This window comes from Mustela lutreola, chromosome 2 (assembly GCF_030435805.1).
Source record: "Mustela lutreola isolate mMusLut2 chromosome 2, mMusLut2.pri, whole genome shotgun sequence".
NCBI classification, from domain to species: Eukaryota; Metazoa; Chordata; class Mammalia; order Carnivora; family Mustelidae; genus Mustela; species Mustela lutreola.
This window is the reverse complement of record NC_081291.1, coordinates 12,003,372-12,072,630: the sequence shown is the minus strand read 5'-3', so window position 1 is coordinate 12,072,630 and position 69,259 is coordinate 12,003,372. Positions and strand designations below refer to the sequence as shown.

Below are 69,259 nucleotides of genomic sequence, written 5' to 3'. Positions count from 1 at the left end.
CACGGTTGTGCACTTACCTTCACTGTCCAATTCCAATTTTCTCATTGCTCTCCGAAGGAGGAATTTTTGATAGTCATTACCCTGACATTTTTGCTGACATCACTCCTCATGTTGATTGATTTTTGGTTGTTGGTATTATGGGTCTGCCGTTCAGAGGGTGTGACTGATGTAAGGTATAGATTTGGGGAGTACTGGCATGGGGATGGTATTTAACTCCATATGATTATACTGATCAGCTAGGGGGAGAGGAGAGAGTCAAGACCGGAGCCCTGGACAGCCCCAGTCTTAGGGCTGAGGAAGAGAAGGAGACTGGGATGGAGTGTCAGAGACCAAGGGGGAAATTGAGGTATAGCAGATGCCCCTGTCCATAGCGCTTTGCTCTGACCAGGTCAGTGAACATCAGCCTGACTTCCCCCAGCCAGTGCTCATATCTGTTTGTCTGAGGGCATTCTCTGCCATGAAAGCCTACTCCACTCACATGTGTAGCCAGCCAGGATTACTGGGGAATTACCCCCAGCACAAGCTCTCAACAATGACCAACTGGGTTTGGTGTCTACACACCTCAGCTCCCTCACCCCTCTGAAGTGAATATATCCACAGAGGGAATGAACCCCAACTGCCCCAGGGAGAGCTTGCTTGAGAAACATGCTTTCATAGCTTCTTTTCCTTTCTTTTCTTCTTTCTTCACTCCCCTACTTGCCTTTTCTGGGCTCACCTCCCAAAATAACTTACCTCCACTGGAATCCTTGTCACAGGAGTTGCTTCTGGGGGAACCCAACTACAGCCAGGGTTGTTGGTCTAGAGCAGGTATGCAAAATCATGAGACTGAGCTCATGTACACTCATGAAATTTAACTCATGAGATTAAATATCTCACTAGGACTCCCATATTCACTGCAGCTCTATTCACAATAGCCAAAATGTGGAAACAACCTAAATGTCAATCAGTAGATGGATGCATAAAGATGCCCAGCTATGGAAAGAACCTAGACGTCCATCAACAGATGAATGGATAAAGAAGATGTGGTCCATATATACAATGGAATACTATGCAGCCATCAAAAGAAATGAAATATTGCCATTTGCAATGACATGGATGGAACTAGAGAGTATTATGCTGAGTGAAATAAGTCAATCAGAGAAAGACAATTCTCATATGGTCTCCCTGATATGAGGAATTTGAGAGGCAGAGTGGGGGGCTGTGGGGGGTAGGGAAGGAAAAAATGAAACAAGATGGGATTGGGAGAGAGACAAACCATAAGAGACTCTTAATCTCAGGAAACAAACTGAGGGTTGCTGGGGGGTGGGGGAGCAGAGAGAAGGTGGCTGGATGATGGACATTGGGGAGGGTATATGCTATGGTGAGTGCTGTGAAATGTGTAAGCCTGATGATTCACAGACCTGTACCCCTGGGGCAAATAATACATTATATGTTAATAAAAATAATTAAAAAAAAAGATGTGTGTGTGTGTATACATTGCATATATAATATACATTGTTTATAATGTGTATCTGTATGTGTATGTGCATACATACTCACACACAATGGGATGTTTGTTATTCAGCCACAAGAAAGGAGGAAGTTGTGCCCATTGTGACAACTTGGTGGACCATTATGCTAAGTGAGATAACTCAGACACAGGACAAATATTGTGTGATATCACTCTTATGTGGAATTTCAAGAAGCAAAACTCAGAAAAACAGAGAATAGAGAATAGAGTAATGGTTACCAGGAATTCAAGGTGGGGGTAATGGGGAGGTATTGGTCCAAGGACACAAACTTCCAGTTATAAGATTAACAAGTTCTGGGGCTCCTGGGTGGCTCAGTTGTTGGACGTCTGCTTTTGGCTCAGGTCATAATCCCAGGGTTCTGGGAGTGAGTCCCACATCAGGCTCCCTGTGCAGCAGGAAGCCTGCTTTTCCCTCTCCCACTCCCCTGCTTGTGTTCCCTCTCTCACTGTCTCTCTCTTTGTTACATAAATAAGATAAAATTAAAAATTTAACAAGTTCTGAGGATCTAATGTGCACATGGTGATTATAGTTAATAATACTGTATTATATACTTGAAAGTTGCTAAGAGAGTAGATCTTAAATGGACTCACCACAAAAAAAGAAATGGTAATTATGTGATGGGTTGGAGGTATTGGCTAACACTTTGGTGGTAATCATTTTGCAATATATAAGTGTATCAAATCAACGAGCAGCACACCTTAAACTTACAAATTTTTTAAAAAAGATATTATTTATTGGGGTGCCTGGATGGCTCAGTGGGTTAAAGCCTTTGCCTTTGGCTCAGGTCATGTTCCCAGGGTCCTGGGATCCAGCTGCACTTTGCGGTGGGGGGGTCTCTGCTCAGCAGGGAGCCTGCTTCCTCCTCTCTCTCTGCCTGCTTCTCTGCCTACTTGTGATCTCTGTATGTCAAATAAATAAATAAAAATTTTAAAAGATTTTATTTATTTGGTTAACAGGGAGAGAGACAGTGAGAGAGGGGACACAAGCTGGGGGAGTGGGAGAGGGAGAAGCAGGCTCCCCACTGAGGAGGGAGCCCGATGCGGGGCTCCATCCCAGGACCCTGGGATCATGACCTGAGCCGAAGGCAGACACCTAACTGACTGAGCCACCCAGAAGCCCCTAAAGTTACACAATGTTATATGTCAATTGTATCCCAATAAAGCTGGGGAAAAAAAAATTCTCAGCTAGGGAGAGAAGAGAGGGTCTAGGAGTGAACTCTGGCAAGTTCTAATTTTAGATGCTGTGAGAGGAAGAGACTGAGAAAGGGTCGTGTATGGGGGTGGAGAAAAAGCAGGTGCCATGGAAAGCAAGAGAGTGGCCAAGGCAAGGAGGGAATTCATCATTTGGGTTTAAAGCTCCTGGAAGGTGGAGAGGGAGGAGGACCATTCCAGGGAGCTCTCAGGCTATGGGGAGACACACAAGGACACAGACAATATGAAGAGGAAACCCAGGATGTGTGGGAGTGCAGATGCCACAGGCGACTAGCTTGGAGTGATCAGGGCAGGCTTCCTAGGGGAGGTGATAGAGATGTGTGTTTCTGGAGGAGTAGGAATTTTCCAGGAGGCTAGGAGGAGGGAGAAAGAAATTCCTGAGAGAGCAGCATGGGTGGGGGGCACGGGCAAAAGGATGCCAGACAGCATGGGAATGTCAGAGGAAGGGTCAGCAAGTTGGAATGACTGGGTCTATACCTCCCTTCCTTATGAGTAATCGGTTAAATGGATGCGTGTCATTTTGCGTGGAAGGAACCGTGCGTGGCTGGATTTGGAAGTAGAGAAGATAGCAGGGGCCAGGTCACAAGGGTCTTGAATAGGAAAATGGGGAATTTCAAACTTTACTCTGGGAGCAACGGGGAGCCACGGAGGTCTCTGAGTAGAGAGGGGACAGAGGCAGAGCCTTCTGTTTTGGTGGCCAATACAGAGGATGGACTGGAGGGAGGTGGCACTGCAGGCTTCTGCTGGGTGAGAATGATGCACTTGAGTTAGGGTGGGGCTGGGGGTTAGTGTGGAAAAGGAGGGAGGACAGAGAAAACATTGGACAATTCTGGGGAGAGTAGCGGGAGGGATCGACGGGGCTGGGGTCACTATAAGAAGCTGAGCCTGGGCAACATGTGTATAACATCTAGTGATCCACTTCTTCCTCCCAGCTCTGGGGGGAGGCAGTGTGCATGTGTGTGTGTGTGTGTGTGCGTGCGTGTGTGCATGTGTGCGTGTGCGGACATGCGTCTTCCCTGGGGCAGCAGCCTTGCCCAGCACACAGCGAGCACTAATGGGCATTGGGGAGCACAGATGGAGTGAGGAGTGTGTGTGTTACTCCACCACAGAAATAAATCATAATTGGTTCTTCCTGCCACTTTTTGCCCTTGGAGCCTGGGGGCTGGGAAAGCTGTCCCGTCCCTGGGGTTTCTAGTTTCCAGTAGGGAGAAAATCTGCAGGGAGTCACCATCCTGAGCCCTGGGGTGCTTGTTAGTGGCTGGGGAGCCCCTTGGGCAGGAGCTCTGGGGACCCCTGCATAACAGGATCTGGGTCTTCAGCCCCTCCCTTCTCAGGCTGTGAGCAGAGAGAAGTGCGGGCAGGCACCGTGGGAACCTGTCTTGGCCATGGTGAGTGTGGATTCAGAGCCTTTGTAAGGCTGGAGAAGTGACTCTGGCCCATCCCTGGTCCTCCGGGTGAAATATGAAAAGAAGTCGGGAGAGAGAAATGCCAGAGGGACTGAGTGTTAACCTGAAAAGATGGGCTTGGATGGCATTTGCCGGAAGGGTGCATGAGTCCCCCAAGCTTAGCTCAGCATGTGTCTGCCGCCGGTATTCCCTGAGACGACAGAGTCTCCTGGGCCCCCTAGCTGGACCCGTCTTGCCCTGCATACTCTTGAAGCTGCTCGGCCGCCCCGGTGCCCTGTCTTTGCTTTCACACCTGCATCCAACCTGTTAGGAAGTCTGGTGGGCTCCACCTGCACAAGCTGTCCAGCATTGCCCACCTCTCACCGCCTCCACGGCCCTCACCCTGGTCAGTGCCCGTCATCCCTCACCTGGACCAGCTCCCCCACCTCCTCCTCGGTCTCCCAACTTTCAGCTGTGTCCCCCCACCACATTCTGTTCTCCCTCAATGATCAGAGGGTGCCTGGGAAAGCCTGAGTCAGGTCACGTCCCTCCTCTGCTCAGAATCTTCCATCGGCCCCATGCCACTTGGCATGAGAGCTAAAGTCCTCCCTGGAACCCACAAGACACTAGCAACTTGCCCCCATCACTCCTGTGGCCTCACCTCCTTTCCCGCTTTTGTTCTTTCTATCACTCTGTTCCTCCTGGCTCTTCCTGTTCCAGGCGCAGCCCAGCCCCAGAGCCTTTGCACGGGCTGATGCCTCTCCCTGGTCTTCCCTCACATATCCTCTGGGCTGATTTTAAAAATTTATTTCAAATGGGAATGTGGGGCCTTGGCCACCCAGCTGAAGTCACCCTAGCCCATCCCCAGCCCTACATGTGAGATCTGAAAAGGAAGGAAGGGAAGCATTCCCGAGGGACTGAGCATTAAACCTCAGCAAGCCCTTTCCTGACCATCCTACACAGAACGGTAACCCTTCCCTTCACGGAGCCTCTAAGTACTGTGCTTTTCCTTTCCTGTGGCACTTCTCCTCTAACATACAGTTCTCACTTGTTTAGTTATAAAGCTTGTTGCTTATCCACTGACACCCTCCTTCTGGAACCTTCTGCTCCTCCAAGGCTGGGATCTCTGCCTCCCGTTTAGCTCCCTGCTATGTCCACAGCCACATCTGGCACAGAGCAGATTCTCAGTTAATATGAGCCAGATGAAAGCGGAGCCCATAAAACAGCCCTTAGACACAGCGTCCAGAGACAGACCCCTGGCTTCAAATCCAGGCACCATGACTGTAAGAATGTGAACAGATTATCCCCCTGGACCCTGCTTCTCCAGAGGTGCAAAGCCTTGCAAGGAGTCCAAGACCAAAAGGGTCATAACACTGTTCTGGGAATCTTGACTATTTTTCGTGAGCTCACAGGATCAATCTCAACCGTCACAGATGAGGTTCAGAGGCACCAAACCAGTGGTCCCTGGTCACATTGTCTCCAGTGAGTGAAGGCACCAACATTCAAGTTCAGGCTTGTCTGATGCCGGGGCTCATCTCTGTTGTTCCTGCCGGTCACTGAAGGGTGGCCTTGAACACAGGATTTCTGTCCTATGCAATGGGGAATTTTTGGGTCAGATAGTGACCTTCCCGTCACTGGAGGCATGCAAGTAGAACCTGTATAATTGCAGTAGAGGAGACTCCTACACTGGGTGCATATTGAGGGGGGTGGTTTCCTTTTCAATCCCTTTCTTGAAGATGCCCAAGATGGGCTGATTTCCTCCACTGTTGGAGGAAGTTTGTTTTAATACCATGAAGGGCCCCTTCCCTGTATGGCAACTAACGGTTGGGAGTCCATCAGCCAGGTTTTGACTTCTCCCTCTAAAAAGATCAGCTCGCTCTGGAAGGTTCCTTTAACTCCCTTATGTGCCCATACTCAGCTTCCTATGATCTTCCTCAAAAGTCGGCCTCACGGCTTACCAAGAAGGCTTGTCACCTACCTATCTGCAGTCTTTACTAGACCTTTGCTGTTCAGGGTACATATTGCAAATGTTAATCAGAAATGGTGCTAGCGTAGTTTACATCCAGAGAGGAACCTCTTTATTTCTACCCTTAGCTTTCCCTGACAAAACCAGATTGATTAAACTTCTTGAAGAGTAATACAAAAATTTACCAAGAGAAGAAAAGTAACTCTAAGAAATTTTTTTCTTTTACTTATACAAATTCTTACTTGGTGTAGAAAATCTGGGAAATGCAAAAAAAAAACAACAACACCCAACATGTGCATATGTAATTAGTCCATTAGAATCTCACTATTTTGCTTTCCACTTTTTCCAAAACATATAAATAAGAATTCTCATGTTATCAATTACTCTTTAAAAAATATTCTATATGTTTATTTGTCAGAGAGAGAGAGAGGACAAGCAGGGGGAGTAGCAGGCAGAGGGAGAAGCAGGTTCCCCATTGAGCAAGGAGCCCAGTGCTGGCAGGACCTGGGATTAGGACCTGGGATCATGACCTGGCCTGAAGGCAGACGCTTAAACAACTGAACCACCTAGGCATCCCGTTATCAGTTATTCTTTAAAAATATTTATTTATTTATTTTAAAAAGATTTTATTTATTTATTTGACAGAGATCACAAGTAGGCAGAGAGGCAGGCGGAGAGAGAGGAGGAAGCAGGCTCCCCGTGGAGCAGAGAGCCCAATGCCGGGCTCGATCCCAGGATCCTGGGATTGCGACCTGAGTCGAAGGCAGAGGCTTTAACCCACTGAGCCACCCAGGTGCCCGTAAAATTTTTTAAAAGAAGATTTTATTTTATTTTTCTGGTAGAGAGAGGAAAAAAACACAAGCAGGGGTAGCAGGAGGCAGAGAGAGAGGGAGAAGCAGGCTCCCTGCTGAGCAGAGAGCACTTTGTGGGACTCAACCCCAAGACTCTGGGATCATGACCTGAACTGAAGGCAGATGCTTAAGTCACTGAGCCACCGAGGCGTCCTATTAACAGATTTGTAAGTCACCACTGCATGGAATGTGGTGCTCAAACTCGACCCTGAGATCGAGAGTCGCAAACTCCACAGGGGCCAGCCAGGTGCCCCAAGTTATTGATGATGATGTTGATGATGGTGATGTTGATGATGGTGATGATTTAGAGAGAGAATGGGCCTGTGAGTGTCTGCAAGTGAGTGGCAGGAGAGAAGGAGAGGGAGTGAGAAGTTTCAGTTGTACCCCGTAATGATTCCATGTTATTATATATGACAACACGATCACCATCATAAGTCTGTCTCTCACCATACATAGATACAAATTCTTTTTCTTGTGATGAGAACTTTTAAGATGTACGATCCAGGAACTTTCAAATACCCAGTACAGTATTACGAACTATGGTCATCAGGCTGGACTTGATATCCCATGACTGACTTATCTTAACTGGAAGTTTTCATTTTCTTCTTAACGATTTGTAAGAGCTAAATATATTTTAGGGCCACGACCTTTTCTAGTTTGTGACTCGCCTATACATTTGTTTCAATTTAACAATGCTTTGTGAGATTTGGAAATTACATTCTTTTAAACGGTCATATCCAATTACTTCAGGAAGTCTTCCAGGTCACTGGTTTCTATTATTCTCACTCTATAAAGGCGCTGATGTTCTCTCTGATACTGTTTAATTTGCAGCAAAAAGGCTTCTTTTAGACACCTGCATCTCTGGCCAGTGTGCCTTTTCTCAGTCTAGAGTTCTTAAGTGGAGTGCAAGATTCTTGGTTTTTGAGTTTCATTTTGCTTCAGTTTCTGCAGATGTCAAGGTAGGCGTTGCTTTATCACAGCATGAATTCCTCAGAGGATCTCTTTGGACTTTCCCTAAGTTGAGTATTGTTTTAGTTCTACTCATGCTAGATCAGAGGTTGGTAGACTGCAGCCCGAGGACCAGATCCGGCCCACTGCCCGCTTTTGTAAATAAAGTTTTATTGAAACAGCCGTGCACACTTGTTTATACATTGTCTATGGCCTCTTTCACACTAGAATGGCAGAGTTGAGCAGTTATGGCCGAGATGGTGCAGCCCACAATGTCTAAAATATTCCCTCTCCGGTCCTTTCCAGAGAAGTCTGCACCCCTGTGTTTGATTGATGTGGCTGCCTGTTTCTTCCTTCCCTCACCACCTTTTCCCTTCTAAGTTCTCCAATCATCCTGACTTGTCTTCTTTGAAACCAGAATATAGATCAAGAGCATTTTTGTTGTTTTTCTCTATTTTATATATCTTCAGAACTAAAGTCTAAAATTTATGCTTCTTAAATTAAAATTTCAGCAAACTTCCAAAACATTTAAATGATTACTCTTAACTTCTGTGGCCCCACTGCTGTGGATGAGAATTGTCAGGCACAGCCATTCATTATTCCTCCTCTTACGGGTCACGGCTAGCAGGTTACCCCAAAATGCCACTAGGTGGCTCCTAAACCAGTCCTGTCCTCTCCACCCTCCTTTCCAGCCACCCTGTCTCTTGAGTTGGTGTTTGAGGAACTCAAGACTTGAGTTTTGCTTATCTAAGCCAAGGAGCCCTTGGTCATCAGGGAAAGATGGGACGGGGGGCATTTTCCTTAAAATGGTCCCATTTCCAAATGACTGCAAAATACTGTGAGGAACGTTTCAATATAGGTGCATTTTTTTTTTTTTTTTTCCTGAGCTGGCAGGTTAATGGATCATTAAACAATGATGCTATCTCCAATCCAGGATTTCTACCAAAGCCTCATCATTTGAATTAAAATGGTCAATAATTTAAGAGTTGTTTTCCATTTAATTAACACAGTTGTAGCCATTAGTACAATGCCCAGGGTCCTCAATACTATTGGGTGGGAATGGGGGGGAGTATGAAACTTTGTAATTTCTCAGATCAGAAGAAATAAATAAACTTTGAGGATTGAAGAATATATTCATCTTTATACTAACACAGTCCTATAACATAAACCTTTAAAGTGTGATAATATTTAAATAATTTTATTTTATTATTTTTTGTTGTTAAATAATTTTTTAAATTTATTTTTTATTTTCAGCATAACAGTATTCATTATTTTTGCACCACACCCAGTGCTCCTCGAAATCCGTGCCCTCTCTAATACCCACCACCTGGTACCCCGAACTCCCACCCCCCGCCCCCCGCCCCTTCAAAACCCTCAGATTGTTTTTCAGAGTCCATAGTCTCTCATGGTTCACCTCCCCTTCCAATTTCCCCCAACTCCCTTCTCCTCTCTAACTCCCCAAGTCCTCCATGCTTGTTAAATAATTTTAAATAAAATTTAGATTTTATTTATTTGATTCAATAAAATCTATTTAAACACAATTTAGATACAAATAAGAAAGTTTGTTATGGGGAAGGCAGAAGTGCCTAGGGCCCACAGAACTCATGATGTAGCCCTAACATTCAAATTCCTAAAGGTGTTATTTTGTTCACTGCAGATATCACTGTTACAGACTTTGTCTTTCTGGGGTGTTCTTTTCTTTCTTTCTTTTTTTTTTTTTTTAAAGATTTTATTTATTTATTTGACAGAGAGAAATCACAAGTAGGCAGAGAGGCAGGCAGAGGGAGAGGGGGAAACAGGCTTCCCACTGAGCAGAGAGCCCGATGTGGGGCTCGATCCCAGGACCCTGAGATCATGACCTGAGCCAAAGGCAGAGGCTTAACCCACTGAGCCACCCAGGCACCGCTCTGGGGTGTTCTTTTCACATGGACTGCAGCAGACCCTGTAAATTCCTCTCCCACATCCCTTTGACCCTTATATGTTTTTTCTCACCAGATGGGAACTTTGAATTCCCCGTTCATGTCAGGTGGGAATTACTGGGAAATTCATGCCTCCTGGTAGAAACTTTTAAAAAAAAAAAGTTTTTATTTATTTTAAGTAGGCTTCATGCCCAACATGTGTCTTGAACTCATGACTCTGAGATCAAGGCTTGCACAACCAACTGACTGAGCTAGCCGGGCATGCCTCTCGGTAGAAACTTTTAAGTAATGACCATTTTACTGTTTTTTTTTTTTTTAAAGAGTTTGGCTATTTTATTTTATTTTTAAAAAGATTTTATTTATTTATTTGACAGAGAGAGATCACAAGTAGACAGAGAGGCAGGCAGAGAGAGAGGGAGAAGCAGAACCCCCCCCACCCCCAAGCAGAAAGCCTGATGCCAGGCTCCATCCCAGGACCCCGAGATTAGGACCTGAGCCGATGGCAATGGCCCAACCCACTGAGCCACCCAGGTGCCCCGAGTTTGACTCTTTTAGTGCTCAACATCACTCAGCATCAGGGAAATACAAATCAAAACCACAGTGAGATACCACCTACACCAGTCAAAATGGCTAAAATTAACAAGTCAGGGAATGACATGTTGGTGAGGATGTGGAGAAAGGGGAAACCCTCCTACACTGTAGGTGGAAATGCAAGCTGGTGCAGCCACTCTGGAGAACAGTGTGGAGGATCCTCAAAAAGTTGAAACTAGAGCTACCCTATGACCCAGCAATCACACTACTAGTTATTTCCCCTAAAGATACAAATGTAGGTGTGTCTGGGTGGCTCAGTGGGTAAAGCCTCTGCCTTTGGCTTAGGTCATGATCTCAGGGTCCTGGGATGGAGCCCTGCACTGGGCTTTCTGCTCAGTGGGAGCCTGCTTCCCCCTCTTTCTCTGCCTGCCGCTCTGCCTACTTGTAACCTCTCTCTCTCTGTGTCATATAAATATATAAAATCTTAAAAAGAAATAAGTTACAAATATAGTGATCTGAAGGGGCACGTGCACATGAATGTTTATAGCAGCAATGTCCACAACAACCAAACTATGGAAAGAGCCTAGATGTCCATCAATAGGTGAATGGATAAAGAAGAAGTAGTATATCTATACAATGGAATACTATGCAGCCATCGCCCCCCCAACCCCTGGCGAAATCCTGCCATTTACAATGACATGGATGGAACTAGAGGGTATTATGGTGAGTGAAATAAATCAATCAGAGAAAGACAACTCTCATATGATTTCTCTGATATGAGGAATTTGAGAGGCATGGTGGGGGGTTCATGGGGCATAGGGAGGGAAAAAATGAAACAAGATGAGATCAGGAGGGAGACAAACCATAAGAGTCTCTAATCTCACAAAACAAACCGAGGGTTGCTGGGAGTTCCAGGGACAGGAGAGGGTGGCTGGATGATGGACATTAGGGAGGATATGTGCTATGGTGAGTGCTGTGAATTGGGTAAGCCTGATAATCCACACACCGATACCCCTGAAGAAAATAATGCATTACATTTAAAAAATATATTTAAAATGCATTATAATTAAAAGATATATTTAAAACACTAAAAAATAGAATTTGGCTCTTTCAGATTCCACCTATGAATGGTACCATACTGTATTTGTCTTTCCTTATCTGTCTTATCTCACTCAACATAATGTCCTCAAGATCCAGTCGAGTTAGTAGCCCAAGGCAGGATTTGCTTCTTTCCCAAGGATGATTAATATTCCGTAGTGTATATACAGCCCTTCTCCTCCTCCTCCTCCCTCTCCTCCCCCACCTTGTTCTTTTATAGTAATCTCTAGGGGTGCTGGGAGGCTCAGTCATTAGGTATCTGCCAGGGTCCTGGGATCGAGCCCCGCATCGGGCTCCCTGCTCAGTGGGAAGCCTGCTTCTCCCTCTCTCACTCCCCCTGCGCGTGTTCCCTCTCTCGCTGTCTCTCTGTCAAATAAATAAATAAAACCTTAAAACAAAAATTCAAGCATAGGCTTGAACTCGCCACCCCAAGAGTCGCATGTCGTACCAGTGAGCTCGCCAGGTGCCGTATACCACATCTTTATTCATTCATCCCTTGACTGACACAGGCTGTTTCCAAATCTGCAATTTTCTTGCCTATTGACAGACACTGGCTGGCTGGGTGATATTAAGGAAAAGAAGTAACATAATTTCTTTTTTTTAAAAAGATTTTATTTATTTATTTGACAGAGACAGAGATCACAAGTAAGCAGAGCAGCAGGCAGAGAGAGAGGGGAAGCAGGCTTCACTGAGTAGAGAGCCTGAAGCTGGGCTCGATCCCAGGACCCTGAAATCATGACCTGAGCTGAAGGCAGAGGGTTATCCCACTGAGCCACCCAGGTGCCCCTAGAAGTGACATAATTTCTGAGTCTCTCTCCTTTTTTTTTTTTTTTTTTTCGTAAAACAGGGATGATTTCCCGCCCTATCTGTACAGATGTATGACAGATGGCTACAAAATTGTCCCATTCCACTTACTCTGTCCTCTCCTCTCAGGCTCCTGAGAAGCAGCAGGAAAATGCCACCTGGCTGGTGACCGAGTTTGTGCTGGTGGGTTTCTCCAACCTCCCACACCTGAGATATACCCTCTTCGGGCTCTTCTTCCTCACATACCTGGTCACCCTCAGTGGCAACATCACCATCATCATCATTATCCAGGAAGATCGGACCCTTCACACTCCCATGTACCGCTTCCTGGCGGTGCTGTCCCTCTCCGAGACCTCCTACACGCTGGTCACTATTCCCAACATGCTGGCCCATCTGCTCATGGAGAGCCAGGCCATCTCCATCCCTGGCTGTCGGGCTCAGATGTTCTTCTTCCTGGGTCTGGGATGCAGCCAGTGCTTCCTCCTTACCCTGATGGGCTATGACCGCTATGTGGCCATCTGCCACCCCCTGCGGTACTCGGTGATCATGAGACCCACAGTGTGTCTCCGCCTGGGAGCCCTGGTTTTCTGCTCCGGCTTCTCGGTGGCCTCGATTGAGACCAGCATGATCTTCTCCTCGCCTTTCTGCGGCAGCAACCGCGTGGAGCACTTCTTCTGTGACATCGCGCCGGTCCTGAAGCTCAGCTGCTCCAAGAGCGCTGGCAAAGCGCTGGCCATCTTCTTCCTGAGCGTCCTCGTGGTGCTGGTCTCCTTCCTCCTTGTCCTCCTGTCCTACGCCTTCATCGTGGCCGCCATCGTGAGGATCCCCTCCGCCGCCGGCCGGCGCAAAGCCTTCTCCACCTGCGCGGCCCACCTCACCGTGGTCATTGTGCATTTTGGCTGCGCCTCCATCATCTACCTGAGGCCCGAGTCCGGGGCCAGGCCTGAGCAGGACCGCCTGGTGGCTGTGTTCTACACGGTGGTGACGCCGCTGCTGAACCCCGTGGTGTACACGCTGCGCAACAAAGAGGTGCGTGTGGCTCTGAGGAGGACCCTGGGGAGGAGCCGCGGGGTTTTTCAATAAATGCTTGATGCACGTTCCCCTTCTAGCTTCTTCATGAACGGGTATCCCGCCTGGCGCTCAGTTTCCCCGCTTGGAATACAGGGGTTGCTCCCGTAGCCTTGAATGAAATAGCCTCTTCAATGAGGCAACTGGCAGTGGCTGAGACCCACCACGAAGTCCACGAAGATAGCGCGGTCTCCTCTTCCTTTGGTCCTTGAGCCTTTGACTTGGCGGCGATGCACCGCGCTCTGCAGTGCAGATGGTCACCAGCCATGAACCCTGCCAAGCCTGGGCGAGCGGGGCGGGGTAGCGCTGACAGAGAGCAGGGAAGGCTGCTTCCTCCTTGCCCTGGGAGGTGAGGACCGCCAGGGAGCCTTCTGCCATCCCCTGGGGCACTGGGTGATCCTGAGACGCAGAGCTCCCATCTGATGGGGAGCCCCGGTTTTCTAATCCGCGTTCTGGGTGGCTTTGCACCAGCGGCCGCAGGCTGTCTTTTTCCTTCCTGCCGAATCACATCCTTAAATCTAGTGGGAGGAGAAAACAAACAGTAAGATCCTCTGAGTGATAAATATTTGTAAAAACTAGAGTGTCATGATGCTTAGGGTTGATTTCATGATGGTTCTCTAGCTTCTTCCTCTTGGATCTCTTATTTCTTTGTTGTGTGACGGGAAAGGAAAGCAAGAGGATTTCATCAATCATTGTGGTACAATTTGTGTAACATACATTTTGCCATTTTATCCATTAAAATCTTTATTATTGAGTTTCAAGCGTTCTTTGTAGATTTGGGATGACAGTCCTTTATCAGATATGTTTGTGAAAAGTTTTTATTTAAGTTCCAGGTAGTGAACATACAGTGTTCTACTGTTTTCGGGTGTACCGTGTAGTGATTTAACCCTCCCACACATCACCTGACACACACGTTCATCCCCATCGCCTCCTCAATCCATCCGGCCACCACCAATTTGCTCTTTTTAAAATTTTTATTTTTAAACATTTTTAAAAAAAGATTTTATTTATTTATTTGACAGAGATCACAGGTAGGCAGAGAGAGAGAGAGAGAGACTGAGGGAGAGAGAGAGAGAAGAGGAAGCAGGCTCCCCGCTGAGCAGAGAGCCCGATTTGGGGCTGGATCCCAGGACCCTGGGATCATGACCTGAGCCGAAGGCAGAGGCTTTAACCCACTGAGCCACCCAGATGCCCTATTTATTTTGATTGTTATTTTTTAAAGAGATTTTATTTATTTGTCAGAGAGAGAGCACAAGCAGGGGGAAGGGCAGGCAGAGGGAGAAGCAGTCTCTCCACTGAGCAAGGAGCCCTATTCGGGCTCGATCCCAGGACCCTGCACAGAAGACAGTTGCTTAATCAACTGAGCCATCCTGGCATTCCCAATCTGTTCTTTATAATTAAGCATCTGTAGCTTGATTTCTCTCTCTCTTATTTTTCTCCCTTCGTTTGTTTTGCTTCTTAAATTCCACGTGAGTGAAATCTTATGGTGTTTGTGTCTCTCTGACTGATTTTGCTCAGCGTTATACTCTCCGGTTCCATCCACATCGTTGCAAATTTTAAGATTTCTTTCTTTTTTTATGGCTGAATCATATTCCATGGTATATACATACCATCTCTATTTAATTCATTCACCAGTCTTTCAACTCTTGATTTCATCTGGGGACATGATCTCAGGAGTTATGGGATGGAGTCCACATCAGGCTCTGGGCTCGGTGGGGAGTCTACTCGGGGTTTTCTCTCTTTCTCTTCCTCTGTCCTTCCCCCCACTTCTGTGTTCTCTCTCTCTTTTTAAAGATTTTATTTATTTGACACAGAGAGAGAGATAGTGAGAGCAGGAACACAAGCAGGGGAAGTGGGAGAGGGAGAAGCAGGCTTCCTGACATACAGGGAGCCTGATGTGGGGCTCGATCCCAGGACCCTGGGATTTTGACCTGAGCTGAAGGCAGACAAAGACTGAGCCACCCAGTCGACCCCCCTCTTGTTCTAAAATAAATTAACAAAATCTTTAAAAACATTATGGTAAATGCATAAGCCAGATATAAAAGTACAAATATATGATTCCACTTACATGAAATATCTAGAATAAGCAAATTTATAGAGACAGAAAGTAGATTTGAGGTTACCAGAGACTGGGAGTAGGGGGGAATGAAGAATCATTGTTTCTGCTATCCTTATTCTTGCCAAAATTAATTCTCTACTTTCTGAAATTATAGCCACCCTCGTATATGTGAAATAGCTTAGTAATTCACTTTTGTCTAATTAAACCTGATGATGGATTGAAATCCTCCTGAGCATCTTCTCTGACCACTGTGGGATGAAATAAGAAATCAGTGACAGAAGGAAACTGGACACTTGCCAAATATGGAGCAATGAAACAATACCCTCTTTTTAAAAAAAGATTTTATTTATTTGACACACAGAGAGAAAAATCACAAGTAACCAAATAGGCAGGCAGAGAGAGAGGGGGTAGCAGGCTCTCCCCTGAGCAGAGAGCCTGATGTGGGGCTTGATCCCAGGACCCTGAGATCATGACCAGAGACGAAGGAAGAGGCTTAACCCACTGAGCCACCCAGGCACTCCTAAATACTATGCTCTCAAACAACAGGATCAAAGAAGAAATTACAGGTTACATTGGAAAAGAGTTTGACATGAATGAACATGAAAACACAACATACCAAAACTTAGGGGATACAGCAAAAGCAGTGTTCAGAGGGAAATTCATAGCTGTAAGTGCTTCCATTAAAAAGGAAGAAAAATACATAATCAACAACCTAACTATACACGCAAGGTACTAGAAACAAAGGACAAGCTAAACAATGAGGATGGGGTTTCCACCTTGAGATTTGCCAGCAAGCTATGGTCTGTGTGTATTATATGCTATATCTTCCATTTGTCAGAGCAAGACCACCCTTTTGTGTTCATCTCTGTCTCAGGAGACCAGCCTGTATGGATCACATTGATGGGCTCTCTGCCTTCTGGCTTCTGGTTGGGTTTGGTCAATGAGAGGCACTGTCAGGATATGACATTATTATTCTCTCCTGTCCCTCTCTACATGTGTCCACTGGTGGCCACTCTTAGTCAGAGGTCACAGTGTTTTCCACACAACCAGTCTTTTTGGCTATAACCACTGTTTCCTTGGTTTCTTCAGGTATGTGGGTACTGACAGCTCTCCAGTGCTACTAGTTCTGGGGTGCTACTCCAACCCCTAACTCTGCTCACACCTTTACAAACAGCACCACCACCCCTTTAAAAAAGATTTTATTTATTTATTTATTTATTTATTTATTTATTTTTATTTATTTGACAGAGAGAGAGGGATGACAAGTAGGCAGAGAGACAGAGGGGGAAAGCAGGCTCCCTGCTTCCGAGCAGAGAGCCTGATGCGGGACTTGATCCCAGTACCCTGAGATCATGACCTGATCTGAAGGCAGAGGCTTAACCCACTGAGCCACTCAGGCGTCCCGATTTTATTTATTTATTTGACAGAGAGAGGTACGGTGAGAGAAGGAGCCAACTAGGGGGAATGTGAGAGTGAGAAGCAAGTTTCCTGCTGAGCAGGGAGCCCAATATGGGGCTTGATCCCAGGACCATGGGATCATGACCTCAGCCTGAAAGCAGATGCTTAATGACTGAACCACTGAGGGGCCCCTATGAACAACCCCTTTTATTTTTTTTTTTTATTTTTTTTTTTTAAAGATTTTTTATTTATTTATTTGTAAGAGAGAGAGAGAGTGAGAGCGAGCACAGGCAGACAGAGTGGAAGGCAGAGTCAGAGGGAGAAGCAGGCTCCCTGCGGAGCAAGTAGCCCGATGTGGGACTCGATCCCAGGACGCTGGGATCATGACCTGAGCCGAAGGCAGCTGCTTAACCAACTGAGCCACCCAGGCGTCCCAACCCCTTTTATTTTTATTTTTATTTAAAAATTAAAAAAAAATATTTGACAGAGAGATCACAAGTAGGCAGAGAGGCAGGCAGAGAGAGGAAGGGAAGCTCCGTGCTGAACAGAGAGCCTGATGCGGGGCTCGATCCCAGGACCCGAAGGCAGAGGCTTTAACCCACTGAGCCACCCAGGTGTCCCTGAATAGCCCCTTTAAAAAACTGCCCTTGCATTACCTACCCAAAGTGCATCACTCATTTCCTGTTGGATCCTGTTGATACACTTCCAAATGGAATTCCTTAAGAAAAGAACAAAACATCTCATAAAACTTTCCCTATTGACGTATCTCTGATTGCCCTGGGGAAACCAAGCCACTGTTCCTGACAACCCTGACTTCTCACGTGAACGCCTGTGCCTTGCATGGGACATGCCTCTCCTTGCTTCTCTGTTTTCTAACTCTGCTACTCATTCTGTGTATTTACTTGTACATGACTGTATGACATTTTCAGGGATAAGATTTAAAAAATCCCAAACAGATGTGTTTATTGAAATCCTCTGCATTCCCCTGGAATGAATCTGCCATTGAGGTCCTGCAGATAAAAGAGGGCGATGCCTACTTCGGGAAGGTGTCAGCGGGGGGTGGGGTGGGGTGAAGACTGCTTTTGCAGTAGCAGAAGAAGAGAAGAAGAGAGGTTGCATGTAGAAGCTGGGGAAACAAAAGGTCAACACTGGAGTCCTGAAATGCAGAAGAGGGCACAATATGGCAGAGCGCCTTGAATATAGTCCCCAGTGATCCTATCTCCTGGTGCTCATGACCTCATGTAATTCCCTCCCCTTGAGTAACTAGCTTCTAATCAACAAAATATGAAAATATGAGGGAATGTCATTTGCGTGGTCAGGTTACAAAGACTGTGGCTTCACTCCTGCTACTGGACACTTTTCCTTACTGGTTTTGATGGAGCAAATTGCGCACAAGAGTTAGAGAAGCCCACTGAGAGTAGCCTTCAGCCAACAGTGAGACCCTGAGGCCCTGAGTTCAATGGCTCTTGAGGAAAACAGTTTAGTCTGAAAACAAAGAAGTGAACTAGGAAAAGGATCCTTCCCCACTTGAGTCTTCAGATGAGACCTCAGTCCTGGCCAACATTCTGATCACAGCCTGTGAGAAGTTGTGTCACAGAAGTCCTTGCTAAGCCTTGCTCAGATTCCTGATCTACACAAATGTTGAGATAATAAATGTGTGTGATTTTAAGTCATTAAGTTTGGGGTAATATGTTATGCAGCAATAGATAACTAATAAAGGTATATTTTTTGGGGTGAAAAAGTAAGAGCCCTCTTTTCTCCTCCTTGGAATGAGCTCTTCAAAAAGCCTGTCATGCCAGGTGATTCACCCAACATCTGTTTTTCTCCTCTCCCTTAAAATTTTTTTATTTATTTTTTTGAGAGGGTATGGAGACAGAGGGAGAGGGAGAGAAGCCCAAGCAGACTCCCCACTGAGCATGGAGCTCAACACAGGGCTTGATCTTATGAGTCTGAGACCATGACCCAAGCTGAAACAAGAGAAACCAAGAGTCAGACGCCCCACCAGCTGAGCCTCTCAAGCGCCCACGATTTTTCTCCTTACTTCTTGCTAACAAAAGCTTGTTTTGATTTGGTTTCAGGGACATCTAGGGACCTGGGCCCCTGATAGCTCCAGAGTTGAGAATTTTGATTATTATAAGCCAATGAGAATAACTCCATTCTCTTGCTAGGGAGGGATGTAGAAATGGGCACATGACTCAGCTCTGGCTGATAAGAGTGGGAGGGAAGTCAGCACAGGGGGATTCTGAAGTTTCCTTGCATCAAAAAAAAGTTGTGAGAAGGACACTTTCCTTTCTTGCTTCTGTCTGAGTGTGTGTGAGATGTCGTGATGTCTGGAGCTCTACTGAGACACAACACCTGAGAATGGCAGAGTAGAAAAGATGAACAAACTCTGTGTCCTTAATGACATTTCTTGACTAGAATAAAGAATATACTGGAGAAGATTATGCTGAGTAAAATAAATTATCTTTCATTTGTCAGAGCAAGAGTCAATTATCATATGATTGATAGAGTCAATGAGCTATCAATTGATCTATCAATTGATAGAGTCAATTATCATATGGTTTCACTTATGATATAAGGAATAACAGAGAGGACATTAGGAGAAGGAAAGGAAAAGTGAATTGGGGGAAATTAGAGGGGAAGATGAACCATGAGACACTGTGGACTCTGAGAAACAAACTGAGGGTTTTGGAGGGGAGAGGGGTGGAGGGTTAGGTGAGCTTGGTGGTTTTATTAAGGAGGGCATATATTGCATGGAGCACTGGGTGTGATGCATGAACAATGAATCTTGGAACACTGAAAAAAAAGAAGAATAAATTGTCAATACCATTTAACTCACTTGCATTTGGTTTTCTGATTGCAGCCTGGAGCCCGCTCCTCAAACTGAAACAAATGTTAGAAGCAAGGTTTTACTGCTCAACACACCCATATGCACACCAGGGGCCAAGGACTGAGGGACAGGGTTTGAAGAGTTATAGAGAGTAAAGATGGACCGTTTTGTTTCCAAATCTAGTTTTGTCTTATTAGAGTCTCCTCACTGTCTTCTATCTCCCATGGCCACTCCCGAAGCTTTCTCAGTTCATTTCCTGCTAGTATGATTTTGGGCCGTGGAGGTTATTTTAAAAGCTGATTAGTTACAGATAGTACATGAACATCATGTTGGGAGTTAGACACTGTAGTGTTCCTTTAGTGTTCCTGCGCTGCCTTGCTCCCCCTTCCCGAGAAAATGGAAATTTATTATGTGTGTCTGTGGCAGGATAGGGCTTTTATCCTTTCTGTTTTCTGAGGGAAGCATTGGCAAAATCCAAGAAAGAACGAGTCTGGAAAAAATGATGAATTAAAAGCTATGGTATCATACCCATTGGGATGGTTAGTACAAATCCCACCCCCAGAAGGTAACAAGTGTTGGTGAGGATGTGGAGAAACTGGCACCCTTGTGTCCTGTGTGTGTGTGTGTGTGTGTGTGTGTGTGTGTGAAATGGTGTAGTTGCTGTGGAAATCATTATGGTGGTTCCTCAAAAAATGTAGGACTGTGTAGTGATTCCACTTCTGGGTATATATCTAGAAGAATTCAAAGCAGGGTCTCAGAGAGATGTGCGCATGTCCATGTTCATAGCAGCATTATCTCCAATGGCCAAAAGGTGGAAGTAATTGTTCACTGACAGATGAATGGATAAACAAAATGTGGTCTATCCATCTGATGGAATATTATTCAGCCTTAAAAAAGAAGGAAATTTGGGGGCGCCTGGGTGGCTCAATCTGTTAGGCGGCTGCCTTTGGCTCAGATCATGATCCCAGGGTCCTGTGGTTGAGTCCCCCGTCGTGTTCCCCACTCAGCAGAGAGCCTGCTTCTCCCTCTCCCTCTGCCTGCTGCTCTACCTACCTGTGCTCTCTATCTCTCTGACAAATAAATCAAAAATAAAATCTTAAAAAAAAAAAGAAGGAAATTCTGACCCAGGCTTCCAGGTGGAAGAATGGATGAACCTTGAGGACATTATGTTAAATGAAATAAGTCAGACACAAAAGGACAAGATTATGGGAGTCTGCTCGTATGGTCAAAGTCATAGAGACAGAAAGTAGAACAGTGGGAGGCAGGGGCTGAGGGACATGGAGGAATGGGGAGTTGTTGTTTCATGGGGACAGAACTTTGTTTTTGTAAAAGGTAGAGTTCTAGAGACTCTAGAATGTCTAGAGATATTCTAGAGAACCTAGAGACATTCTAGAGAATATACTTGGCACTACTGAACCATACACTTAAAGGGGTCAGTGGGTTACATGTTAAGATGGTAAATCATGTTATGTGTATTTTACCCTAACTAAAATCGAAAAGTAGTGTTGAGTCAGGGATGCCTCGTGAGGCAGTTGATACTGGCAAGAGAAGGATTTATCTTGCAGATATCTTGGTGCTGATAGATCTGAAAGCAGCTCCCTAGACAAGCAGAACCAGAAGGACAGGTGCCGCTGTTCTTACTGTCATAGACTATGCCCACACCATTCCTTCTCCTGCATCCAGCACCCTTGCCCAGGGTTGTAGCCCAGCCAGTCGTCTGTTCACTGCGTAGTGTTTGCTATAGGAACTCTCTTCTTCAAGCCCTGCAGTGACTTCTCCCATTCTGGCCACCCATGAACTTCAGAAAACTCCAGTCTGCGTGAAATAGATGTTAAAACCACAGTGAACAACAACGACAACAAAACAAACCTCAGCAGGGCCTGGGAAGCACACAGAAGTCGCAGAACTTAGCAACTTAAAATTTTTGTTAGGCTCCTCCCCTTGCTGTAAGCCAGGAGGTTGTACCATTGTCTTCCATGGCCCTGGGCTCTGCCAAAACCGTATCCCTGAGCCTCCTCACTGGGCTCTGTCCTCCATCACCGCTTTGGAAATTTTCTCAGTGCCTCTCCTGTGGCTATGGTTTTGGGGACCTCATCGTGGAACACTGGGGCATTGTTTTATGAGCCCACTAGTCAACAGTTTTTTTTTTTTTAAGATTTTATTTATTTGACAAAGAGAGAGAGACAGACCATGAGCAGGGGGAGGGGGAGGCAAAGGCAGAGGGAGAAACAGGCTCCCTGCTCAGCGGATGTGGAGCTTGATCCCAGAACCCTGGGATCATCATCTTAGCAGAAGGCAGATGCTTAACTGAATGAGCCGTCCAGGCGCCCCCTCAACAGTCATTTACAGGCTCTCAGTTTTCCTAAAAAATTTAGGAGGTGCTCCATCTTCGTGTGTCCAGACAGCTCCAAGTGCAAGCAAGCACAGCCAAAGATGTCCTCTCCCTCAGTTCTCTTTTGTTTCCATTTCTTTTATTGTGGTAAACTACCCATAATGTAAAATCAACCGTCTTAACCCCTTTTTACCTGTACACTTCAGTGGCATTAAATACATTCAGAATGTTATGCAACCATCCCCGCCATCCTTCTCCAGAACTCTTCCTCTTGTAAAACGGAAACTCTGTCCCAATTAAACACTAATTCCATTCCTCCCTCCATGCCAGCCCAGGCAGCCACGCTTCTACTTCCTGTCTTCATGAATTTGACCACTCTAAGGCCTGCATGTGAAAGGAGTCATACCACATTTGTCTTTTGGGGATGGCCTTATTTCACTTAGCATCATGTCCTCACGGTTCATCATCTGAGATGTTTGGTTGATTTATTTGAGAGTGAGAGAGAACGAACACACATACGATTGGGGAGGAGGGGCAGAGGCAGAGGGAGAGAGAATCATCAAGCAGACTCCCGCTGAGCATGGAGCCTGAGGAGGGGCTCGATCTCACGACCCTGGGATCATGACCTGAGCTAAAGGCAAGAGTTGAATGCTTGACTGACAGCACCATCCAGGCGCCCCTGGCATTAACTTTTGTGTCAGTTATTGTACAGTGGGAGCTGCTATAACAAGGAGATTCCAAAACACAGCAGCTGAAACTGGACGTTGCAGTCTCCAGGTGGTGATTGGTTTCATGCTGGTCAAGTGGTTCCTCTTTCCTTATAAACCATGTCTTCAATCCCTCGACCAAAGTAAATTCTTTAAGTCGCACCATTGTGTCTACATCCCAGCCTACAGGAAAGGGTGAAAGGCTCAAAGGAGCACATGCTCTTTCCTCTGAAGGGCACAGTGTGGATGTGGTGGTCGTCACATCTGTTCGTGTCCCATGGCCATAACTCGGACCCTATGGCAGGCAGCAAGGGTGTCTGGACACATGCTTTTTACGGGGATTGATATGTGCTGGGCCACATCTTGGGAGTCCTATTTATTTTTATTTTTTAAAGTAAACTCTACTTACTTTTTTTTTCTAAAGTAAGCTCATGGGGCTTGAACTCACAAGCCCAAGACCAAGAGTGGTGTGCTCTACTGACTGAGCCATCCCAGCACCCCCTGGGAGTTCTATCTTTAAAGGAGGGAGGTGAGGATAATTTTTGGCAGCCAAGTAGCAACACATTACTTGTATCCGCCCATGGATCAAGATTGCTATTTCCATCATATTGGTAAGAAATCTGAGAGTTCAAAAACCTCGCCCCGTATCACACAGCTCCTGAAGACCCAAGGTGGGATTCTGTCCCATGTGCTGTGTGCTCTTAGGAACCTTCCCAGTTCACTGGAAGCCAGGAGCCAGTGGAACTGAGAGAGATCACACATGATCTGAAAGAAATGTGGGATGAGAAGTGGAAGGGAGAGTAGAGCAAAGACATTCCTAGATTTCCATCTCAGGTCATTTGATGGGTGACTCAAGAGAATAATGAAATTTGGACAAATTTTTATTTTTACTTTCATTTATTTATTTAGAAAAATTTTAAAGCATAACAGAATTCATTGTTTTTGCAGCACACCCAGTGGTCCAAGCAATACGTGCCCACCTTAATACCCACCACCTGGCTCCCCCAAACTCCCACCCCCGCCCCTTCAAAGCCCTCAGATTGTCTTTCAGAGTCTATAGTCTCTCATGGTTCATCTCCCCTTCCAATTTCCCTCAACTCCCTTCTCTCCATCTCCCCTTGTCCTCCATGTTATTTGTTATGCTTCACAAATAAGTGAAACCATATGATAATTGACTCTCTCTGCTTGACTTATTTCACTCAGCATAATCTCTTCCAGTCCCTTCCATGTTGCTACAAAAGTTGGATATTCATCCTTTCTGATGGAGACATAATACTCCATAGTGTATATCGATCACATCTTCCTTATCCATTCATCCGTTGAAGGGCGTGTTGTTTCTTTCCACAGTTTGGCGACCATGGCCATTGCTGCTATAAACATTGGGGTACAGATGGCCCTTCTTTTCATTCCATCTGTATCTTTGGGGTAAATACCCAGAAGTGCAATTGAAGGGTCATAGGGAAGCTCTATTTTTAATTTCTTGAGGAATCTCCACACTGTTCTCCAAAGAGGCTGCACCAACTTGCATTCTTACCAACAGTATAAGAGGGTTCCACTTCCCTCCACATCCCCTTCAACACATGTTGTTTCCTGTCTTGCTAATTTTGGCTATTCTAACTGGTGTAACGTGATATCTCAATGTGGTTTTAATTTGAATCTCCCTGATGGCTAGTGATGATGAACATTTTTTCATGTGTCTGATAGCTATTTGTATGTCTTCATTGGAGAAGTGTCTGTTCATATATTCTGCCCATTTTTTGATATGAATACCTGTTTTGTGTGTGTTGAGTTTAAGGAGTTAGTTCTTTATAGATCCTGGATATCAATCTTTTGTCTGTACTGTCATTTGCAAATATCTTCTCTCATTCCGTGGGTTGCCTCTTTGTTTTCTTGACCGTTTCCTTTGCTGTGAAGAAGCTTTTGATCTTGATGAAGTCCCAAAAGTTTATTTTCACTTTTGTTTCCTTTGTCTTTGGAGACATATCTTTTTTTTTAAATTTATTTTTTATTTATTTTCAGCGTAACAGTATTCATTATTTTTGCACCACACCCAATGCTCCATGCAATCCGTGCGCTCTATAATACCCACCACCTGCTACCCCGACCTCCCACCCCCCGCCCCTTCAAAACCCTCAGATTGTTTTTCAGAGTCCATAGTCTCTCATGGTTCACCTCCCCTTCCAATTTCCCCCAACTTCCTTTTCCTCTCTATCTCCCCATGTCCTCCATGCTATTTGTTATGCTCCACAAATAAGTGAAACCATATGATAATTGACTCTCTGCTTGACTTATTTCACTCAGCATAATCTCTTCCAGTCCCATCCATGTTGCTACAAAAGTTGGGTATTCGTCCTTTCTGTTGGAGGCATAATACTCCATAGTGTATATGGACCATATCTTGAATGAAGTTGCCTTGGCTGATATCGAAGAAGTTACTGCCTATGTTCTCCTCTAGGATTCTGATGGATTCCTGTCTCACGTTGAGGTCATTTATCCATTTTGTGTTTATCTTTCTGTACAGTATAAGAGAATGGTCGAGTTTCAATCTTCTACATATAGCTGTCCAATATTACAGCACCATTTATTGAAGAGACTGTCTTTTTTCCACTTTATATTTTTTCCTGCTTTGTCAAAGATTAATTGACCATAGAGTTGAGGGCCCATATCTGGGCTCTCTACTCTGTTCCACTGGTGTATGTGTCTGTTTTTATGCCAGTACTATGCTGTCTTGGTGATCACAGCTTTGTAGTAAAGCTTGAAATCAGGTAACGTGATGCGCCAGTTTTTATTTATTTATTTATTTTTAAAGGTTTTTATTTATTTATTTGACAGAGATCACAAGTAGTTAGAGAAGCAGGCAGAGAGAGAGAGGAGGAAGTAGGCTCACTGCCAAGCAGAGAGCCCAATATGGGGCTTGATCCCAGGACCCAGAGATCATGACCTGAGCCGAAGGCAGAAGCTTAACCCACTGAGCCACCCAGGCGCCCCTGCCAGTTTTATTTTTGTTTTTCATATTTCCTTAGCAATTTGGGGTCTCTTCTGACTCCAAAAAATTTTACTATTATTTGCTCCAACTCTTTGAAAAAAGTTAACTACAAAGTCAACTTTGTAGACTTTGCACTTTCTACAAATTGAAGGTGTGTGGCAATCCTGGGTCGAGACAGGCTGCTGGCACTGGTGTTCTAACAGCGTGGAATTTTGATCAGAATGGCATAAAAAGTGTAGATTGCTCTAGGCAGTATAGACATTTTAACAATGTTTATTCTTCTGATCCAAGAGCATGGAATGGTCTTCCATCTTTTTGTGTCTTCTTCAATTTCTTTCATGATTTTTCTGTAGTTCCTCAAGTACAGATCCTTTACCTCTTTGGTTAGGTTTATTCCCAGGTATCTTATGGTACTTGGTGCTATAGTAAATGGAATCGATTCTCTAATTTCCCTCTCTGTATTTTCATTGTTAGTGTATAAGAATAAAATTTGGGCAAATTTTTAGATGCCGTGTGTTCATGATTATCTACTCTTTTTAAAAAAGATTTTATGTATTAATTTGATTATCTACTCTTTTTTAAAAAGGATTTTATTTATTTGACAGAATGAGATAGCAAGAGAAAGAATACAAGCAGGGGGGAGTGGGAGTGGGAGAGGGAGAAGCAGGCCTTCTGGTGTGAGGAGGGATCCCAGGACCATGAGATCATTAACCCACTGAGCCACCCAGGGGTCCTCCATTTGTATTTTAAAGTTCATATTAAGCACGTTAAAATTTTTGTAGAATGCTTCCATTTTTCTTTTAGATTTGGGAATCAGATGATTCATAAATCACTAAGAACTACCAGAAACTTAGCACAGGCACCTCATTTGATTTCACATAGCTTTTTGGTGCTTCCTTTTCCCACACTTTGTAGACGTTGCACTTTCTACAAATTGAAGGTGTGTGGCAATCCTGGGTCGAGACAGGCTGCTGGCACTGGTGTTCTAACAGCGTTTGCTCATGTCACATCTCTGTGTCAGTTTTTGGTAGTTCCAGCCATATTTCAAACTTCACCAGCATGGTATTTATTATGATGATCTGTGGTCAGTGATCTTTGATGCTACTACTGTAATTGTATTGGGGTGCCATGAACTGCGCCCATAGTAGTAGGTCAAATTAATAAATGTGTGTGTTCTCCCAGCTCCACTGACCAGATGGTGCCCCATCTCTCTCCTCTCCTCGGACCTCCCTGTTCCCGGAGACACAACATATTGAAATTAGGCCGATTAACAACCCTACAATAACTTCTAAGTCTTCAAGTGAAAGGAAGAGTCACACATCTCTCACCTAAAAGCCAAAGGAAGGACGACCAAGCTTAGTGAGGAAGGCAGGTTGCAGGTAGAGAGAGGCTGGAGGCAAGGCCTCTTGTGCCAGTTAGTCGACCTGTGATGCAAAGGAAATGAAAGTGCTAGTCTAGTGAACAAAGAAAGCGAAACTGCCTTCTTGCTGATAGGGACTAAGTCTGAGTGCTCTGGGTAGAAGATCAAACCACCATGTTCCTTTAATCCAAAGGCTAGTCCAGAGCAAGGCTCTAACTCTCTTGAATTCTGTGAAGGCTCAGAGATCCAGGGAAGCTACAGAAGCAAAGTCTGAGGCCAGCGGAGGTTGGCTCATGAGGTTCAAGGAAAGAAACCAACTTCATAACCTGAAAGTGCCTGTGAAATGGTAGGTGCTGACGTAGAAGCCTCAGCAAGGGACCGGGAAGAGGCTGATTCATGAAGGTGGTGACCCTACTCAGCAGACTGTCAGTGCACATGAGACAGCCAAGATGTCACCCAGGACTTTCAGAGAGAGAAGTCAATGCCCGGCTGCAAAGCTTTGAAGGACAGGCTGACTCTCTTGTTGGGGGCTAATGCGGCTGGGGATCAAGTTGAAGCCAATGCTTATTTACCACTTGGAAAATCCTAAGGTCCTTAAGAATTATGCTAAATCTACTCAGTCTGTGCTCTAGAAAGGGAACAACAAAGTCTAGATGATAGCACATGTTTGTAGGATGGTTTACTAAATATTTTAAGTCCACTGTTTGAGACTTACTGCTCCAAAAGAGAAAGAAGGAAGAAAGAAAGAAGAGAAAGATTCCTCTCAACATATTACTGCTTGGGACACTTTGCCTGGGTGGATCAACTAGTTGAGCATCTGCCTTTGGCTCAGGTCATGGTCCCAGGGTCCTGGGATTGAGTCCATCAGGTTCCTTGCTCGGTGGGGAGCCTGCTTCTGCCTCTGCCTGTCGCTCCCCCTGCTTGTGCTCTTTGTCTGTCTCTGTCTCTGTGACAAATAAATCAATAGAATCTTAAAAAAATATTGCTTGTTGACAAGGCACACGGTCACCCAAGAGCTCTGATGGGATGTGCCATGAGATTAATGTTGTTTTCATACCTGCTGTCACAACATCCATTCTGCAGCCCATGGGCCAAGGAGAAATTTTGACTTTTTAAAATATTTATTTATTTATTTATTTGAGGGAGAGAAAGAGAGAGAGAAAGGGTGCAGAGGAGCAGGACAAGCCGACTTCAGGTTGAGTGCAGGGCCCAACGCGGAACTGGATCTCATGACCCTGAGATCACCACCTGAGTGGAAATGTTTAACGACTGTGCCACCCAGGTGCCCTAGTCATTTTTACTTTTGAGCTTATTCTTTAAGAAATACATTTTTAAAAGACTACAGCTGCCACAGACAGTGAGTCCTCTGATGCATCTGGGCAAAATAAACTGAAAACCTTCTGGAAAGGGTTTACCATTGTAGATGCCATTAAAAACATCTGTGGCTCATGGGAAGAGATCAAAATATGAACATGAACAGGAGTCTGGAAGCTGTGGATTCCAACCCTCATGGATGACTGAGGGTTCAAGACGTCGGTGGAGGAAGTAACCGCAGGTGTGATGGAAACAGCCAAAGAGCTTGAATCAGAAGTGGAGCCTGACAATGGGACTGAATTGCTCCAACCTGATGCTGAAACTTGAACAGTTGAGGAGTTACTTCTAATGGATGAGCACAAAGCATGGTTTCCTGAGCTGGAATGTAGTTGTGGTGAAGATGCCGTGAAGACTTGAAATGACCACAAAGGGCGGAGAGTATTATTGAAAACGAGCTGATAAAGCAGTGGCAGCACTTGAGAGGACGAAATCCCATTTTGAAAGAAGTCCTACTGTGTTTCAAATGCTAACAAACAGCACTGCATGCTACAGAGAAATGGTCTGTGAAAGGCAGAGCCAATGGATGAGGCAAGCTTCCCTGTGGCCTTATTTTAAGAAACTGCCACAGCCACCCGAGTCGTGGCTGGCCATCGGTCAGCAGCCATCACCATGGAGGCAGGACTTTCCATCAAGAAAAAGATGACAAGGGGTGCCTGGGTGGCTCAGTTGGTTAAGCGACTGCCTTAGACTCCATGATCCTGGAGTCCTGGGATCGAGTCCCACATCAGACTCCCTGCTCGGCAGGGAGTCTGCTTCTCCTGCTGATCTCTCTCCTCTCATGCTTGCGCTCTCTCTCTCTCAAATAAATAAATAAAATCATTATAAAAAAAAAAGAAAAAGATGACAACTTACTGAAAACCCAATGCCGGTTGGCATTTTTTAGCAATCAAGTACTTTTACATTAAGGTATGTCCATGGCTATTTCAGGCACGATGCTGTTGCACACGCACTAGACTACAGTATTGTGTAACATCATTTCTATATGCCCTGGGAAACCAAAAAATGCATTTCGCTTACTTTATCATGGTGGTCTGGAACTGAGTCTGCAGTATGTGGGAAGCGAGCCTGTTTTTGCAGTTTTTGTGGAATTCTTATTCATTCATTCATTTATATATTTTTCTGTTTGAGGACCGACTGGCTTTCATTTCTCTGCTATGGAGGATGGAAGTGAAGGCTTGCCGGTCCTTATGAGGCACTCAGTGCAGGCAGGGGGCCAGGGAGGGCTTCCAGGTCCTGAGGAGGACTACAGGACCCAGTGCTGCCGCCTCTGGTCCAAGCAGGTGCAAGCAAGGCTTAGGGGCTTCCATCAGTTTCCAAGGAGCTCTGGGCACCTTGTGCTCCCTCTCTCTCAAAGGCTGTGTGAGCACTTAGAAACACTATCCACTCAACCAGAACCTGGAGATCTAGGTGCTAGTTTCTCTCTGAACCACTCTTGGGGGCATGGGAAGATCCCTCCCCTTCTCTGTGACTCAGAGGTCACTGAATGGAGGAATTGACTCTGATGATCTCTTCTCTCTTGGACATTTTCAGACCCTATGCTGTCTCTGGAGCTCATAAATATGAGGCTTGGTGAGGATATGAAGGTCTGGCAAGGTCACTGTTTCCCAAAATGTGGAGCACAGAGGAGTAACGTTTCCTGAGGATGGCAGGAAGAAAGAAAACTTGGCATTACCGAGGCAGAAATGCATTCCTTTTCCTAATTCTCTCTCAAGGCTACTGATTACTGCAAGGAAAAAATTCGGTTTGATGCTAGTGGATCTTTTATCTAGTTATTACATTAATAAAGATTTTATTTATTTATTTGAGAGAGAGGGAAACAGTGAGAGAGGGAACACAAACTGGGGGAGTGGGAGAGGGAGAAGCAGGCTCCCCACTGAGCAGGGAGTCTAATGCAGGACTCAATCCCAAGACCCTAGGATCATGAGCTGAAGGCAGATGCTTAACGACTGAGCCACCCAGATGCCCCTATTTTTTACATTTTTAAAATTTGAGTATGGCACACAGTATTATATTAGTTTCAGGTGTACAACAAAGTATTCCATATCGCTATACCTTATGCTCTCTTCACAGCCCATGTAGCTACCATCGGTCATTGGACAACAATATTACAATACTATTGACTTATTTCCTATATTGTACCCTTTAGTCTTGTGGTTTATTCATTCCATAACTGAACACCTGTACCTCCTAGTCACCTTCACGCATTTTGCCCATCCTCCTGTCCCCTTTCTCTCTATCAACTATTGGTTTGTTTATAGGTCTCATTCTGCTTTTTGTTTATTCTTGTTTGTTTTTTATATTCCATATATAAGCGAAATCAGATGGTATTTGTCTTTCTCAGTCTGACTTATTTCTGCTAGTGTATCTTTAAAAAATTATTTACATTGTGTATGTAGAATATCTACCTAAACACACACGTATGAGATTATATGTATAATTTATTTACATATATATATTTAATGATTTTAAAATTTATTTGACAGAGATCACAGGTAGGCAGAGAGGCAGGTGGGGGTGGGAAGCAGACTCCCTGCTGTGCAGAGAGCCTGATGTGGGGCTGGATGTACCCCGAGATCATGACCTGCGTTGAATGCAGAGGCTTATCCCGCTGAGCCACCCAAGCACCTATATTTACATATATGTGTGTGTGTATATATATATATATATATATATATATATATATATATATATAATTATTTTTATATCTTTTCAGCATAGCAGTATTCATTGTTTTTGCACCACACCCTGTGCTCCATGCAATACGCGCCCACCACCTGGCTCCCCCAACCTCCACCGCCCCTCCCCTTCAAAACCCTCAGGTAGCTTTTCAGAGTCCATAGTCTCTCCTGGTTCACCTCCCCTTCCAATTTCCCTCAACTCCCTTCTCCTCTCTAATTCCCCTTGTCCTTCATGATATTTGTTATGCTCCACAAATAAGTGAAACCATATGATAACTGACTCTCTCTGCTTGACTTATTTCACTCAGCATAATCTTTCCCATTCCCATCCATGTTGCTACAAAAGTTGGATATTCATCCTTTCTGATGGAGGCATAATACTCCGTAGTGTATATGGACCACATCTTCCTTATACATTCGTCGTTGAAGGGCATCTTGGTTCTTTCCACAGTTTGGTGACCGTGGCCATTGCTGCTATAAACACTGGGGTACAGATGGCCCTTCTTTTCACTCCATCTGTATCTTTGGGGTAAATTCCCAGTAGTACAATTGCAGGGTCATAGGGAAGCTCTATTTTTAATTTCTTGAGGAATCTCCACACTGTTCTCCAAAGTGGCTGTATCAACTTGCATTCCCACCAACAGTTATTTACTTATATTTTAAAAAAACTTTTATTTTTAGAGAAAGAGTTGAGGAGGGGCAGGGGGCGAGAATCTCCAGCGGACTCCGAGCTGAGTGAGGAGCCCGATGTGCGGCTGGGTCTCTGACCCCAAGATCATGACCCGAGCCAAAACCAAAAGTTGGACACTCAACTGACCGAGCCACCCAGGGGCCCCAAATTTAAAAATATCGTACATTAAAACAGATTTTTAAAAAGTGCCCAATTCAATGAATTTTAACCCATGCCACCACCACTATAACCCAGATACAGAACATCACCTCAGAAAACTCTCTAGTCCTACCCCCTTTATAATCACATCCTTCCCTATCCTCTAGCAACTGCTGATCTAGTTTTATACTTGGAGAATATAATACTGATGGAATCATACAGTATGTAACCCTTTAAGACCGGCTTCTTTCACTCAGCCTCATTCTCTGGGTGTGTGCATGCCTTGTGGATAGAGAATACCACCCCACCCCATTTCTTCCCCTTGTTCTTTTTTCCCCAGTGTATACATATTTTTAAATTAACATATAATGTATTATTTGTTTCAGGAGTACAGGCCTGTGATTTATCAGTCTTCTACAATACCCAGTGTTCGTTACAACACATACTCTCCCCAACGCTCATCACCCCATTACCCCATCCACACACTCCCCTCCCGTCCAGCAATCCTTAGTTTGTTTCCTAAGATTAACAGTAGTCTCTAAGAACTTAACACAGTGTTGGTTGTTTCTTCTTGCTTTGCTTTGACTTAGATTTAGTTTGGCACTGTCACCAATATTCTCATCTCTAAGTGAAAATAAAAATTTTCGCAGAGTCTCATTCTGTCTTAATTACACTGCTTAGTGAATTAGATACTCTAAAAAGAAAAAAGAATGGTAACTTCAAACTTATCAAATATACTTACTTGGTTTATTTGTTGACTTATTTTTTCCTAAAAGTAGGCAAGTCCTTCTTTTTACTTACATCTTTCAACAAGTAAAAATAATTTGCCCAGGCTAAAATTTAAATTTTTGAAATGCCTGAAACTTACAATTTCTTCGCTTAGGATAATCTATTTCTGTCACACTTTTTAATGTTCAGCACAATTTGATTTGTGAGTTAATAGTCTTTCTAAAATTAAAGAATAAGTGATATTTAAAATAAACCTTTTAAATAATATCTTATTTCTCTATTACAGAGATGGCACTCCATTCAACACAGAATATTAAATGTTTCTGGAGATTAAAATAATTTTAAATAGTCAGGATTATATGACACCAGCATAAGGAATGCTGATATCTGATATATTAATCCAATGTATAATTTATAAATCTTTATTCTTTAAAACTATTTCACCAAAAATATCATTGATTTCATCAAAAGGTAAAGGGCTAGAACATTCAAATAGAACTCAAGAGTCTGTCTAGGAATAATAAGATATGCAACATATAATCTCACAGACCTTTGCTAGAAAGAAACACAATTTAAATTATGACTTATGTTTGTAGTTCTGGCCTTTCTTGCCTCCCCTACCACCAGTTTTACTGAAGTATAATCGACATATAACACTGTACTTTAAGGTATACAACCAATGGTTTGATATACATATATATTGCAAAATGGTGACTATAATAAGTTGACGTCCAACACTTCACATCGTTACAATTTTTTTCTTATGACAAGAACTTTTAAGACCTACTCTCTTAGCAACTTCCCAATCTACAATACACTACTGTTAACTGTGTTTTCCAAGCTGTCCATTACAGTCCCAGGACTTACTTATCTTTTAACTGGATGTCTGTAACTTGGATCAGTTTCCCTCCCATTCTTTCCTCCCACCCTGGCTTCTGGCAACCACAATCTGTTCTCTGAGCACAATTACTTTGAGATTCATCCAAGTTGTGTGTTTCAATACTTTTTCTTCCTATTGCTGAATAGTGTTCCATGATCGGAATGGACCACCGCTTGTTTAGCCATTCACCTATCGAGGGCATTAACCTTAAGGATAAAACCATCATTTATTAATCAACAAAATTGGGCTTATTCAGGGATAGCAGAAAATTACAATTCAGGGTACACAAGCTACAGCAAAACTGAATGCAAATCTGGGGAACACAGGCAAGGTATATTTTTTTATAAAGGAAAAGGGAGGTTTGAAAGGAGCTGTTGTAAACCAAAAGCTCATTAGAGTAAACTGGGAGTTGCAAGAATAGTGACTTTTCATTGGCTGAGCTGTCACAGTCCTTCATTAGCTGGGCTGTTGCTGGGGGAGGAGGAAAAACCTTTCTTTCTCCTGCTGGAGTAGTACAATAGTATCTATTCTCCAGACTTGCGAGGTAGGTCTCTTCCTGAGGTTTACAGTTGATGATGAGTGGCAGGGCATGTGAGCTTCCCTTCTAGCCTCCCAACTCGATTTTATTTTATTTTATTTATTTTTAAAAGATTCTATTTATTTGACACAGAGAGAAAGAGAGAGAGAGCACAAGCAGGCAGAGTAGCAGGCAGAGGGAGAGAGAGAAGCAGACTCTCTGCTGAGCAAGGAGCCCGATGTGGGACTCGATTCCAGGATCCTGGGATCATGACCCGAGCCAAAGGCAGCCGCTTAAGTGACTGAGCCACCCAGGCATCCCCCAACTCCATTTTAAATGAGGTTTCCTTTTACTGATTTTCACAAGAAACATTTGGTTTTTCCAGTTTTTGGCTGTTACAGATTAAGCCCGTATGAATAATTGTGTGCAGGTTTTGTGTGACTTAGGCTGTTCAAAATCTTCTCCTCTTTCCAACTCAGAATAAAATCCAGTGTTAAGTGGAGGGTGTCTGGGTGGGCCCCAAATGTTACATCCTGTGACAGGCATGGGGAAGCCATGTGGTTGAAGCACCGTACCTGTTCTCCCAGACTGAGAGCAGCATTGCTTGAGTTCACATTGTGCCTCTTTCACTTACAAGCTGTGTGACCTTGAGCAAGTTCCTTAACCTCTCTGTGCTCCTGTTTCCTCATCTGTAAACAAGGATATTAATAATATAAACTACATTACAGGGCTATTGTGAGGATTACATGAGTTGATGTGAAGAGTCTATGGAACAGTCCCTCATATGTAATAAGTGCTTAATGAAAAGTAATGGTCACTATTTCATTATTGGTTTTGGAAATTTAATTGGACCTAGAAGACCTTTCTAGGAAGTTTTATCCTTTTAATTATAGGAAGGGAAAGTGGGGTTGAGCTGGTAGATAAGATAGAAAGGAGAGGAACCGGTTTTAGAGACTGTTGGAATACTCCTAACAGATTTCATAAAGTGGCGGGGAGAGACTCTTTGGAGTGGGTTCAAGAGGGAATAGAAGGGCTCATGAGAGTAAGTAAAGACAAGTCATTGGAGGAATTTCGCTAAAAAGAGGTGCAAAAGGACAGTGATAGGTGAAAAATGTGGGGCAAACGGAGTTTTCTTTTCTTTTTTTAAATGGGTGAAATGAAAAGTAGGAAGATTCAACATTAGATAAAATTAATAATGGGGTGGAATACTCAGCGGGAAATTCCAGAAGTTGACGAGGGATGGGAGCCACTGCTAAAATGTGAAGATTCATTTTGGAAGGTAGTAGGGTACTTAATACTAGAATTATTTCCCCTTTGCTGATGGGGATCATTTTCCAAAGGTCGGACGGCTGGAAGCAGGTCCCTGGTGCTACCGAACGTCTCCTCCCCGGCACTCTACTCCCACGCATTCTGAACTCTGCATTGAGAAACCCGAAAGTCGGGAAAGAAGGCGGCCTCTGTTGTTGAACAGAGGCCGGCCTACGAGCGAGGGGGCGGGCCTCTGCCTTTGCAGGGTTACGTAAGATGGGAGGCGGGGTCTGTGCAAGAGCTGGGAGCCGAGCTTGCTTTACGTCTCCTCTCACCCGGGACGTGGGCCCGGGTGGTGGTGGATTCTGGGGAGCGGCCTGTGACGTCCAAGTCCGGCTAATCTGACGGGGCATTCGGCACGGCTGGTGGGAAAGCCGGCGGGCTCGGAAAGCCAGAGGACTACAGGCTGAAATGTGGGGCCAACGAAAGGCCGCGGAAAGTCGGCTCCATGGGCCTCGGCTTAGACCAGCTGCCAAGGGGCGTGGCCTCTTGTAAAGAAAAGTGATAGGCTTGAAGTGAGAGCCAATGAGAGGCGGGGGAAGGCGGGGCCTGTGCGCGCGCCGCCAGGAAGACCAGAGTCCTTATAGGCGGTGCTTGTGTCCCAGGGCGTGGCTACGGCTCTGCGCACGCGCGCCGGGCCGGACTACAGGGAACCGCCAAGAATTTCTCACCGCACTCCCCTTGTGAGAGAAAGGGGCGCGGCCCCAGCTCCCGGCCCGGCTCCCCAGCTCTCCGACCCCAGGCCGCGCTCCTAGGTCACGTGACATGAAGGGCGCCGAATTCCCCCGCAGTCAGGGCCGTTTCCTGCAGGTGAAGGCCAAAGTGCCCCGGGGGTAGGAAAAGTCTTCTGATGCGATCCGACCTCGACCCCGGGCTTGGGGTGTGGGGTCGAGTTCCGGAGCTCGCAGTGGGTAGAGATCTGGTTTCAGGAGAGGGGCTCACTCGCGAGCTTGGGGGCGTGGCCTCGTCCTAGGTGACGTAGACGCGGGGTGGGCGGGCTCACCTTTAGGGCTGAGATTCGGATCCAGGTGTAAAAGAGAGGCGGGGCTCCCCGCCAATTCGTTGAGAAGCCGGTGAGTGTTAAAAACTATCTTGAGGTCGTTCTGGCCGTATTGACGTGTGGCGGTCTAGTTTCAGTGGTGGTGGTGGTGGAGGAGACGTAAAGGGAGCGTCTGTCGCCGCAGGAGGCGTGGCCTCCCCCGAGAGGCGGGGCCTGGTCCTCCGGGGGCGTGGCTTCGTCCAGAGACGTGCGGCGTAAGGGGCGTGTCCGCGCCGAAACGAGTCGTGGGGGAGGTGTGGCCCGGTATCCGTGTGGGAGGGGGCCTACTTTCTTCCGCAAAGGATCTCTGCGTCTAGAGGCTGGCTCTGTCCTTTCTCTTTCAGGTGCGGTGTCATGGAGACCCTCGCGGCCGCCGCCCCTGCCGGGAACTTCTTCCCCTCATTCCTGTTCTTGGCCTGCGGGACGCTAGTGGCCGCTCTGCTGGGCGCCGCGCACCGCCTGGGGCTCTTCTACCAGTTGTTGCACAAGGTGCGGGGGCACAGATCAGAGGCGGGCTGGGGGAAGGCAAAGAAGGAACGAGCGCCTGGCACTCCCTCTAGCTCACATATTTTGCAGGCGGAGAAAGTGAATCCCAACTAATTTAGGGGGTTCGGTCGGGAAATTCTATCCACTTCCCTTTCCCCATTGCCAGGTTGCAGACGAGGCCCTGGACTTTGCCTCTAGCAAGAGAGAATCTGGAGTATCTGTGCATTGGCTCAGCGCTCGGCCCACTCCTTCCCCAGCGGCCCCGAGCCCTTTTCACCGAGCACTGCTCCCTGAATCCTGTGCGGTCAGAGTGGGCCAAAGGCAGGCACCCGAGGGGGCTGTGACAGTTGTCATGTACCTCTCAACACGACCCTGAATAGTTTTTTTGTTTCTGCCCTCATGTTGCACAAGAGGAAATAAGCTCAAGACATTTTGTGGGATAACTTGCCATAGTTGATCTTTTTGGGAAGAATTGACCCCACAGACCTCACTCTTGGTTCCTCCCCTCAGGAATCTACCCCTTCCCCGCACTCCTTCCCCAATCCTTCCTTTCTTCACCAGGAGCAATAGGAGCAAGGCTGCTAGTCTTGAGGATTTGTGGAGGTTTAAGGTAGAGGCCTCTGTTGTGCCCGGCTGTGAGGAAGCTGGGTCTGGGAAGCCTCAGGCATGATCTCTGACAGCAGGCTACTCCAGGTGGCTAGCAGCAGGCCAGCTGGGCCTGCCAACTGGGCTTGCCCCGTGAGTGGGAGGAAGTCTAGCAGGCTGGAATTAGCAGTCAGGCTGCCAGGCCCTGGAGGGCAGGCAGTTCTGGAATCTCAGCAGATAGCCCCTGGCCAAACTGCTTTGTGTTCTTGGGATCCATTTTCCCCTCTCCTGTCACCCTCATTGCCCCACTCCCCTCAACACGGGCAGTGTAACAGAGAGTGCTTAAGAGCATGGGTTCTATGGGACTTTGACTATTGCTGGGGCAAGGCTTGGTCTTCCTAGCTGCAAAAGGATATAATCACCAGAGGATCTGATAGGATAACGTGCCCTCCTCTGGGCCTGGCATATGGTATTATAGGTGCCTAACCAACATTCAAGTTCCCCTGACTGTCCTGCCCTCCTTCTTGGGGGAGCGAGATCGCCTTCTCCCTATGTGCCCTAGTGCCCTTGCTGGTCCTTGATAATCTTGCGCTTCCTTTCCGGGGCCCAGGTGGACAAGGCAAGCATTCAGCATGGCGGGGAGAACGTGGCAGCTGTGCTGAGGGCCCATGGTGTGCGCTTCCTCTTCACACTGGTCGGTGGGCACATTTCCCCGCTGCTGGTGGCCTGTGAGAAGATGGGCATCCGTGTGGTGGACACTCGCCACGAAGTCACAGCCGTCTTCGCTGCCGATGCCGTGGCCCGCCTGACTGGTGAGGGCAGAGCAGAGAGGACTAAGGGCTGGGGATGGGGGAGGTCTTCGAGGGGCAGAGTTTTTTTCAGAGGTGGCCAGGCCAGTGGGCACAGCTGCAATGGATTCTGTGTTTCAGGGACGGTGGGTGTGGCTGCAGTGACAGCAGGCCCGGGCCTCACCAACACGGTGACTGCAATGAAGAATGCCCAGATAGCTCAGTCCCCAGTCCTGCTTCTGGGTGGGGCTGCCAGCACACTCCTGCAGGTGCCTTGTCCTTGGTGGGTGGTGGGGGCCCCAGGGAGCCTCAAAGGGCTCATGTGTTGACTCTCTGGACACCTCTGTTTCCACCAGAACCGGGGTGCACTCCAGGCCATTGATCAGATGTCCCTGTTTAGGCCACTGTGCAAGTTTTGTGCTTCCGTGCGGAGGGTGCGAGACATTGTGCCCACTCTGAGGGCTGCGATAGCTGCTGCCCAGTCGGGCACCCCAGGTAGGTGGAGGGTGCTGGGCAGTGGTCAGGCCCTAAGGCTTGGGTCTAGGGAGGCGTGGCAGGCTCAGTATCCTCCCTGCCCCTCTGCAGGCCCAGTGTTTGTGGAGCTGCCCATCGATGTGCTGTACCCCTACTACATGGTCCAGAAGGAGATGGTGCCAGCCAAGCCGCCCAAGGGCTTCATGGGTCGAGTGGTCACCTGGTGAGCAGCCCCACTCCCACCATGCTCTCTCCAGCCCCTTGCCCTCCTTTGTAACTTCTGCCAGCATCTGTCCCTCCTTTGACTCATTCATGGGCTTGCATATCAATTGAGTGGGGGAAGGGCAGCCATGGGAAGAGCATTCTAGGTAGAGGGACTACAAATGCAAAAGTCCTGAGGCAGGAGCAAATTTGGTGGGTTAGGAAAGCAAGGTAACCTGTGTGACAGCAGCAGGTGAGCAAAGAGGGCAGGGGCTGAGCTCGGAACCGCCAGCAGCGGCCATTGGAGGACCTGGCTTTTTTTTTTTTTTTTTTTTTTTTTTTTTTTGAGTTCCATTGAGAAGCATTACAGGGCCTTAAGCAGAGGTATAGGATACCCTGAGTAGGAAAATGGACTGTGGGGTTGGGTGCAAGCTGGGAAGCCAGGGAGGAGGTGTGGTGGACCTTGGGACTAGAGGCATGGTGGCCTGGATCTGGGTGGTGGCGGTGGGATACAGAGACATGTGAGTGGATCACATGTGAGTGCTTAGACCTCCATCTGGCCAGGATAAGGGAGACACTTAAAGGTTTTTCTAGAAGAGCTACAAGCTTGAGGGGGGCTTCTTTCAGTTGAGAGGATAGAAAAGGGTTCTAGGTAGGGCCATAGCCCAGGCAGAGGAATGGGAAAGGCGTTGGTTTTTGGTCTCCACTGAAATGGGCCTGGCTGAAACTGCACGGGAGAGAGTCGATTGTCTTCCTTCCCCTCTGTCCCCCCCCTTTGCCCGTGTTTGCCCTTCTACCTTCTGTTCCCCTGCGACCACACACTCAGTGCCACGTACCTCGCAGGTACCAGGACAGGCGCGAACAAGACTGATAGGCCACTAACCCCTGGAGAGACAGCACCTGAGGGCCAGCTCAGGGAGTAGTGGTTTCATGCATATGGCTTTTATAACAACCCTGAGTCAAGATGGCAAGGTATTATTATGCGCATTTCATAGGTTTGGAACTGGGACCCAAGGGGGCCAAATGACTGGCATGAAGTCATCCAGCTTGCTCATGGCACACGACAATTCAGCCTCGGGGATCCCTCAGGGCCTTGTCCACAGAGCTATGTGCTGTCTGTAATGAATGAAGTGAGTCCAGAGAGAGGGGTTCAAATCCCAGGACCACCACTGACGAGCTGTGTTCACCTTAAGCAAATGGTTAAGCCTTTCTTTTTTCCCACAGTTTAACTAAGATACAGTTAACAGAGGGTGAAGTTTGAGGTGGACAGCGTAATCATTTAACCTTTCCTGACTTCACCTTCCTTATCTGTGAAATGGAAAGCATTGCCTGTTTTTCTCTCTAGACTGTGGAGAATGAAACGAGGTCATTTTGAGAGTATAAAATGCGGCAGTGAATAACTGTTACTGTCTTAAATAAGGATACTGTTGGGAGTCCAGTGTCCCTGTCGGTGTGAGGCAAGGTATCTCCCATCCTTTCTCCAACATGGTTATGGAACCACAAGTACAGAGGAGGATTCAGGGGTTCTGAACACATAGGAAGTAGCTGGTGACCCTGTCTGGTGACCCTGACGGGTAGGCTCAAGTTTAGCAGATTTATTCTGTGGCTGTGACAGCAGCCTGTTTGTTCCCTGGCTCCTCCCCTTCCCTCCCCCCATTCACTTCTTTTTTTTCTTCTCTTTTTTTTTCTTCTTAAGATTTTATTTATTTATTTGACAGAGATCACAAGTAGGCAGAGAGGCAGGCAGAGATAGAGAGAGAGGAGGAAGCAGGCTCCCCACTGAGCAGAGAGCCCCATGCGGGGCTCCATCCCAGGACCCTGGGATTGTGACCTGAGCCAAAGGCAGAGACTTTAACACACTGAGCCACCCAGGCGCCCCATTCTTTTTTTCTTTTCTAAATTAAAAAAATTTTAAAAAGATTTTATTTATTTGATAGAGATCACAAGTAGGCAGAGAGGCAGGCAGAGAGAGAGAGAGAGAGAGAGAGAAGCAGGTTCCTTGCCAAGCAGAGAGCCCGATGTGGGACTTGATCTCAGGACACCGAGACCATGACCTGAGCCAAAGGCAGAGGCTTAACCCACTGAGCCACCCAGGTGCCCTGTAAAATTTTTTTTCTTTAAGTTTATTTATTTGACAGTGAGTGAGAGAGGGAACACAAGCAGGGAGAGTGGAAGAGGGAGAAGCAGGCTTCCCACCGAGCAAGGAGCCTGATTCCGGGCTTGATCCCAGGACTCCGGAATTATGACCTTAGCCAAAGGCAGATACTTAAAGACTGAGCCCCCCAGGCGCCCCTAAAATGCTCTTTAAAAAGATTTTATTTACTTGACAGAGAGCATAACCAGGGTGAGCAGCAGAGGGAGAGGGAGAAGCAGGCTCCCCCCAGGCAGGACTCGATTGTAGGACCCTGGGATCATGACCTGAGCTGAAGGCAGACACTTAGCCCATTGAGCCACCCAGGCGCCCCTCCATTCTCCTCCTCTCTCCTAGGCTGCCCCTACTTGGCCCCTGGCTCTTCCTTTGCCTTTTCTTTTTGCGTTAGTTCCTTCCTTGGCTTCTTCTCATTCTCTGTAGTTTCCTTCTCATTCTCCGTTTCTCCTTGAAAGAGAAAGAGAAGTTTCAGGCTCTTTGTGCTTTCTGCCAATGCCCACGTGTCTTGTTCTTGGTTGGGCTGGGTGTTCCTCAGGGAGGTCAGAGCTGGGCAGGTGGTATCTCTCTGTCTTGAGGCCCTGCACAGGCCCACATGGATGGTCGAACGAGTAAGGATACAGAGGTGTCAGAAGCCAGAGAAAGCAGCTTGAGTCTTGGGGATATTAGTAGCTTCACTGACTGAGTGTTTTACCAAGTGCTTTATAGTTTGGATGGATAGCTAGTGAACCTTAGGAAGGAGATTCCCTCTTACGTTTTACAGAGGAGGAAGCTCAGAAAGGTTAAGTCACTTGTCTGGTCACACAGCTAGGAAGCGGTGGAGCTGCATGTGGCTGTCCGTGCAGCCGTTTGTGGCCCTGATCATGGTGCTCCATGCCTGTGTCTCTTGTTTCTGAGGGTCTGTGTCTGGCTGGGTAGTCACCAGAAGCTTCTGAGGGAAGCAGGCTTGCTGGAGACTCGGCCACTGGCTTGTGCCTCTGCCACAGTGTTGCCGGTCCACTCCTGTGCCTGCCTCACTTCCTAGACCCTGGCCGCCTCTAGCTCTGGGAGCCCTGGTCACTGATTCTGGTAACCAGCTCTTGCTCTCACCTTTGCAGGTACTTAGAGAATTACCTGGCCAACCTCTTTGCAGGAGCTTGGGAGCCTCGGCCTGAGGGCCCTCTGCCTCTGGACATTCCCCAGGCATCCCCCCAGCAGGTGAATCGCCTCTCTTCCCTGGCTGAGGACCCCACCTGGCAGGATGGTCTTTCTTTGAGTCCGTATTGGGGCCTTGATCTTGGGGGCTGATGGTGACTCACACGGTTGGCTCTTTGAGCCCCATCTCTTCTCCCAGGTTCAGCGCTGTATGGAAATCTTGAGCCGAGCCAAAAGGCCCCTTATTGTGCTGGGAAGCCAGGCTCTGCTGCCCCCGATACCTGCTGAAAGACTTCGGTGAGAAGGCTCAGCCCTGCCGTTCCTATCATATACCTGGTCCCTGGTCCCCTGATGCCTTGTGGGGTGGGGCACACCCTTGACATTACACTCACCTCTGTTCTGTCCGGATCCCCAGGGCTGCTGTGGAGACCCTTGGCATCCCCTGCTTCCTGGGAGGGATGGCACGAGGACTGCTGGGCCGCAACCACCCCCTACACATCCGGCAGAACCGTAGTGCTGCCCTGAAGAAAGCAGATGTTGTCCTTCTGGCAGGTGGGCCTCGGCCGCCTCTGCTCTCTTCCCTTCCCTTCCCTCCAGGCCCCCCTGCCCCGCCCACTGCCCCCACCTCTGTGACCCTGCCCCTCCTGGTCAGGTACTTACTGGCACCCTGCCCTACTAATCACTAACCTACTAATCACCTACCGTCTTATCTTGGGTCCCACCCCTTCACCTTCCAGGGGTGTGGACAACTGTGTACTTCAAGTCCAGGTAAACTCTGGCAAGGTTGGAGCTGTGTTGTAGGCTCAGCTTCGTGCAAAGGAGAATGCATGGATAGTGGGTACCTGCAGTATTTATATTCAGCATTTGCATCTGTGTGCTTTATATGGGGTTTCTGTAGCGTAAACCTGTATGTCATGTACATTCTCACACAAAGTATTTGGACTCCTGTCCAACATGGAATAGTTGTTTCAGTTGGCTGTTGTGTAGTAACCATTGCTAAACTCAGTGACTTAAAATGAATTTATCATTACTTAAGGTCCACCTAGAGGTTAGGTGGTAGTTTTCCAGGTTTTGATGGGGCTCACTGATGAGTCTGTAGTTGGAGAGGCAATAAGGCATCTGGGCTGATCGGGCTGGGCTGCTGCATATACTTGGCCTTCGTGGACTACAGATTAAGCTGCCATGGCCTCCGCTGGCTAATTGAGTTCTTTAGCTCTTCCCTGCCTTTTCCTCCAGCTTTCTCACCTTCCAGCGGGCCAGCCTGGGCTTGTTCACTTGGTGCGATGAGAAACATGCAGGGATTGGAGAGTGAGGTTTTTAAGAGAGAGGCAGCAGAAGCCACAGTTCTTGAAGCTTGGTCTCAGGAACGCTTGCCTTCATCTGCCACACTCTCTTGGCCAGGGGACAGATTCGAGGGGTGGGGAGCTGTGAAGTCAGCTGCAGGCGGTCCTGGTACAGGGAGAAAGGAAGAATGGGGACCCTTTTGCATTTAGTCTGCTATGGTGGATTAAGTAAAGTGTGGGATACTGGCTGTCCAGCCACTGAACCCCTGTTCTCCACTCCAGGAGCCGTGTGTGACTTCCGCCTGTCTTATGGCCGTGTCCTTAGCCGCAGCAGCAAGATCATCATTGTCAACCGTAACCGGAAAGAGATGTTGCTTAACTCAGACATGTTCTGGAAGCCCCAGGAAGCTGTTCAGGGTGAGCTCCTGGGACCCCCCCGCTTCCGCCCCAACACATATAGGGGCACCCAGTCAGCCAGAGACACGGGCTCTCAGACTGATGGGTGCTTCTGGATGAACAAACAGTGGGGCGTGCGTAAGAGGGAAGGCCTGGGAATGTGCATGTGATCGTGCTCCTGGTTGGAAACCCTCCCATGCTGCCAGCTTCCTGGAGGACAGAGAGCTCCCTCTTGGGCCCCGAGGCCTCTGTTGTCCTGCCATACCATCCCTGTTACAGTCTGTTCCCATAGCCTTAATGTGCTCTTCTTTGGCATCATTCCAAACACATTGATGGTACTACACGGACCTCTTGGGTCAAGCAGAGAAGTGGTATTGCTACATTCATGTTCGGGAAGGTCCGCTGTAGTAGCTGGTAGGCAGTGAGTCAGAGGAGGCAGGTGGAGGCCAGGGGCTTATTCAACCAGGCCAGGACAGAAAGGCTGAGGCCTGGAGTGGGCACAGACAGGGAGGACAAATTCTGCTTCTCTGCGCTTACATGGGATCATTTCTAAGACCAACATGAAAAGGACAACACTGGCCCATTTCTCAGTCAGTTCACAAGCATGCTGCATGTCTGGGTCAGAGAGACATGCTTGGCTGATGGAGGTGTTTGGAGGGATGTGTTTTAGAGGCCGAAGTGATAGCACTGCCTGATCTGGGCGGGGGGGCGGGGGGGCGGGGGGAAGGAGGAAGCAGGCAGTAAAGCTGCTTGGGTTTCTAACCCACATTGTGCTTCCTAAACCTTCATTTCTCTGGCCTTGCTCTCTGCCTCACCTTGGCTGCCCTAACCTGGTTCTGGCAGATTCTGGGGTGTGTTTTCCCTGTTTTGCCCTAGGAACATTCTTGGTCTGCCTCCTTGTCTCTTTCTGGAATGTTGCCATTGAATTCCTGCTGTCACTGGGCCTCTGATGCTGGAAGGGCAGGAGGCCACTTCCCTGCAGCTGTATCCTCTTCCTTCCCTAGGAGACGCGGCCTCCTTTGTGTTGAAGCTGGTGGAGGGCCTTAAGGGCCAGACGTGGGCCTCAGACTGGACAGAGGAGCTTCGGCAAGCTGACCGGCAGAAGGAGCAGACCTTTCGGTGGGGACCGGGTAGAGCAGACACGGGACCGGGACCGGGGGTATTGTTGTGGTTTCCTGGAAGGCTTTGTTGCTGGCTCTGCTGACGTGCACTGCTCCATGGCAGGGAGAAGGGGTTGATGCCTGTAGCCCAGCACCTGAACCCAGTGCAGGTACTGCAGCTGGTGGAAGAAACTCTGCCTGACAACTCAATTCTGGTGGTTGATGGTGGGGACTTTGTGGGCACTGCCGCCCACCTGGTGCAGCCCCGTGGCCCCCTGTGCTGGCTTGATCCTGGTAAGGAGGGACAGCTTGGGACAGCTGCTCTGCCTGGGACAGCTTGCATTGTCCAGGCCCCTTTACACCCACCTGCTCTTGGTTTTCCTAGGGGCCTTTGGGACTCTGGGCGTTGGTGCAGGATTTGCACTTGGGGCCAAATTGTGCCGGCCGGATGCCGAGGTGAGTGAGGATGCTGGAGGCTGGGGGCGGTACACTGTTTTCTGAACAGTGAACCACTCAACCAGCCTTGTTTCCTGCTCAGGTGTGGTGCCTGTTTGGAGATGGAGCTTTTGGCTATAGCCTCATTGAATTTGATACCTTCGTCAGGCACAAGGTGACCGAGCTGCCCTGAAGGAAGCTCAGAGCTTGGGGTTCTGGGAGTGGTCATGAGGGGTGAGCAGGGCTAGGGAGGGAGCTGCTTCTGTCCGGCAAAGGTCCTGTCCCTGTCTTTGTCCTCTGGCTAGCCTTAAAGCTGAAGGCTATGGCCTGGCCTCATCCTTTCTCTGCAGATCCCAGTGATTGCTTTGATCGGGAATGATGCTGGCTGGACCCAGATTTCTCGGGAGCAGGTGCCGTCTCTGGGCAGCAATGTGGCCTGTGGCCTGGCTTACACTGGTGAGAGGCTGGGTTTGGGTGGAGAGAGGGAGAAGCTGTTTTATGTGTTCCTCTCCTGGGTTGACTGCATGGTGGCCTGGGTCCCTGCCACCATGACTTGACTTCCCCTTTTAGATTATCACAAGGCAGCCATAGGACTTGGCGCCCAGGGCTTGCTGCTCTCACGGGAGAAAGAAGATCAGGTGGTCGAGGTGCTTCATGATGCTCAAAAGCAGTGCCGAGATGGCCACCCGGTTGTGGTCAACATCCTTATTGGGAGGACGGACTTCCGAGATGGCTCCATTGCTGTGTAGGGCCTCGTGGGTTAGTATCCTTGGCCTTCCCACCCCTGGACTGTGCCTAGTTGGTTTAGAGTCTCATCCTTGCCTGCCTTGGAGCTGGCCTATCAGGTCCAGTGACTCTACAACCCTCTCTGAAGACAGGGTGGGGCTGGGGTTGGGGAGGTGTGGGTCAGAGCTCAGAGAGGTTCCCTGGCAGCACTAGAGAGCTCCTGGGCCTTTTCCACTGTGGGCACACCCTTTCTCCCTTCCTCTCATGTGCACTGAATAAACCACCTCTGGTCCATGTGGCTCCAGCACTCATTCCAGAACTTGTGCATATTGATTTATTGTCCACAAAGATGGAAGTGAGGGAAAGGGGGAGACAGGAGGGGGCCTACTCTCCCGCTGGAACTCGGGCCCGCTGAGGCTCCATTATTGGGGGTTTCAGGGTGCTTGGCCACTGCAAATTCTTTTGCCCTTAGAGGTCCGTGAAAGAGCCCCATATGCCTGCTCCAGACGTGTCCATGCACACTAGTCCTCACATACAGACACACACGCACGGAGGCAATAAATATGTTCCGTACCAAAGTGCCCCCAGCCTGACATTTCAGGTGGGGCCCTCCGAAAGGGAGGTCTTGTAAGTGCTCAGTTTTTTCAGGAATGTGGAGGAAGAACTGGGGAGGGGAAAGGTCAGACTCTGCTAACTCCATTTCCTGGTTTGAGGCAATCATGGTGTTTTCCCGGAAGAGAAGGTGGGGAAGCCAGCTATTTTTCTAAAGACCCTTGGCTCCCCTTATCCAGCCAGAGCCCAGGATAGGGGCTTTCCCCCCACCCTGCCTCACATAGCACCTCATGATAGTCCTTGGACCCTCCAGGGGAGGGAGCAGCAGAGTGCGGTGCTTAAAGCTAATACTGATTTGGTTGGCAGCAGCAATAGGACTGACGGGGGTGGGGGGCGGAGGGGCAGGGGAGAAGGAAGTGGGGGCGGTGTCGTCTCACCATCTCGGGGTGATGCTCACAGTAACTGGTGTTTCCCTGGCCAAGGGGGAGGGGGCAAGAGAGGCCAGACCAGCAAGCGGGAGAAGTGCCTTTTGGCAGCAATGGAAGAAGCCCTTGGTACTAAGAAAAGATGTTCTCAGCAGCTGGTCCCGAAAGTACCCAGTCCCCAGCCTTCGCAACCAGTGCCCCACCACTGGGCACTGGAAACGAGGAATGATTCTCAGCAACCGGCTGGTCACTAGGCAAATCCCCAGCAACTGGGACGGTGGCCCGGGCGGCCCTGGTCCCCTCTGTCGCCGGGGCACCGCCTCAGCTGCCAGGAGTCTGGCCCTTCGTGACCGAGGTCCCGCCCCGCCTGGCTCAGAGGCACACGTTGATCTGCTTGGAGAGCTCTCGCTCCAGGTCCAGGATGAGGGCGTCGAAGTCTTTGAGGTTCAGGTGCGGGTTGAAGGGTGCCTCGAAGTCGTCTTCGAAGTCCGCGGCGCCCGCCGGCTCGCCCGCCTCCTCGTCCTCGTCCTCGCTGTAGCTGCCCGTCACGTGGTCGTAGTCCGGCCCGGACAGAAAGTCCCGGCCGCACGGCAGGAAGTCCCGTCCGCACACGCTCCAGTCGCCCGCGTAGCGGTTACTCGGGGGGCTCTCAGGACCGCCTCGGCCGCGGGGCCGCGCCACCACTTCGGGGCCGGAGAGCGGCAAGTGCAGCGGCGGCTGCCGTTTGGGCCGCAGGTATGGGGCGAGGTCGGGAGGCTCCGGGGCCCCGCGGGGATCTGCGGGGGAAGAGCGGGGCTCGTGATTGGCCGCCTAGCTAACCGGGCCCCTGATTGGCCCGGCGGGAGACGGGACCTGCGACCGCATCGGGATTTCACTGGCCGAGCTAGAACTGGTTGCTTCGGCAACCGGCCCTCTGATGGGCAGGTCGAGAGGCAGGGTCTCTGACCGCGTCAAGCACGGATTGGCTCAATCTGAACGGGTTGCTGAGGCTACCAGGTACCGTTCACGCAAGGGGCCAGGCGAGAGGGGCGTGGCACGCCTGAAATCTGGGACTCTGATTGGTCGCCCAGAAAGCATCCTTGCGGCGGCCTGGCCTGGATTGGCGGCGCGGGCCAGGGGCGGGCTCACCTGGCCAGGCCTGAAGCAGGTAGTGCAGCACCTCGATGTGGCGCTTGAAGTCCACTGCGTTGGTTAGGCCGGGGCCAGAGCTGCGGATGCGGGGCCTGGCGGGTGCCTGGCGCGCGGGCAGCAGCACGGGACCGAAGCACACGGCCAGGTTCTGCGGGGTCATGCGGTTGTGGGCGTGGAAGGAGGAGACGAGGCGCAGATGGTCCAGGAGAAGCGTCAGCGTGGCCTGAGAGAAGACGGTTGGGAATCATGAATCGGGTGAAGCTGGTCCCCTGTCAAACCTGAAGGGAGACTAAGGCGGCCCACAGTGGGAAAACTCGAGATTTCATAGCTGGTTGATGGCTGAGGTCAGGCTTTGATATTAGTATTATGATCTATTTTGCTGGAGAGGAGACTGAAGACAAAGGCAACTTAGCTTTGGAAAGGCAGAACTTGGATTTGAACCCTCCCCACTGTCTGTTAGGCAGGGCTAGCATTAATCCCGTTTTAGAGTTTATACCCTATGAGGATATTGAGGCACAGAGGGTCAGGATTTCTCCAGGATCCCACAGCCAGAACCTCCCTGGTGGTAGGCTTACAGACCTGTATTCAGAGCCTGCATTTTTGTGATATCCTGGCTGTGCAACCTTGGGCAATTCACTTAACTGCTCTGGGTCTAGGTTTCTGTAGCTACGAAGTGGGGACGCTAATAGCACCTACTTTCTAGGGTTGTGACAGTGTACATCATGGGCTCAGTGCGGGTGACACACTCTCCTGATGTCAGCTCATTCAGTCCTGCCCACTCCCACCAGACCCAACTCACCCTCTCCACATCTGGCAGGCAGTTGAGGAGCCCACGGGTGCCCTCAGTGCTGGAGGGTGCCCTGCTTGGGGGTCCTTGGGCCATGGCCTCCAGCACCACCTGATAGAGGGGCTGGGTGATGAGTGGGGTGGGCAACTCCCGAAGATAATCCTTGAGGATGCCTGTGGACACAGGGCCCACTCTGGTCAGGGCACCCCTGGCTTCTGAGGCTGGAAGGGTCAGCTGGGGCTGGGAGGCGGAAGAGGAGGACAGGCACAGGAAAGTGAAAACAAAGCTAGACAGAAAGGGTGATGTCCCAGAGGGACCACAGGGACTCCCTTGCGGGTGAAGTTTCAACAGGGAGCAGGCAGGGGACAGAAGGGGCTTGCTGACCAGTGATGACATTGATATCAGGATACAGGTCCTCAGAGAGGCAGACGGCTGCACTGTCCCGCTCAAAGGCATCCCGAAGCTCTTTCTTCACGGCTGCCGAGCCACACAGACGGTACAGCCCCACCACCTGGGGGTGGGGACAGAGAGAGATCTTCTTGCCAGTGCTACAGACTGATCGGGGCCAGGTGGTTTGGGGTTGGAGGTTTGGGTGAGGGTGGCAGTGGGCTGTGGCAGAGGGGCTGGCTGTGGCTTTCCCAGCTGCCTTCCTGCTCTTCTGACACCCATTATGGGGTCCCCACCTGGCTGCCTGAACAACCTGGCCCTGTAAACCCTCTGCTTGGATCATTTGTCCTCCCACCACCCTCCTTCTCAGCTCACTTGTCACCTCCTCTGGGAAGCCCTTTCTGACTACTCCAGCCAGCATCAAGTCCTGCTTCAAGCTCTCCCAGCCTCAGTCTTGTCCCAGCCAGTTTTACACTTGTGAGTTACTGGAATCATGTCTTTTCTTCCATCAGGTTCTGAGCTCCAGTAGGTCTGGGACCATGTATTACTAAATGGATGGATGACCCATGGGTTCTGGGCTGGGTGCTGTGGTCTATGGGAGCCTCCTGCCCTTGTCTAAGCTGGGATTGGACCTAGGAGTGTCCCAGGCAGGGTGTATTCGTGGGGAAGGCCTGGCCTCTGTATGCTGGGTGTCCTGGGATGTAGGTCTGAGGGCCAGCTGGGACGGGGCAGGGGGCTCACCCGCAGCCCTCGGCGCTCGATCTGCCCAACACACTTCTGGATGATGAGGGGCACCTGGCCCGGGGGGTTTTCTCGCTCCACCAGCAATGGCAGGGGCAGCCCAAAGACTCGGGGCTCAGTTGTGCCTGGTGCTTCCTGCTGCTCTGACAGGGTCAGTTTGGCATACAACAGCCCCTGAGGCTCCAGGCGCACGGCCAGCTGCTGGGCCTGGCACCCTGAAGACACAAGGGCATCTGTGGGGTCTGGCTGCCAGGCTCCTATGCCCTGCCCCCCTGCTCTGAGCCACACCCCCACCCTGGACACTCTGGGGGGAAAGGCAGGGCTGAATCCTGTGCCAACCGCTCTTCCCTTGCAGCCAGGTATCCTACCTCGGAAGACTGTGGGTAGCAGCACAGTGCCCTGGGCGCAGGGCCGGTGCCGCCGGACACCAGGGTCCCACGCCAGCACCAGGGCCCGCAGCAGCCGGGCAGCCTCAAGTTCCAGGTGGAAGGTGTGATCCAGCCGCAGGAAGTCTGGCCCCCCCCTCAGTGGCCCCGTTCGGGCCCGGGCCACCCCATCCACCTGCAGTAGGCAGCAGAGGTCTCTTGGGGTGGCCCCAGGTGCTGGCCGCAGACCCCCCAGCCCATACAAGTGCAGGCTGAGGCGGCCCCAGAGTGCGGCGGGGGGTGTTCGGGCTGATGGGCCCACCTCATAGGGCCGGAAGGCAGTGGGTGATGGGGGCCCCGCTGGGCGCTCCGGTGAGTCCCCATCACTGAGGTAACCGGCCCGAGGTCCCCTTGTGGCCCCAGCCCCTGCTGCCCGTCCCGGGGTCCCCACACTGCTGTCCAGGTGGTAACGACTGATGACGGAGCCCTCGGGGGCGGCTCGCTCACGCTCTCTGCCAGCCCGGGTGCCCCGCAGGCTCAGTCGCCGCCGCAGGTCAGGCAGCTTCTTCATCTTCATGGAGAGGCGCCGAGCTGGGCCAGGGGACTTTGTGCGGGAGGCTTTGGTTGGGGGGCTTGCAGGGGCTGTGGCTGTAGAAATAGCAGATCTCAGAGTTCAGAAGCCTGGGCTTGGGATAGGGGTGAGGCTTGTGGTCATCTTGGGGAGCTGGAGGAATGAGGCTTGTGCTCACCTTGTGAGGCTGGGCCCTCTGGCTCAGCTGAGCCTGGTTGTGGTCCCAGGGGCTCTGGTGCTGGGGGTCTGGAGTCTTCCTCGGGGATAGGGTTGTACCAGATCTCACCTGCGGGCTCCCCGCTGCCAGGTGCCCTGGCCCCCAAAGCAGCCTCTTCTGGTGGCTTGGCCCCACCCAGCACCCATCGTCGACTGCTGGGCTCCAGGCTCTGCAGGTAGGCCCCCCGAGCTGGGCTCCGAGATGCCTCAGGGCTTGGGGGCCCCTCTGCTCCAGCTTGGGACCCTTCAGGGGCCTGGGGCTCTGGCTCTGGAGGATTGGGCTCCGGGCGCTGGGCTGGGCGGCCTGGCAGAGAGCAAGGGGAGTGAGACCCAGCTACCCCTCTGCTGCCCCTAGTGCAGCCCCAGCCTGCTGGCTCTTTCCCCAGCAGGGGCCATGGCTGGGGTGCACACAGTACTGGCACTCACTCCACATGTTTGTTTGGAATGGGCAGGGGCAACCCAGCAATCTCATTGGTTGCCAGCTTACAGCCTGCCCCCACTTCGTCCCTGGGGGTCCCAAACGGTGTCCCTCTGCCCTTCAGCCTCAGGGGTCCAGTGGGGTTTCCCAGGACTGGGGCCCGCACTCTCAACTCTACCTCCCACCCCTGGCATGGAGCTCTGTCCCTGTCCCTTCTTACTGGGTGGCTTTGGGGAAGTTGCTTTCCATCTTTGAACCTCAGTGTCCTCCTTTGAAATGGGGGGAGTCAATGCCCTCCTCCAGGGAGGCATCAGAGAGCTCGGCGTGGGGACTGCTTCTTAGGTGTCCAAGTTATGGTCAAGCACGCAACCCACCGTGAAGGCTGCCTCGCTCCTTTCGGAAGACAGGAGCAGGCACGACAACTAGTGCTCGGGCCTCCCTTAGCTCTCCTTTTCTATAGCGCTCCCCCCACCGCCCACCCCTTGCCTGGTCTTCCAGGCTCTGCCCCCACCCTGGAGCGAGCCCTGTCTCTCAGCCCAGTCCAGATCCCCATGGTCAATGCCTTGGGGCCTCCGCTGTGCTCCATCCTCCCTTCTTTGACATCCTGGGCTGTTTCCTGTCTGTGTTTGTGCGTGGGCACCCCTGTCCCTTCTCCCTGCTCTAGGAAACTTGGGAATCTTTGGGAAGGGACGGGGTGGTGGGGAGAAGGTCAGATCCTGAAGTCATCTGGCCTCCCTCCTTTAACTCCTTCCTTCCTGGGACTTTCTGGCCCACGCAGCTCCCAGTTCCTTAAGGTCTTGTCTTGTTTGCTGGTGGACTCTCTCATCTGTCAACTCTGATTTCCAATGCCCTTGACCCTGTCTCGGGGGTCTCTATTAGTAGCATGTCCAAAGAGCTGTTTAAGTCACTTCATTGGCTCTGGACAAATGACCCAACTGTTCCATGCCTCAGTTTCCCCGCCCATCTAAAAGGAACAATATCCTAGGGCTGCCTAAGGTGGGCGCAACTGCAGTCACTGGTTTATAGGAGGGAGGGGGTTTAGGGGGTGGCCACTGTGGCTGATGCACCGCCTCTCTCCCTCCTCTGCAGGAGGTGGCTACCCATCTTCCATCCCGGGTCTCCAGGGTGCAGGGTGTCCCAGCCTGGCCTGACTGGGCCCGTTTGCCAGTTTCCCAACTCCTCCTCCCCTCCGCCCTCCAGGCGCTCGGTCTCGGGCCCATTTCCTGTCAGGGGCGAGGCCCCCTCCTGGGCCTCGCAAGGAGCCCGCAGCGCTGGCATCCCAGGCCAGGCGCACATAACGGTTTGCGCCCCCTCTCCCCCCTGCCCAGCCCCTTCCTACCAGAACCCCTGCCCGCTCTCGGTCCCTCACCCGGGGCCTCAGGGGGCTCCGCGGGGCTCCCCCCCACCCCCTAGTCGTCCGCGCCTTGGGGCTCCCGGACCATCTCCCGGGCGGGGCGGGGTTCGGCGCCCCCTCCTCCGCCTCCTCCTCTGCTCACCGCGCTCCTTCGCGTCCGACTTTTTCCGGGGAAGTTTTTCCCGGCCTCGCAGGCGGGAGAAGGTTTTCCTGAGCAGCGGCTCGGCCATGCTGGGGCCCGGGCCGGGCCGAGTGCGCGCCCCGGGCTCCGGCCGCGCCGCCCCCCGCCCTCCCCGCCCCGCCCGGCCTCCCCGCCCCGCCCGGGCCTCCCCGCCTTCCCCCCCCACCCCCACCCCCAGTTCTCCGCGCCAGCAGGAAGCGCATTCCGGGAATGCTTGGCCCAAACTTTTTTTTTTTCCCCTTCCCGCGGCTCGAGCGAGCGATGATGGGATATGTAGTTGCCCGGGCCGGGTGGGGAGGAGATGGGGGCTCTAGGCTGCCTTGCTGGCTCCAACTGTATATAGCGTGGCACGGTCCTGAGCCCTGTCTTCCCTCTTACCCACTCTCCTTTGGTAATCGAACACAGCACCTTCTTTTGGATTTACTTTCAAGACGCATCCTGCACGTATTTCCACCTCTTACCCCCATGTACTGCTCCAGCCTGGTGCAAGCGGTGGCCTCACTCCCTTTGTTCCATGACACCTCCTCTTCTTTAGTCTTCTGGACGCCACTTGGGTGCCTCCCAATTTTCCCATCCCCCAATTTCAGTTACTACAGATGTTTAACAGACCATCTCCAAACTAGTGGTGTAGAAGCCATTTTATGATGCCGCAGATGCTGCGGGTAAGGGATTTGGGCAGGGCAGAGCTGACATTGATCGTTTCTACTCCTTGGTTGGAAAGGCTTTGAGGTTTAGAGGTAACTCAGCAATGGGGAGCTGGAATCATCTGCAGGCATGTTCACTCACAGGGCTTGCAACCTATCCCAGCTGAGGGCTGGGACCTCTTCATGGGCTGTGGACCAGGACAACTATGTGGGCCTCTCCCTCTGGCCTGGGCTTCCTACCAGCAGGTCATTTGTCAGGAGGGTTGTTTCCAGGACTCCAAAGTCAACAAGACCAAACCTGCATTACATTTCCTAACCCAGCCTTGAGGGTCATGTTGTGTCACTTCTGGCGTCAGATTCAAGACATAGACCCCACCTGCTCAGTAGGCCTTATGTCAAGGTGACCTTGTGAAGAGAATGTGGGATGGGAGCTATTGTGGTCATCTTGGAAAATTTAACCTGCTTCAGTCCTTCATTCCGTTCTCCAGAGTGGATTTAAAAACCGAAGCCAGATTATGACACACCCCTGCTGGAGAGTCTTTCCATGACTGCTCACCCCACCTAGAATAAAATGCAGATTTCCAGTAAGACTTCTGGCCTCATCTCCTTTGTTGTCCCCATTGCTCACCATGACCTCTTCTCTGGTCCTCCTTTACTTCAAACTGTATCTGTATCAGGCCCTTTGCACATGCAGTCTCCTCTGTCCCAGAGCCCTGGTTCTTCTGAATTTGCCTCTTTCTCATCCTTTAGTTCCAAAAGCACCCCCTTGGGAGGCCCTCCTTGAGTCCCCACCCCTGTCCACTCATTATCACCTCATTGTGTTTCATTTCTTTGAACACTGTCACAGATTGAAATGAATAGCTTCAGTGTTTGTTCTAGTTTATCTGTGTCCTTGTTGAAATGGGGACTCTACCATATGCATGTCTGTCTTGTTCACTGCTGAGTGTTCAGGTAGGCGATCAGGTGCCAGGTGCCAGAGGCCTGGCTAGGAGTGGGTGGCCAAGCAGCTTGCATAGTGTGTGTTTGCTAATTTTGTGTCTCAAAGTGGATCTTTCTGTTTATTCTACTTGGAGTTTGTTGAGCTAGTTGGATGTGCAGATTCATATCTTTCATCCACTCTGGGAGGTTTTTCTTGGGCCATTATTTCAACTGTTTTTTTTCTATCCCTTTCTCTTCTCTCCTTTTGGGACTCCCATTATACATATGTTTGTAGGCTTATCAGTGTTCCATGGGTCTCTCAGGTTCTACTCATTTTTCTTGGATGTGTGTTTGGCAGGAGACATGCTGGAGAGTGGTGGGATGCACCCCAGGAGTCTTTGAGGTAGCTACTGACAGCGGGGGAGAGGTCAGGGTCAAGACAACATCTGTTCACAAGTCCCAGGAAGTGGGGACAGGAGAGGGGGGCCCCTCAGGGTATGCCAGTACTTCAGAGAAGCTGGAGGCTGGCATGGAGATGAGAGCAGCCTTTGGTCCCACCCATAACACATCAAATGAATAAAACACACTCACACAGCATATCCATATTTACTTATTCATTCTTGGTAAACACTTTTGATGTTGTTTCTCTGCTTTTCCTTTGCATTTATTTGGCTCATTATTTAACTCATTTAATTCACAGTTGGCTATGATTCTTTGTCAGCAACCAGAAATTTTTGGTTAAGTGTTAATAAAATGGTTATGAATACTGAGTTTCACATTCTGTGTAGACTGGCTCTTGGTAGTTGCTGTTGGGATTTAAGAGTGTTTGTGTGTATTCTCTTTCCCCCCAATGTTCTCACTGGCTGCAGACATGATGTGCTGTACTTATGGTGCCTGATGGATAAATCCAGCCCCCAGAAGAATGGGGATTTGTTGAAAGAAGAAGTGCAGGTGGAGGGTGCTGGTGAGGTTTGAGCAGAGCTCTGCACCTCTGTGGCAGACAGTGTGTGGATATATATCCTAGCTACCTCACCCCTCATGTGGGATGACTGAAGGTTCATGTCCCACATCGACCCTACAGGTCCCCATGGGACCGAGCTCCAGCTCCCCACACTGGAAACTCGAATGTCAGTACACTTTTTACTGACTTCCTTCCCTTCTGTTTCTCACTTCTGCACCACCTCCCCCCCACCTCCCTCTGCCTTCCAGCATTTCCTGGATCCCTTCCCAAATAAACTCTCTGCACTTGAATCCTTGTCTCAGGGTCAGCTTCTAGAGGACCCCAAATGCAGACCTTCTTTCTAGGCCTCAGTTTCCTTATCCACACAAAAGAAAGAAATCTCCCCCTGTTACCAAGATTGTGGGAGTGGGAATAATGGAGGCGGGGCATGTATCTGTGGGCTAAGCCTGTCTGCCTTCTCCCTGGAATCCTTAGTTCCTGGGAATGCAAGATGAAGATGATCATGGGGAGCAGTCTCCCAGCTTTCCCCCACCCACTTTTGTCACTTCCTGTTGTCCCTGTGCCTGAGGCTCACTGTGTCAGGTACCTTCCAGGGTGAAGAGGCACTTGTCTGGCTGGGAGTCCATCCTTAGAGAATCCAGGGAAGAGGTGTTTGCTCAGAGATGTCCACCAGGGTAGCATTGAGCAGCTAGAGGGGGAGAGGTGGCCAAATTACCATGAGGCAGCTTCCTGAGGTGAGATATGGCGTCACTTGGCAGGCATTTATTGGGGCAGCTTTTCTGGGCCAGAGCCTCCCAGTGACCCTTGGCAAAGCCCAGCAGGCCACCCGTGGAGCTGAAGCCCAGGGGCAGCAGAGCCCCTAGTGCCCTTGCGGTGCCCTCCTTCCCTCAGCTGCAGGTCAGCTGGACTCTCCTGCTGGCCAGGCCCCTGCACACGCCCAGGACACCTTCAGCAACTGGCCACCAGGAGCCATGCCAAGAGCTGCCATGGTGTCCAGCTTGCAGGACCTCTAGTTGTCCCAGAGAAAGGGGAGGCAGTGTGGAGAGGGGTGACCAACCCATGGGCTGGGGCAAATAGCCCAGGGTGGGAAGGACCAGGCAGAGACCCCATGTCATTTCTTAGCTACTTCCTCCTCTCTCCGAGGTCTCTGGGTTTGACTTCCACAGAAACGTCTGGCCCTTGACTGGCTCTTGGGAGGAAGCCCCTAAACCTTTACAGTATCCTACTTGATAAGAATCTCTTTGTATACCTGGAGGCCAGGCTAACAATGCGATTTATAGTGAGGGCCTTCGGCCACGCTGTGTCAGGTTAACGTGTAGGAGCCAGACACTGAGTAACCAAGGTCAGCCACATGGGCAGTTGGCCATGTCTGTGTGGCTGTTATGGACAGAATTGTGTCTGCACCAAATTCATATGTTGAAGCCCTAACTGCTCCATCCCTCCCCCCAACCAAGTTCCTCAGAATGGCCTTTAAACCATGATTAAATCCAGTGAAGTCTTTAGGGTGGACCCCAATCTGATATGACTTCTCTTCATAAGAGGCTATCTGGACACAGGATATGTGCATGGAGGAGAGGTCATACGAGGGCATGGAAGATGGCCGTCTACCAGCAACGGAGAGAGGCCCGAGAAAGAACCAAGCCTGCTGATGCCTTGATCTCGGACTTCTGGCCTCTAGAACTGAGAAGTAAATTTCTCCTGTTTAAACCACCCCGTCTGTGGTGTTTTATTATGGCAGGAGTAGGAAACTAATACCGATGAAAACTCTGGACCACGGGACTCAAGGAGCTCCCCTGGCTGGCAGTATACCATGTTTGTGGTTGAATGTCACTGCTGGGAGAATTACATGCTGTCCACATGCATCCACTGGGAGGGGACAACTGGCCCCCTGGTGGCTCGTCCCTTCTGGACCCTGGCCCTTGTGCTTTTTACCCTTGTTGGTTTTTAATCTCTATCCTTTCCCTGTAATAAACTGTGCATATAACAATTTTGCTGAGTTCTCTTGACTCCTAGTGAATTGTTGAACCTGAGGGTGGCCTTGGAGACCTCTTCCTACACAGGTTCAAGGAGATAGGAATGACTCCCCAAATCCCTGGCAAGTGTCTATTTGGGAGTAGCAGCTTTCCCTCCAGGACCTCAGGCTGAAGCCTTACTGTATCCTTCCTCATGCCTTGCTGGAAGTGCCTCTCTTTCCTACCAGCTGATCCACCTTTTGCCTCCCAGAGTCCCACATGGGGCTGCAGCATGACCTTGGGCAAGTCACTCACCTGGGAGGTCACTCGGCATGCTGGAAGGAAGGGTCAGGTGTTTGGGTCACACTACACTGCATTGGAATACTTCCTCTGCCCTTATCTAGCATATGACATTGGGACAGTTACTTTACTTCTTTGAGTCTCCAAAATTGCTTTGAATTACCCAACAGAATCCCATGTATGGAGAAAAAGTGTTATTGTGCTCTAATATTGACCAGGGTCATTCTGCTCCTTCAGACTCAGATAGATGGGCTCAAGCCCCTTCCAACACCCTTGCTTGAGATGTTGGAGAATTACTAGATGTTTGTTTACTCATGGACTCCTGTTATTGCTGAATTAAATAGCTTCATGGTGAGCTTGCTCTTCCTCGTTTCTAGGATGGGGTGCATGGGCTTCTTGCCTTGATTTTGCCAGGGTTCCCGGTTGTGTGACAGATTTTAGTGAGGTTGGGGGAGTGGAGGGAGAGTTTACATTGCATACCACAGCAACTTAACCTTGACTGTTAGATGTCTCTGTTCCAACCCAGCCTACCTCCTAGAATCTTGTCATTGCATTGCCTCCCCATCCATTCCTTTGTTCATCCATTCATTTGTTCATTCATTCATTTGCTCAGTCAACAACTATATTTTGAGTGGCTGCTGTCTGGGTTTGGGGAAGATAAAGCCAGAAAACATGATTTCTCAGCTCTCAGCTCATAGTTAAGTGGGTGAAATAGACATTCACCAGAGAATCACACGAATGAATATAAAATCACTAATGTGATGAGAAAAATGAGGACTAGTGAATGTATTTGGGCACCTGATATAGCTGGGGTAGGGAGTGGGTGAGAGGCTTCCTTGAGGAAGTGGGATTTGCCTTGAAATCTCAAAGCTGAGGAGACATTAGCTATGCAAATGTCCTGTGGCTCCATCCATCCCTTCATTTTCTGGTCCTAGGATTCAGCCCATTTAACCTCTCACTGTTTGTTCCCTGTTGGTCTCTCTGTTTCTTGTCACTTCCATCCATGTGGACCAGGATTTGCAAAATAGAGCCTGTGGGCCAAATCTGGCTCTTGAACTATGACCTTCTTAAAAAAAAATTTTAAAATGGTTGGAAACAAATCAAAAGAAAACATTTCGTGAGCTACTTTTGATAACTTTGATAATTAAAACTTCAAACCTAGTGTCCATGAAGGGAGCCTTAGTGGTAACCATAGGATTAATGTGTCCAGTAATACATAATGTTAGAAAGCTCACACTGGATGGCAGATTCAAGACAGAATTTTCTGACTCTCAGATTAAGTAGTTTTTCCCCTGCGATCCTGGAGCCCAGCCAGCAGATACAGAAGGTGGAAACTTCCTCCTGATTTCCTATTTATGGGTGACAGTTGAAATATTTTGGTAGTTGAGATATTTGGGAACCCATGTGGGAGGATTTCTGGGGTGAGGAGAGAAAAGGAGTGAACATAGGCCAGTCACTAAAACCCAAAGAGCCAGATCCATTTTTGCAATATATTTTACTTTCTTTAAAAAAAAAAAAAAAAAAAAAAAAAAAGGAAGGCACATGCTCTATTTTGTCACTACAATTTTCAGGGAGAGAAGTACACGGAAGGTAGATAGACACTGAGAATCTTTCTGAATCATTTTGATGATGTCAACCCATTTTTTTTTTGCAAGAGTAAAAAAAAAAAAAAGACTTTCATGACATGTAAAATGATATGAAATTCAAGTTTCAGTTTCTACTCTTTGATGTATTGTTTATGGTGACTTCCATATTGGAACAGCAGAGATGAGTCATTATAACAAGCTGTATGATCTCTAATGCTGATAATTACTATCTGGCCGTTTATAGAAGGTTTCTGACCCCCAAGCCATGGGATGACTCATCAGCGGATTAATTCTGAAACCTGGGCCCTCCCTCCATCCCTGCTTAATGTCATTGTCCCCCTCTGCCCTGTGGACCAAGGCCCATGGTGACTGACCACCACTGTCCTCCACAGCCTCCCACACACCCCACTCCCCTCGCCGTGGCCTGGAGACACTCCTCTCCGCATGTGATTTCGCTGAACAACCCAGGCTCTGTCCCACCACGGGAACTTTGCACATGCTGTCCCTCCCAGGGGATGATACACCTGAGTAGGGGAACTGGGGCAGTTTACAGCCAGGATAAATGCTTCTGAAAAAGAACAGCTTTATTTATTTTTTAATTAAAAATTTTTAAAATTTAATTTTATTTTTTCAGTGTTCCAAGATTCATTGTTTATGCACCACATCCAGTGCTCCGTGCGATACCTGCCCTCCTTAGTACCCACCACCAGGGCCACCCATCCCCTCACCCCCCTCCCTTCCAAAACCCTCAGTTTGCTTCTCAGAGTCCACAGTCTCTCATGGTTCTTCTCTCCCTCCGATTTCCACCGACTACTCACTTCTCTCCTTCATCCAATGTCCTCTGTGTTATTCCTTATAAAAGAGCCGCTTTAAATCCAAGTTGTGAAACAGCACTGTCGCCACCTGGTGGCCATATCCTCAAGTTGCAGCTGCAATTCTTCCAAAGCGTTTGGTGTCGTTCTTGGACTTTCCTCTCCAGAACCACGTCTATACCAGGGAACTGGAAAACGTCCGTGGAAAAATGCCCCAGATCCGGTTCTCCTGTATCTCTGAACTGAAGGCCTATTTGGATCCCACATCTCTATAACCCTCCTTTCCATCCTCGCCCTATCTCTGTGATCCCCAAACTTTAAGGCTCATATAAGCCCTATGGGTTGCTGTTAAAATTATGATTCAGGGGTTTGGGATGGTATCTGAGTCTTCATTTCTAGCAAAATCCCTATGATGCTGATGCTTCTGGTTCATGGATCTACTTGAGTATCAGTTGCTACTTTTTCTATCGAAAAGGGGTCAATAAACTCCTTCTGCAGATAGCCAGACAGTAAATATTTTAGGCTTTGTGCACCCTAGAGTCTCTGTCAAGATTATTCAACTCTGCCCTGTAGTTTGAAAGCAGTCGTAGGTGATACATAAATTAATGGGCATAGGTGTGTTCCCATAAAACTTTGTGAGCACTACAATTAGAATTTTATATAATTTTAATCTGTCATAGAATAGTCTTTCTTTCCCCCCAACTATTTAAAAATATAAAAAACATCCTCAGCTCACAGACCATACAAAAAAGGCTGTGGTTGGATTTCGCCCAAGGGTCATAGTTTACACATCCTTGCTCTAGGTGCCAACTTCTAGACAGTATCATGTAATGTTAAGATCTGGGCCTTTGGGATGGGTCCTGTGTTTGAACTTTGGCAGCTTCATTTTGCAAACCTCAGCTTCCTTACCTGTAAACTAAGAACTTTTATCACCTACCTTGTAGGGTTGTTGTTTCCAAAGGGCTAGCACTGTACCCAGCATTCAGTAAATCTCATTATTGTCATCACATTGAGACCCAGAAAATGAATCCATACAACTTAAATCCTTCATCTTTTCCTGCAGATGTAACCCAGACTTTTAACCAGACACGCAGTGAGTCATGGGCTTGAGGGGATGAATCGGGGTGTGGTCTTTGCATGATGCCTGGTCTTCCTAAACTCACTGTACTCATTTGATAGGACTGCCATAACAAAAGACTACAAACAGGATGAGAGATTTATTGTCCAATGGTTCTGGGGACCAGAAGTCAGAGATCAGGTATTAGCAGGGTTGGTTCCTTCTGGGAACTGTGAGGGAGGATCTGCTCCACGCTTCGGTCCTGGCTTCTGGTGGTTTGCTGGCACTCTCTGGCATTCCTTGGCTTGTAGAACCATCACCATCATCTCTGCCTCCATCTCCACATGGTCTTCTCCCTGTGTGTGCTTCTGTGTCCAAATTCTCCCTTTAGATAAGGTTGGCAATCATACTGCATCAGGACCCATCCTAACGACCTCATTTTAAATTGATTACCTCTGTAAAGACCCTATTTCCAGGTAAGGTCACATTCTCAGGTCCTGGGGGGTTAGACTTTGACACATCTTTTTTGGAGGACACAATTCACCTTCCAGCACTAACTTTCCATGCTTGCCAGCCCATCCTATCTGCTTGTTTCTGATTATGCCTGTAGAATTAGATTGGATTTGAAGTCAGGTGATGGACATCACAGGAAACACATGGACTCTGCAGCTTGTCCAGGGCTTGTGTCCTCAGACAAGAGGACTGTGTACTTCCTGCTCATGGCCACCTGGAGAGCCTGTTAAAAAGGCAGATTGCAGGGTTCAGCGCCAACCTGAATCACAATACCTGGGAGCCAGATGTCATTGTCTCTTATGATCCAATGCATGGGAGGTGGGGGAGGTGCACATGGGAGGCCTGATTATGACAAAGATCCCCAAAGTCATGAGCACAAGAGGTGGCCACAAGGTCCTTTTGAGACAAGGCTGGTGGCTGTTGAAGCAAATAATAAGTGAGCTAATCTCAACAGATACTTTCACTTTCCTTCTCCATGTCACTTAGGAAGCTAATATGTATTGTCTTTATCAATATTAAAATGGTGTAGCCAGGGGTGCCTGGGTGGCTCAGTGGGTTAAGCCTCTGCCTTCAGCTAAAGTCACGATCTCAGGGTCCTGGGATCGAGCCCCGAATTGGGCTCTCTGCTCAATGGGGAGCCTGCTTCCCAGCCTCCCTCGCCTGTCTCTCTGCCTATTCGTGATATCTGTCTGTCAAATAAATAAATAAATAAATAAATAAATAAATCTTTAAAAACAAATGGTGTAGCAAAAAAAAAAAATGGTGTAGCCAATTTTTGTTCAACTGTATTAACCAGGTAGCAATCCCATAAGCCCAATACCCCAGAGAGGACCAATTTAAGAGTTCTTTGAAGTCTTTTGATCTTCATGGGGAAAATGCACAACTCTCCCTTTGAGTTTCCAAAGGTTTTCATTTATTTTTGTGATACATTTACCACGTTGGGCCATAATGACACATGTCTATGCCCCACTCAATTCTGAATGCCCTGAGGGCAGGGATGGGATGTATCTCTGTGTTCCCACCACCCAACATTGGTTATGGAACAAGCTGAATGCCCAACAACTGTTCTACACTAAGATTGAGAAGAGACTGCTTTGCTGACGAGCTTCTTCAGGGCTGCCTTCATCTCCTTGTTCCTTAGGCTGTATATAAAAGGGTTCAGCATGGGGATGACCACCCCACACATCAGGGCAGCTGCCTTGTCCTTCTGGGAGGAGGCAGGAGATGTGGGTTGCAAGTACACGGCAAAGATGGTACCATAGAACAGTGATACCACAGTGAGGTGTGAGCCACAAGTGGAGAAGGCTTTCCACTTGCCCTGAGCAGAAGGGATCTTGAAGACTGCCCAGAAAATGCAGGTGTAGGAGAGAAGGATGCACAAGAGGGGGCTGATGCCCATGATGATGCCAAAAGCAAAAATCACCAGCTCATTGGTGTGGGTATCAGAGCAGGAGAGCTTCAACAGGGGCATGAGATCACAGAAGAAGTGGGGGATTTTGGAGCCAGCACAGAAAGTCAGCTGAGCCATGAGGCAGGTGTGGACAAGTGACTGGAGATTGGTGATCAGCCATGGTCCCCCCAACAGCAACCCGCAAACACAAGGGCTCATGATGACTGAGTAGCGTAGAGGATAGACAATAGCCACGAAGCGGTCAATGGCCATCACAGCCAGGAGGAAGCTGTCCATGGTCCCAAACAGGTGGAAGGTGTACATCTGAGCAAGGCAGCCCACAAAGGAGATGGCCTGGTTCTGGGTCCAAAGGTTCACCAGCATCTTGGGGACAGTGGTGGAAGAAAAGAAGGTATCGACAAGGGACAGGTTGGAGAGGAAGAAGTACATGGGCGTGTGGAGGCGGACATCTGTGATGATGGCCAGGACAATGAGCAGGTTCCCAAAGATGGTGACCAGGTACACAGAAAGGAACAGCCCAAAGAGGAGAGTCTGATGCTCTGGCTTTTCTGTGAGTCCCAAAAGGAGGAATTCTGAGATTGTTGTTTGATTTTTTTGGTTTTTTGGTTCCATGGACAATCTGTGTCTACTGTAAAAGAAATAAAAGGGGAGAGGAAAGCAACGTAAAACTGGGAGTCAGAAATGGAGTTCCTGTCCTGGCTCCCCATCGGGATTGAAGTTCTGTGAAGATCCATGGGTTTCTGTTTCTCTCCAACAAACCCATGCATGCCTGAGATAGTTAGCATCTCAAAAACTGAACTCATGTGTTTAGAGAGAACTTAGACATTTGCCCATAAACACCTTTGTGTTTTTAGTGGAGTAACGCTTTGTAGAAAACAAAATTAAGCTGGATCAAACCTAAACTGAAACCCAGTACAGGGAGAGGGAATCTTATCAGCCTCTTTTATTCCTTGTCTTCCTTTCCCTTTATCCTCTCTTTCCTCCCCTCCTTCCATTTCATCCTTCCTTCACATGATACAATTTTTGCATCCATTTCAGGTTAATGACCAAGAATACAAGGACAGATAGCACTGCTCCACTGTTTCCAGTGATGGCCAAATTTATTTGGGGGCATTTATGATCTTCTACCACGTCATCACTGTAGTAAACCCACTTTCATCCTTTGTGAGACAGCACCCAGTATATGTTTGGGAAGACACAGAGACCATGACCACGGATGAACCCAGAAAGCTGGGTAAATGGAGATTTTAAAGAAAACTTTCATGGTAAAAAAAGAATATCTGTTGTATCACCACTTCTCAACATGGAGGCTTAAGTGGGTAGAAGAAGAATAAATGAAACAAGATGGGATTGGGAGGGAGACAAACCATAAGTGACTCTTAATCTCACAAAACAAACTGAGGGTTGCTGGGGGGAGGGGGTTTGGGAGAAGGGGGTGGGATTATGGACATTGGGGAGGGTATGTGATTTGGTGAGTGCTGTGAAGTGTGTAAACCTGGTGATTCACAGACCTGTACCCCTGGGGATAAAAATATATGTTTATAAAAAATAAAAAATTAAAAAAAAAAAAAGAATATCTGGAGGTTTAAAGCTAATGGTCTTTTGGAAGTATATTTTGTCATTAGTTGTAGTTTTGCAGGACAAAAAAATTTTTATACTTTCTTATGTTCTAGAGAGGCTGTCACTAGCCGTTGGAATACTTTTGTACCCTCAGGAAAATATACATTGTTATAGAATGGCAAACAGCATTTAAGAAGTTTATTCAAAAGAAAACTCCCAGACATAGTCCAGATGGTTCAAAAATAAGCTGGTTTCTTAAAAATGACAACAATGTCCCCAAATCCCTGTTTGGTGGAAAGCAAAGCGTGCCATGTGCTTACTCCTGTAGGAACTATGATGACAAGAAAAGTGAGTTTATAATATGAACGGATATGAAAACAGTGACCAATGTGAGACCAACATTTAAAGAAATGCCCACATGTAGGCATGTTGTGATAATATTCTCATTCACCCATTTAACACTGGTATGGCCCTGGTTTTATTTTCCCATGTATTTAGAAGGGAATTGGGAGTTCATCCTAGACCATTGTAATCTGTAGTATCAGAGATGACTTTTGAGTTAATCTCTGCTTTGGCTTCAGCTGTTTGGGACTTAGGAGAAACTTCATGCTAAAAACCCCAAGAAAGCATGTGTTTATCCCATCCACACGAGACCACCAAAGCCTGGTTGCATTTGCCTTTCCAAGTCTCCACCTCCTGGTATGCACAGAGACACTTCCTTTCACTTGATGAACATTTACAGAGAGTGTGTTAGGGGTCACATAGTTCTCTTATGATACATGGATGATATAGGTAAAGCCCAGCATGGCACGACTCACCACATTTTTTTTTTTTTAAAGTTCAGATGCATTTTTCCCCATTTTATTTCTTTTCAGTGTTCCAAAATTCATTGTTTATGTGCTATACCCAGTGGTCCATGCAATACATGCCCTCCATAACACCCACCACCAGGCTCTCCCAACCCCCTACCCCACCTCCCCTCCGAAACCCTGTTTGTTCTCAGAGTCCATAGTCTCTCATGGTTTGTGTCCCCCTCCACTTTCCCCATCTCACTTCTCCTCTTCATCTCCCAATGTCCTCCATGTTATTCTTTATGCTTCACAAGTAAGTGAAACCATATTTTTATAAAATCTCAATATTGACTCTTTTCAGCGAAGAGAGGATCTTCTTTAACTCATTGCTTAACTGGTTGGGTCCCCATGGCTTAAAAGCAATTATGGACAAGAACACAACAGAGGCATTTTGTGATTGTATCTGTAGAGTGTTGAGTCTTTCTTTTCTTCTCCTTCTCCTCCTCCTCCTCCTCCTCCTCCTCCTCCTCCTCCTCCTCCTCCTCCTTCTTCTTCTTCTTCTTCTTCTTCTTCTTCTTCTTCATCTTCTTCATCTTCTTCCCTTCCTCTTCTTTCTCCTCCTCCTTCTTCTCCTTCCTCCTCTTCCTCTTCTTTTTTAAAGATTTATTTATTTCAGAGAGAGACAGAGAGGGAGAGAGCAAGAGCGAAAGGAAGGAGGCACTAAAGGAGACGGAGAAACTCAAGCAGATTCTGTGTTGAGCACAGAGCCTGAATCAGGTCTTGATCTTAAGACCCATGAGGTCATGACCTGAGCCAAAACCAAGATTTGGCCATTAACGGACAGTACCACCCAGGTGTGTGGAGTGTTGAGCCTTCCTAGGAATCACAACTTCTTTATGCGCAGTGGGAGATGATGTTGGCCACACCCGACGATGAGGAGTCAGGCTGGAAGCGATGCTAGGGGCCCTCAGCTTGCACCTGCACCATAACCCGTCTGGACAGATTTATTTTTGCTCTCTCACATGTCATTGCTTCTCTGAGTGCATCTCATGAGGAGCAGCATTTCAAAGCTAAACTCTGCTGTCAACACTTGCTAGGAAAACTGTTCAGTCCCAAGCATCTAACATTATTGCCACTTTCTGATGGCGCATGGGAGAAGAATGAGGCTGTAAGAGAGCTGTAAGTCAGCTGCAAGGAAGAGGGAGCAGGGATCGACAGTAGAGAAGACTGTTGCCCTGAACAACTTCTCAGTTCCGTGTTTCTTAGGTACAGACAGGAATCAACAGAGGAGCCAAAGAAGGCTACACATTAATCATATGCCTTATAGATAAACAAGAAGGAAGGCAAAGTATATCTGGTCAAGCAATATAAGTTTATAGTTGAGCAAGCACATTCAAAGGGATCATCTAATTAGCCACAGGTGCTCTCTGGAGAAGGAGATAATGGAAAAATGAAGCAGGTGACCTTCCACCCTGAGCAGGCCGGCCATCTTCAGAGGCCTGTTGCCAGTACATGTTTTTCTTAAGACTGTATATAAGCATGCTTAGTAACTAGTATAATTCCTTTAAGTTATATTTTAAGGAATACATTGTTGCAATTATCTTCCCTCTGCCCATCGAGGAATGCTAGTCTCCAGAAAGATTTACGGTGAGCTGAAAGGGGGCAGGATGTACATGGGAGAACACAGTAGGTGGACAGGTGTGTATAAGAGAGGTGACAGGTGATTCTGAGGTGTTGTGAGAACAAGGGGAGGGATGCAGATATCTGCTAGGAACCTTGGAGGTAGAAGAGGTGTCGAAAGGGGGTTTTCAGGAAGGGAAGCAGTGTAATTTCCTCTTTGCTGACCTCAAGAGATCTCTTGATCTCTTGATCAAACCTCTTACTACTTACCACAATTTTTCAGAGGTCTCTTTGAGACTTTGTAAGGTAATGCTCAGGTTCTCTGGGCTGCACATGTAACCGAGAGTCCCTTCCTGGCAATACATTTGCAGCTGTCCTTGGTTGTTGAGATGAAGTCCTTGGTTGCACTAGAGTGGTAGTCCTCAACATTGATCTGCATCAGTGTCTCCCAGAGGGCTGGAGCTGTGCCCTGGAGTGTCTGTGCTGGGGCTTGAGAATCAGCACTTCTAGGAAGTTCCTAGGGATGCTGCTGCTGCTAGCCCGGGGACCACATCTGGAGAACCGCCACCCACAGTGGAGAGAGCTGTTTTTCAATCTCTCCCATGTGTGCGGGTGTCCCTCAATTGCAGACCCTAACCATTCTTTCTTCTCATGACCTGCTACAGAGGTGTGTCCCCTGTGACCTCTATCCACTCAGAGGGTATAGAATTGGTGTCAGACACTTCTCTTTCTTAGGGTATCCAGAAAAAGAAGGATTTCCTCTTTCTCAGTCCCATCCAGCTCATTTCCCTTCCCCATCCTTCACTCACTTACCAGGATGGTGTCACCAAAAAGATGGTCCTGGCAAACCTCCTCCTCCACTGACTTCCAGGGGATCCTGAGGTCAGTGCTAAGCCTTCAGGAAGGACAGAGGGAGACCATTCAAGTTGTGATGGCTGGGGAAAAATTGATGTCTGGGGTGGGGGGAATGATGTGTTGGCCCCGTCCTGGGGCAGGTGAGCAGGGGGCCAGGGATGCAGTAGGATATTTACAGTTTGGGGACTCTTGGGGACTCTATCCCCATGGCTCCTTGTTAAGAAGGAAAATGCTAGTTGCTTTTTTTCCAGAAACATGTGGCTTATTCCCTGGGGTATGTGCACTCTCAGATGATGGAGAGGTGAGGAGATGGAAAAGTCACCAGGGATTCATTCTCACTGAACACCCCTCAAAATCCTCTCCTAACCATGAGAGACTATGGATTCTGAAAAACAATCTGAGGGGTTTGAAGTGGCGGGGGAGTGGGAAGATGGGGGAACCAGGTGGTGGGTATTATAGAGGGCACGGATTGCATGGAGCATTGGGTGTGGTGCAAAAATAATGAATACTGTTATGCTGAAAATAAACAAAAAATTAGTTAAAAAAAATCCTCTCCTAACCCAGACTGAGCCTCATAGCAGTTCCTAGACAGGAAGGTCTGGTGGTCCAAACCCTCCACAGGGCACTCAGATGCCTGAATCAGTGTCCTTTCATTCATTCCATCGTGATGGGAATTCTACAAGGAAGAGAATTTATGCAGTCTGGTTTGCCAAGGAAAGCTTCTAGAAAGTTAGAAAAGTCAGTCAGGTCAAATGAATGACTTTATCAAACACTTCCTGTCATGTTCCATAGGTCAGATGCTGTGCTTGACGTTGGGGCTTTGAACCACCAACTTGTTAAAAACGCCTTCCTGTCAGCCACATGCAGGGCTCAGCATTCATTAACCCTACCAAGTGCACTTTGCATGGGGATTAGGGAATCTCTGTTCTACTCTTCCATCAACAACATTGGTGAGCCTTTGTTGGGGTGCTCACATCATGACCCCAATTTCTGCTCCCCTTTCTCCTGGAACCCTTTTATTTTTACCCTTTCTTCCATTGGCTTTCTGTTGTATTTAAAAATTTCTTTTAAAATGTGTA

At 48.4% G+C, this 69,259-nt stretch overlaps 4 protein-coding genes and 1 long non-coding RNA gene across 8 annotated transcripts; 2 read left to right on the top strand and 3 right to left on the bottom strand.

Moving 5' to 3' along the window:
• The first annotated feature begins 12,305 nt into the window (after positions 1–12,305).
• LOC131823128 (olfactory receptor 10T2-like) lies at positions 12,306–13,307 on the top strand. Its single transcript, XM_059159102.1, has one exon. It carries the CDS (start codon positions 12,306–12,308, stop codon positions 13,305–13,307), a length of 1,002 nt encoding a protein of 333 aa, XP_059015085.1.
• Positions 13,308–25,397: 12,090 nt separating this feature from the next.
• Positions 25,398–36,475, bottom strand: LOC131823671 (uncharacterized). 2 transcript variants are annotated; one of them, XR_009350637.1, is made up of 3 exons: positions 36,283–36,475; positions 34,547–34,660; positions 25,398–29,974 (listed from the first exon to the last, which is right to left on the bottom strand). It is a non-coding gene; the product is annotated as an uncharacterized LOC131823671 (long non-coding RNA). The 2 variants fall into 2 exon arrangements; XR_009350636.1 differs by lacking the exon at positions 25,398–29,974 and having other exon boundaries at positions 33,662–34,660.
• ILVBL (ilvB acetolactate synthase like) lies at positions 35,910–46,391 on the top strand. 3 transcript variants are annotated; one of them, XM_059160282.1, is made up of 15 exons: positions 35,910–36,089; positions 36,663–36,807; positions 38,000–38,201; positions 38,319–38,446; positions 38,534–38,874; positions 42,096–42,195; positions 42,332–42,429; positions 42,548–42,684; positions 43,698–43,832; positions 44,816–44,930; positions 45,036–45,205; positions 45,297–45,367; positions 45,450–45,521; positions 45,697–45,802; positions 45,917–46,391. In XM_059160282.1, exons 2-15 carry the CDS (start codon positions 36,673–36,675, stop codon positions 46,093–46,095), a joined length of 1,989 nt encoding a protein of 662 aa, XP_059016265.1. In that variant the 5' UTR covers positions 35,910–36,089; positions 36,663–36,672; the 3' UTR covers positions 46,096–46,391. The 3 variants fall into 3 exon arrangements, with proteins under 3 accessions (XP_059016265.1, XP_059016264.1, XP_059016266.1); XM_059160281.1 differs by lacking the exon at positions 35,910–36,089 and adding an exon at positions 36,130–36,352; XM_059160283.1 differs by lacking the exon at positions 35,910–36,089 and having other exon boundaries at positions 38,534–38,672; positions 38,763–38,874.
• Positions 46,392–46,791: 400 nt separating this feature from the next.
• SYDE1 (synapse defective Rho GTPase homolog 1) lies at positions 46,792–53,298 on the bottom strand. The gene is made up of 8 exons (XM_059160280.1): positions 53,162–53,298; positions 51,210–51,551; positions 50,464–51,108; positions 50,096–50,310; positions 49,352–49,478; positions 48,980–49,140; positions 48,178–48,403; positions 46,792–47,825 (listed from the first exon to the last, which is right to left on the bottom strand). The coding sequence occupies exons 1-8, from the start codon at positions 53,247–53,249 to the stop codon at positions 47,422–47,424; spliced, it is 2,208 nt and encodes a 735-aa protein (XP_059016263.1). The 5' UTR covers positions 53,250–53,298; the 3' UTR covers positions 46,792–47,421.
• Positions 53,299–63,015: 9,717 nt separating this feature from the next.
• LOC131825744 (olfactory receptor 1I1) lies at positions 63,016–63,966 on the bottom strand. The gene has a single exon (XM_059165150.1). The coding sequence runs from the start codon at positions 63,964–63,966 to the stop codon at positions 63,016–63,018; it is 951 nt and encodes a 316-aa protein (XP_059021133.1).
• Positions 63,967–69,259: the final 5,293 nt, after the last annotated feature.

Excerpts from the sequence above, each read along its gene's own strand:
- ILVBL (XM_059160282.1), top strand. The coding sequence starts at position 36,673 with ATGGAGACCCTCGCGGCCGCCGCCCCTGCCGGGAACTTCTTCCCCTCA. Across the intron at positions 38,202-38,318 it reads TGCCGTGGCCCGCCTGACTG|GGACGGTGGGTGTGGCTGCA; the intron begins GTGAGGGCAGAG and ends TCTGTGTTTCAG. Across the intron at positions 42,196-42,331 it reads CCCAGGCATCCCCCCAGCAG|GTTCAGCGCTGTATGGAAAT; the intron begins GTGAATCGCCTC and ends CTCTTCTCCCAG.
- LOC131825744 (XM_059165150.1), bottom strand. The coding sequence starts at position 63,966 with ATGGAACCAAAAAACCAAAAAAATCAAACAACAATCTCAGAATTCCTC.
- LOC131823128 (XM_059159102.1), top strand. The coding sequence starts at position 12,306 with ATGGCTACAAAATTGTCCCATTCCACTTACTCTGTCCTCTCCTCTCAG.
- SYDE1 (XM_059160280.1), bottom strand. The coding sequence starts at position 53,249 with ATGGCCGAGCCGCTGCTCAGGAAAACCTTCTCCCGCCTGCGAGGCCGG. Across the intron at positions 50,311-50,463 it reads GCTACCCACAGTCTTCCGAG|GGTGCCAGGCCCAGCAGCTG; the intron begins GTAGGATACCTG and ends TTGTGTCTTCAG. Across the intron at positions 49,479-50,095 it reads TCGAGCGCCGAGGGCTGCGG|GTGGTGGGGCTGTACCGTCT; the intron begins GTGAGCCCCCTG and ends CCCCACCCCCAG.